The sequence below is a fragment of the Staurois parvus genome, unplaced genomic scaffold (genome assembly GCF_062004578.1).
Source record: "Staurois parvus isolate SC_StPar_1 unplaced genomic scaffold, SC_StPar_1.0 ptg002820l, whole genome shotgun sequence".
NCBI lineage: Eukaryota > Metazoa > Chordata > Amphibia > Anura > Ranidae > Staurois > Staurois parvus.
In genome coordinates, this window is record NW_028320616.1 from 1 (window position 1) to 60,771 (window position 60,771).

The following is a 60,771-nucleotide window of genomic DNA, read 5'->3' on the forward strand; positions in this document are numbered from 1 at the left end:
GGTTAACTGGGAATGTCCCCGGGCACACCATACCACCGATGGGTCCCACACCATTGTTTTTACCTTCCAAGATAAGAACCGCCTCCAAAGACCAACAACCGCCCAGGAACCAACATAATCCCCCTTTACCTGGAGGGACCCAATACTCACCAAAAACAGGGAGGGCGGGAGGGAAGCTCACACTCCTGACTTCAAGCTCAACTGACGCCCCCTCACTGAAACCGCCCACCCTAAGGTGCAGGAAACCCCACCTACTCTCAACCTTCCACCAACCAAATACCCCCACTATCAAAACAAACCCCTTGGATCTGCCTTAACCCTTTCTGTTCCTCCTTCCCCACTCTGGGCCTAGTCATGTATGCCCTGCGCCATTTCTTCTTTCTTTTTTGCTACGGGCATTTCTCTACTATAGCAGTTTCCTTAGGATATTGACACAGTCTGTCAGGTTTGTCATAGGCAGGGGCGGACTGACAACTCATGGGGCCCCGGGGCAATAGGGGATCATGGGGCCCCTGTGTCTTTGCCCAAACTCAAAAAAGCCTATGAAAAAGGTACCAGGGGCATATCATGGGGCCCCCTACTGACCCCCGGGCCCTCAGGCAGTGCCCGAGTTTCCAATTGGTCAGTCTGCCCCTGGTCATAGGGTTTCCGAACTATGGTCAAATCTGGCCAAATCTGTCCCGCTGCAAGATTTTATCTGGCCTGTGCTCTAAGAGGGTCTGATTAGGACTCACATGTAAGGTGGACTCCGATGCAAGGGGGACTTTGATTTATGGGGGCTCTGAATGGGGTTCTGATATATGTAGGTTTCAAGTTTATGTGAAATTTCTTTGCTTTGTTTATTGGGTAGTGTGTACTCGGTCGAAGATCTGGCCAGGAGATACGGTCTTCCAGTGTCCTATGCTGAAGACCCCGGGAACCTGAACTTGCCAAAAGAGCTGATGGCAGCCGTCTACCTACGTATTGACTCTTTACAGCCTGGACAATACTTTGTGAGTCTCCCAGTGATCCCCTTTTGGATTCTGAGGGTGCCTGAAGGCCGGGCGTATTTGATCATGCTGTGTTAGGGCCACCTGAATGACGACCTGGTGTACAAGCTCTACCCCTTGTATCATGTTATCACTGGGATGAGTTTCTGGCTTCACTGCCGTATTTACGAATCACAAAGCTTTGCCCGAAAAGTTTGTAGGTTCTTTCCTAGAATTAGGGAACAACCTATAATGCATTACATAGCTACTTCCCTGGTCAGCTGAGTCACAAGAGCCAATAATTTGAAGGAATGGAGAGCCCAGCCTCCTTCCTATAAAAGGGTGGTCTGGCAGCAGCCATTGGCCTCAGATGGGTTGGGAACCTCAAGAAAGATTCATGAAAGTGATTTCAAACCCAACCGAGGCAGCTATATTTGACTTTTTCTTGACTTCTCCCAATATCACTTGACCCGTCCTCCTTCCCCTGCAGTCCTCTGGCTGAATTTAGCCACAAATGCCCAAAGATGGCCAAATGGCAGAAAAAAATGGGCAAAATGTTATTGGTGTTTACATTTTGAGGCTGGCCCTTTAAGCCTCAAAATGCATTACATAGCTATTTTCCTGGTCAGCTGAGTCACAAGAGCCAATAATTTGAAGGAATGGAGAGCCCAGCCTCCTTCCTATAAAAGGGTGGCCTGGCAGCAGCCATTGACCTCAGATGGGTTGGGAACCTCAAGAACGATTCATGAAAGTGCTTTCAAACCCAACCGAGGCAGCTATATTTGACTTTTTCTTGACTTCTCCCAATATCACTTGCCCCGTCCTCCTTCCCCTACAGTCCTCTGGCTGAATTTAGCCACAAATGTCCAAAGATGGCCAAATGGCAGAAAAAAATGGGCAAAATGTTATTGGTGTTTACATTTTGAGGCTGGCCCTTTAAGCCTCAAAGTGCATTACATAGCTATTTCCCTGGTCAGCTGAGTCACAAGAGCCAATAATTTGAAGGAATGGAGAGCCCAGCCTCCTTCCTATAAAAGGGTGGTCTGGCAGCAGCCATTGACCTCAGATGGGTTGGGAACCTCAAGAAAGATTCATGAAAGTGCTTACAAACCCAACCGAGGCAGCTATATTTGACTTTTTCTTGACTTCTCCCAATATCACTTGACCCGTCCTCCTTCCCCTACAGTCCTCTGGCTGAATTTAGCCACAAATGTCCAAAGATGGCCAAATGGCAGAAAAAAATGGCCAAAATGTTATTGGTGTTTACATTTTGAGGCTGGCCCTTTAAGCCTGCCGCCCTAGGCCCTGCCATTACCGTACATTCAGTCCCGCCTGGAGGTTATCCACGATGGGTGGAGACCCACTTTTCTTCTATGGGGGTCCCCTGAGCTCTATGCCTGCACTGAGCTGTGTGGGTTCCTATGGTCCACATGTCATGCCAGGTACATGTATTATCTGTCCACCACCAATGGAGAGGATTGTCCATGAATCAGTCATTACTGTCTATAAATGTCTGTCATAAACTGTCTGATAATTGTTATCTGTTCCCCTCCCCCACAGAGAGGAGTGGATGTGGATTATATAGAGTCATGCTTCGAGAAGGAGGGACTCTTATCACTTGATCAGGTATTTCCTATATAATATTATAACGAAAATTGTTTTACCACGTTAAAGCATTTCTAAAGGCAATTTTTCTGTTAAATTCAAATAATAAACATACTTACAAGCTCTGTGCAATGGTATTGCACAGAGCAGCCTTGTACCTCCTTTTCTGGGGTCCCCCGCCGGTGCTCCTGGCTCCTCCTCTTCTGTGTCTGCCCCCATAGCAAGCTAATTGCTATGAGGGAAGACACATGGGCTCACTTCCGAACCAGGCTGTGTGAGTCTACAGACACACACAGCTAGACTCGGCCCTGCCCCCCAATCCCTCCTCAGAGGATTGGATTGACAGCAGCAGGAGCCAATAGCTCCCGTTGCTGCCTCAGTTGCTGTGAGTAGAGGGCGAGAGGAGAGAAGAGATGCAGCCGGGCACAATTGAGGTAATTTTTTAGAGCAACACAGTAGCTAAAGGGTTAGCACTTCAACCTGGCAGTACTCGGGTCGTTGGTTCAAATCCCAACCACGGCACCACCTGCCTGGAGATTGCGTGCTCTCCCTGTACCTGTGTAGGTTTCCTCCAGGTACTCCAGTTTCTTCCTATTCTCCAAAGACATGCTGGTAAGTTAATTGCCTCCTGTCTAAATTGGCCCTAATATGTGTATGTATGAATGTGAGTTAGGGACCTTAGATTGTACGCTCCTCAGGGGCGGGGACTGATGTAAGGCGCTGTGTAAATTGATGGCGCTATACAAGTACCTTTAATAAAATAAATAATTTTTTAAGGAGATGGGGGAGCATGGTGACCGCATAGTCCTGGAACCAACACTACACAGCAGAACCATCAGAATGGGATCAGTGGAGCTTCTCCCCTTGTTTTCAAGGGGTCGAATATACAGTGAGGAGCATTCTTCCCACTGACCCCCAATGTAAGGGGCATTCTTCCCACTGACCCCCAATGTAAAGGACGTTCTTCCCACTGACCCCCAATGTAAGGGACATTCTTCCCACTGATCACCAATGTAAGGGACATTCTTCCCACTGATCACCAATGTAAGGGACATTCTTCCCACTGACCCCCAATGTAAGGGACATTCTTCCCACTGACCCCCAATGTAAGGGACATTCTTCCCACTGATCCCCAATGTAAGGGACATTCTTCCCACTGACCCCCAATGTAAGGAGCATACTTCCCACTGACCTCCAATGTAAGGGACATTCTTCCCACTGACCCCCAATGTAAGGGACATTCTTCCCACTGACCCCCAATGTAAGAAGCATTCTTCCCACTGACCTCCAATGTAAGGGACATTCTTCCCACTGACCTCCAATGTAAGGAGCATTCTTCCCACTGACCCCCAATGTAAGGGACATTCTTCCCACTGACCCCCAATGTAAGGGACATTCTTCCCACCGACCCCCAATGTAAGGAGCATTCTTCCCACTGACCCCCAATGTAAGGGACATTCTTCCCACTGACCCCCAATGTAAGGGACATTCTTCCCACTGACCCCCAATGTAAGGGACATTCTTCCCACTGACCCCCAATGTAAGGGACATTCTTCCCACTGACCCCCAATGTAAGGGACATTCTTCCCACTGACCCCCAATGTAAGGGACATTCTTCCCACTGATCACCAATGTAAGGGACATTCTTCCCACTGACCCCCCAATGTAAGGAACATTCTTCCCACTGACCCCCAATGTATGGGACATTCTTCCCACTGACCCCCAATGTAAGGGACATTCTTCCCACTAACCTCCAATGTAAGGGACATTCTTCCCACTGACCCCCCAATGTAAGGAACATTCTTCCCACTGACCCCCAATGTAAGGGACATTCTTCTCACTGACCCCCCAATGTAAGGGACATTCTTTCCACTGACCCCCAATGTAAGGGACATTCTTCCCACTGACCCCCAATGTAAGGGACATTCTTCCCACTGACCCCCCAATGTAAGGGACATTCTTCCCACTGACCCCCAATGTAAGGGACATTCTTCCCACTGACCACCAATGTAAGGGACATTCTTCCCACTGACCCCCAATGTAAGGGACATTCTTCCCACTGACCCCCCAATGTAAGGGACATTCTTCCCACTGACCCCCAATGTAAGGGACTTTCTTCCCACTGACCCCCAATGTAAGGGACATTCTTCCCACTGACCCCCAATGTAAGGGACATTCTTCCCACTGACCCCCAATGTAAGGGACATTCTTCCCACTGACCACCAATGTAAGGGACATTCTTCCCACTGACCACCAATGTAAGGGACATTCTTCCCACTGACCCCCAATGTAAGGGACATTCTTCCCACTGATCACCAATGTAAGGGACATTCTTCCCACTGACCCCCAATGTAAGGGACATTCTTCCCACTGACCCCCAATGTAAGGGACATTCTTCCCACTGATCACCAATGTAAGGGACATTCTTCCCACTGACCACCAATGTAAGGGACATTCTTCCCACTGACCCCCAATGTAAGGGATATTCTTCCCACTGACCCCCCAATGTAAGGGACATTCTTCCCACTGACCCCCAATGTAAGGAACATTCTTCCCACTGATCCCCAATGTAAGGGACATTCTTCCCACTGATCCCCAATGTAAGGGACATTCTTCCCACTGACCCCCCATGTAAGGGACATTCTTCCCACTGACCACCAATGTAAGGGACATTCTTCCCACTGACCCCCAATGTAAGGGACATTCTTCCCACTGACCCCCAATGTAAGGGACATTCTTCCCACTGACCCCCAATGTAAGGGACATTCTTCCCACTGACCCCCAATGTAAGGGACATTCTTCCCACTGATCACCAATGTAAGGGACATTCTTCCCACTGATCACCAATGTAAGGGACATTCTTCCCACTGACCCCCAATGTAAGGGACATTCTTCCCACTGACCCCCAATGTAAGGGACATTCTTCCCACTGACCCCCAATGTAAGGGACATTCTTCCCACTGACCCCAATGTAAGGGACATTCTTCCCACTAATCCCCAATGTAAGGGACATTCTTCCCACTGACCCCCAATGTAAGGGACATTCTTCCCACTGACCCCCAATGTAAGGGACATTCTTCCCAATGACCCCCAATGTAAGGGACATTCTTCACACTGACCCCCAATGTAAGGGACATTCTTCCCACTGACCCCCAATGTAAGGGACATTCTTCCCACTGACCCCCAATGTAAGGGACATTCTTCCCACTGACCCCCAATGTAAGGGACATTCTTCCCACTAATCCCCAATGTAAGGGACATTCTTCCCACTGACCCCCAATGTAAGGGACATTCTTCCCACTGACCCCCAATGTAAGGGACATTCTTCCCACTGACCCCCCAATGTAAGGGACATTCTTCCCACTGACCCCCAATGTAAGGGACATTCTTCCCACTGACCACCAATGTAAGGAGCATTCTTCCCACTGACCCCCAATGTAAGGGACATTCTTCCCACTGACCCCCAATGTAAGGGACATTCTTCCCACTGACCCCAAATGTAAGGGACATTCTTCCCACTGACCCCCAATGTAAGGGACATTCCTCCCACTGATCACCAATGTAAGGAACATTCTTCCCACTGACCCCCAATGTAAGGGACATTCTTCCCACTGACCCCCAATGTAAGGGACATTCTCCCCACTGACCACAAATGTAAGGGACATTCTTCCCACTGACCCCCAATGTAAGGGACATTCTCCCCACTGACCCCCAATGTAAGGGACATTCTTCCCACTGATCACCAATGTAAGGGACATTCTTCCCACTGACCCCCAATGTAAGGGACATTCTTCCCACTGACCCCCAATGTAAGGGACATTCTTCCCACTGACCCCCAATGTAAGGGACATTCTTCCCACTGACCCCCAATGTAAGGGACATTCTCCCCACTGACCCCCAATGTAAGGGACATTCTTCCCACTGACCACCAATGTAAGGGACATTCTTCCCACTGATCACCAATGTAAGGGACATTCTTCCCACTGACCCCCAATGTAAGGGACATTCTTCCCACTGATCACCAATGTAAGGGACATTCTTCCCACTGACCCCCAATGTAAGGGACATTCTTCCCACTGACCCCCCAATGTAAGGGACATTCTTCCCACTGACCCCCAATGTAAGGGACATTCTTCCCACTGATCCCCAATGTAAGGGACATTCTTCCCACTGATCCCCAATGTAAGGGACATTCTTCCCACTGACCCCCCATGTAAGGGACATTCTTCCCACTGACCACCAATGTAAGGGACATTCTTCCCACTGATCACCAATGTAAGGGACATTCTTCCCAACTGATCACCAATGTAAGGGACATTCTTCCCACTGACCCCCAATGTAAGGGACATTCTTCCCACTGACCCCCAATGTAAGGGACATTCTTCCCACTGACCCCCAATGTAAGGGACATTCTTCCCACTGACCCCCAATGTAAGGGACATTCTTCCCACTGACCCCCAATGTAAGGGACATTCTTCCCAATGACCCCCAATGTAAGGGACATTCTTCCCACTGACCCCCAATGTAAGGGACATTCTTCCCACTGACCCCCAATGTAAGGAGCATTCTTCCCACTGACCACCAATGTAAGGAGCATTCTTCCCACTGACCACCAATGTAAGGGACATTCTTCCCACTGACCCCCAATGTAAGGGACATTCTTCCCACTGACCCCCAATGTAAGGGACATTCTTCCCACTGACCCCCAATGTAAGGGACATTCTTCCCACTGACCCCCAATGTAAGGGACATTCCTCCCACTGATCACCAATCTAAGGAACATTCTTCCCACTGACCACCAATGTAAGGGACATTCTTCCCACTGACCACCAATGTAAGGGACATTCTTCCCACTGACCCCCAATGTAAGGGACATTCTTCCCACTGACCCCCAATGTAAGGGACATTCTTCCCACTGACCCCCCAATGTAAGGGACATTCTTCCCACTGACCCCCAATGTAAGGGACATTCTTCCCACTGACCACCAATGTAAGGGACATTCTTCCCACTGACCCCCAATGTAAGGGACATTCTTCCCACTGATCCCCAATGTAAGGGACATTCTTCCCACTGACCCCCAATGTAAGGGACATTCTTCCCACTGACCCCCAATGTAAGGGACATTCTTCCCACCGACCACCAATGTAAGGGACATTCTTCCCACTGACCACCAATGTAAGGGACATTCTTCCCACCGACCACCAATGTAAGGGACATTCTTCCCACTGATCCCCAATGTAAGGGACATTCTTCCCACTGACCCCCAATGTAAGGGACATTCTTCCCACTGACCCCCAATGTAAGGGACATTCTTCCCACTGACCCCCCAATGTAAGGGACATTCTTCCCACTGACCCCCCAATGTAAGGGACATTCTTACCACTGACCACCAATGTAAGGGACATTCTTCCCACTAACCCCCAATGTAAGGGACATTCTTCCCACTGACCCCCAATGTAAGGGACATTCTTCCCACTGACCTCCAATGTAAGGGACATTCTTCCCACTGACCCCCAATGTAAGGGACATTCTTCCCACTGACCCCCAATGTAAGGGACATTCTTCCCACTGACCCCCCAATGTAAGGGACATTCTTCCCACTGACCCCCAATGTAAGGGACATTCTTCCCACTGATCACCAATGTAAGGGACATTCTTCCCACTGACCCCCAATGTAAGGGACATTCTTACCACTGACCACCAATGTAAGGGACATTCTTCCCACTGACCCCCAATGTAAGGGACATTCTTCCCACTGACCCCCAATGTAAGGGACATTCTTCCCACTGACCTCCAATGTAAGGGACATTCTTCACACTGACCCCCAATGTAAGGGACATTCTTCCCACTGACCCCCAATGTAAGGGACATTCTTCCCACTGACCCCCAATGTAAGGGACATTCTTCCCACTGACCCCCCAATGTAGGGACATTCTTCCCACTGACCCCCAATGTAAGGGACATTCTTCCCACTGACCACCAATGTAAGGGACATTCTTCCCACTGACCCCCAATGTAAGGGACATTCTTCCCACTGACCACCAATGTAAGGGACATTCTTCCCACTGACCACCAATGTAAGGGATATTCTTCCCACTGACCCCCAATGTAAGGGACATTCTTCCCACTGACCCCCAATGTAAGGGACATTCTTCCCACTGACCACCAATGTAAGGGACATTCTTCCCACTGACCACCAATGTAAGGGATATTCTTCCCACTGACCCCCAATGTAAGGGACATTCTTCCCACCGACCACCAATGTAAGGGACATTCTTCCCACTGACCACCAATGTAAGGGACATTCTTCCCACTGACCCCCAATGTAAGGGACATTCTTCCCAGCGACCACCAATGTAGGGACATTCTTCCCACTGACCCCCAATGTAAGGGACATTCTTCCCACCGACCCCCAATGTAAGGGACATTCTTCCCACTGACCCCCAATGTAAGGGACATTCTTCCCACTGACCCCCAATGTAAGGGACATTCTTCCCACTGACCACCAATGTAAGGGACATTCTTCCCACTGACCACCAATGTAAGGGACATTCTTCCCACTGACCCCCAATGTAAGGGACATTCTTCCCACTGACCCCCAATGTAAGGGACATTCTTCCCAATGACCCCCAATGTAAGGCACATTCTTCCCACTGACCCCCAATGTAAGGGACATTCTTCCCACTGACCACCAATGTAAGGAGCATTCTTCCCACTGACCACCAATGTAAGGGACATTCTTCCCACTGACCCCCAATGTAAGGGACATTCTTCTCACTGACCCCCAATGTAAGGGACATTCTTCCCACTGACCCCCAATGTAAGGGACATTCCTCCCACTGATCACCAATGTAAGGGACATTCTTCCCACTGACCCCCAATGTAAGGGACATTCTTCCCACTGACCCATCAATGTAAGGGACATTCTTCCCAATGACCCCCAATGTAAGGCATATTCTTCCCACTGACCCCCAATGTAAAGGACATTCTTCCCACTGACCCCCAATGTAAGGGACATTCTTCCCACTGACCCCCAATGTAAGGGACATTCTTCCCACCGACCCCCAATGTAAGGGACATTCTCCCCACTGACCACCAATGTAAGGGACATTCTCCCCACTGACCACCAATGTAAGGGACATTCCTCCCACTGATCACCAATGTAAGGGACATTCTTCCCACTGACCCCCCAATGTAAGGGACATTCTTCCCACTGACCACCAATGTAAGGGACATTCTTCCCACTGACCACCAATGTAAGGGACATTCTTCCCACCGACCCCCAATGTAAGGGACATTCTTCCCACTGACCCCCAATGTAAGGGACATTCTTCCCACTGACCCCCAATGTAAGGGACATTCTTCCCACTGACCCCCCAATGTAAGGGACATTCTTCCCACTGACCACCAATGTAAGGGACATTCTTCCCACTGACCACCAATGTAAGGGACATTCTTCCCACTGACCCCCAATGTAAGGGACATTTTTCCCACTGACCCCCAATGTAAGGGACATTCTTCCCACTGACCTCCAATGTAAGGGACATTCTTCCCACTGACCCCCAATGTAAGGGACATTCTTCCCACTGACCCCCCAATGTAAGGGACATTCTTCCCACTGACCACCAATGTAAGGGACATTCTTCCCACTGACCCCCAATGTAAGGGACATTCTTCCCACTGATCCCCAATGTAAGGGACATTCTTCCCACTGACCACCAATGTAAGGGACATTCTTCCCACTGACCCCCAATGTAAGGGACATTCTTCCCACCGACCACCAATGTAAGGGACATTCTTCCCACTGACCACCAATGTAGGGACATTCTTCCCACCGACCACCAATGTAAGGGACATTCTTCCCACCGACCACCAATGTAGGGACATTCTTCCCACTGACCCCCAATGTAAGGGACATTCTTCCCACTGACCCCCAATGTAAGGGACATTCTTCCCACTGATCACCAATGTAAGGGTCATTCTTCCCACTGACCCCCAATGTAAGGGACATTCTTCCCACCGACCACCAATGTAAGGGACATTCTTCCCACTGACCCCCAATGTAAGGGACATTCTTCCCACTGACCCCCAATGTAAGGGACATTCTTCCCACCGACCACCAATGTAAGGGACATTCTTCCCACTGACCACCAATGTAAGGGACATTCTTCCCACTGACCACCAATGTAAGGGACATTCTTCCCACTGATCACCAATGTAAGGGACATTCTTCCCACTGACCCCCAATGTAAGGGACATTCTTCCCACTGACCACCAATGTAAGGGACATTCTTCCCACTGACCTCCAATGTAAGGGACATTCTGCCCACTGACCACCATCAAAAAGGCCATTTCTCTCATTGACCATTAGTGTATAAGGTCATTCTTCCCACTGACCCCCAATGTAAGGGACATTCTTCCCACTGACCCCCAATGTAAGGGACATTCTTCCCACTGACCCCCAATGTAAGGGACATTCTTCCCACCGACCCCCAATGTAAGGGACATTCTTCCCACTGACCCCCAATGTAAGGGACATTCTTCCCACTGACCCCCAATGTAAGGGACATTCTTCCCACTGACCCCCCAATGTAAGGGACATTCTTACCACTGACCACCAATGTAAGGGACATTCTTCCCACTGACCCCCAATGTAAGGGACATTCTTCCCACTGACCCCCAATGTAAGGGACATTCTTCCCACTGACCTCCAATGTAAGGGACATTCTTCCCACTGACCTCCAATGTAAGGGACATTCTTACCACTGACCACCAATGTAAGGGACATTCTTCCCACTGACCCCCAATGTAAGGGACATTCTTCCCACTGATCACCAATGTAAGGGACATTCTTCCCACTGACCTCCAATGTAAGGGACATTCTTCCCACTGACCCCCAATGTAAGGGACATTCTTCCCACTGACCCCCAATGTAAGGGACATTCTTCCCACTGACCCCCAATGTAAGGGACATTCTTCCCACTGACCCCCCAATGTAAGGGACATTCTTCCCACTGACCCCCAATGTAAGGGACATTCTTCCCACTGACCACCAATGTAAGGGACATTCTTCCCACTGACCCCCAATGTAAGGGACATTCTTCCCACTGATCCCCAATGTAAGGGACATTCTTCCCACTGACCACCAATGTAAGGGACATTCTTCCCACTGACCACCAATGTAAGGGACATTCTTCCCACTGACCCCCAATGTAAGGGACATTCTTCCCACCGACCACCAATGTAAGGGACATTCTTCCCACTGACCACCAATGTAAGGGACATTCTTCCCAGCGACCACCAATGTAGGGACATTCTTCCCACTGACCCCCAATGTAAGGGACATTCTTCCCACCGACCCCCAATGTAAGGGACATTCTTCCCACTGACCCCCAATGTAAGGGACATTCTTCCCACTAATCCCCAATGTAAGGGACATTCTTCCCACTGACCCCCAATGTAAGGGACATTCTTCCCACTGACCACCAATGTAAGGGACATTCTTCCCACTGACCCCCAATGTAAGGGACATTCTTCCCACCGACCCCCAATGTAAGGGACATTCTTCCCACTGACCCCCCAATGTAAGGGACATTCTTCCCACTGACCACCAATGTAAGGGACATTCTTCCCACTGACCACCAATGTAAGGGACATTCTTCCCACCGACCCCCAATGTAAGGGACATTCTTCCCACTGACCCCCAATGTAAGGGACATTCTTCCCACTGACCCCCCAATGTAAGGGACATTCTTCCCACTGACCCCCAATGTAAGGGACATTCTTACCACTGACCACCAATGTAAGGGACATTCTTCCCACTGACCCCCAATGTAAGGGACATTTTTCCCACTGACCCCCAATGTAAGGGACATTCTTCCCACTGACCTCCAATGTAAGGGACATTCTTCCCACTGACCCCCAATGTAAGGGACATTCTTCCCACTGACCCCCAATGTAAGGGACATTCTTCCCACTGACCCCCCAATGTAAGGGACATTCTTCCCACTGACCACCAATGTAAGGGACATTCTTCCCACTGACCCCCAATGTAAGGTACATTCTTCCCACTGACCCCCAATGTAAGGGACATTCTTCCCACTGATCACCAATGTAAGGGACATTCTTCCCACTGACCCCCAATGTAAGGGACATTCTTCCCACCGACCACCAATGTAAGGGACATTCTTCCCACTGACCCCCAATGTAAGGGACATTCTTCCCACTGACCCCCAATGTAAGGGACATTCTTCCCACTGACCTCCAATGTAAGGGACATTCTTCCCACTGACCCCCAATGTAAGGGACATTCTTCCCACTGACCCCCAATGTAAGGGACATTCTTCCCACTGACCCCCAATGTAAGGGACATTCTTCCCACTGACCCCCAATGTAAGGGACATTCTTCCCACTGACCCCCAATGTAAGGGACATTCTTCCCACTGACCACCAATGTAAGGGACATTCTTCCCACTGACCCCCAATGTAAGGGACATTCTTCCCACTGACCCCCAATGTAAGGGACGTTCTTCCCACTGACCCCCAATGTAAGGGACATTCTTCCCACTGACCACCATCAAAAAGGCCATTTCTCTCACTGACCATTAGTGTATAAGGTCATTCTTCCCACTGACCCCCAATGTAAGGAAACTCTTCCCTCATTGACACCCAATGTGGTGTGGATAATGCACGATGAGCTGTAGATATAGTCACTGTCAGCATGAGCTCCCTGAGACCTGGATATTATTTTAAGGGTTCCTCCATGGTAAAAGGTCGAGAAAGGCTGCTCTAATATTACTGTCTAGGAGGCCCCGCTGGGGAGATCCTCTTTTACTAGGAGGCAATCTCTATGAAGGACACAGACCTCAATAAAGCATAACCCGTTGTATTCGGAGGAAGGTAAAGACAGCACACCCAACAGACCAGAGGAAAAAAAGTGAAGAAGCATCTCCCCAACCAGACCTCAAACAGTAAAAGAAAAAAAAACCCAAATTCCTCACTCTATCAAAAGAAAAACAAAACAAAATGAGCAGAAATGATAATTCAGGAATTATTTGGGGCATCAAACAATTTGGTAAATGCCATCTGTTTCTCCTGCCTTCTCCTTTCGGGACTTTGAATGACCCGGGGCAGTGTAATCAACCAACCTGTCTGCATCTGCACTGTAACTGCAGACAAATGCAGGCCATAGACGGGTCGAACATCAGCCAATTTAAAAAAAAACGGAAAATCGGTAGATCGATCGGCCGACGTTACCACCGTTAAAAAAAATTGGCCGACTTTCGACCCGTCTATGGCCGGCATTAACCCCTTAACTTCTGTCCCTTGCAGAGACAGGGGAGCGCACCATACAATGTGACAGCAATACAAATACATTATTTGGATACAAATGGATACATTTGTTGCAACCGCAAGATCCTCCTCCTCCTCCTGGAAAATCGGCCGATCGTCAAAATCAACCGTGAATTTTCCAACATGACCGATAAAAAAAAGTGCGACAGTGACCTTTGAAACTGTGGTCCAGATCTCTTCATGACATTGACCAGATCCTCCCTTGTAGTTCTGGGCTGATTCCTCACCTTTCTTATCATCAGTGATACCCCACGAGGTGACATCTTGCATGGAGCCCCAGTCCGAGGGGCTCCATGCAAAAACCCCCGAAAAATGGCCGACCAATTAAAGGTGCGAAAATCAGCCGATTTTCGACCCGTCTATGGCCGGCAAAAGAAGAACATGGAAGGCCTTGGCTTCCCATACCTGTCCTTACAACCAGAAGCCATGAATTATGAATCCTTTGCTGGAAGTCTTCAGACCAAGACTGGTAACAGGGTAGATATCTGGAATCCATCCTGATGAGTATTCTGCTTTCCACAATTGTGCATGTGATGGGGGAATGGACAGAGCTTAGATGAACTTACGCAGGTCGCGGGCTAAGGGCCTGATTCCTAAATTTTGGCTTGCCCCTGACCAGGGGCGGACTGACCATTTGGAAACTTGGGCAGTAGGAGGCCCCAGGAGATGCCCCTGGTAACTTTTTCATAGGCTTTTTTGAGTTTGGGCAAGGACACAGGGGCCCCATGATCCCCTATTGCCCGGGGGCCCCATGAGTTGTCAGTCCGCCCCTGCCCCTGACCCACCAAGTATGAATGACCGGGTCAATAGAGTAGATCACATTGATAGGTTGGAGGAGTTGTGTCATATCGAAGAGGATAAAATGGAAAAAATGTAGGAAAACATGGAGTAAGGCTGGCCATACATTATACAATTATCTGCAGATTTTCTGCCCAATTTCCTTTAGATTTACCTTCAACTGTGTAGTGCAAGGACCTGCCTAATTGGATACAACTGAAAGTGTTGTTTAGGTTTGTCCTCCTATTATATGGTTTTTGGTAAATCTAAACCAAAAATCTGCAGATAATTGTATAATGTATGGCCAGCCTTAGTCTTTAAAACAACTAAAAGATATTTGGAACTACTTGGAATATAAGTAAATGAGAACTGGGGGGGGGGGGGGGTGCTTTTAGGGATGGCCCACAGAGAAAAGTGGACAGGAGGAAGGGAACCCAGATATAGACTGATAATGACAAAAAAGGTTAGAAACTAGGAGACTGGTGTGGTTTCAGGGAATATGGGGGGGTGAGGGGAGAGTTGAGGGGGTAGGGTAAAATATGATATGAGGTAATTGGGATGCATGGGAGAAGCTTGTTTTTGGATGTGCTTTCTTATTCCCAGATTTGTGTGCATTTAATGTTCCTTTTGTATTAACAAAAAAAACCTAATAAAAGATACAATAGAATTTTTTTTTAAAAAAGATAAACTTACACAGTGGATGGCACTTCCAGCCGGCAGTACTCGGGTCATTGCTTCAAATCCCAACCACGGCACCACCTGCCTGGAGTTTTCATGTTCTCCCTGTGCCTGCGTGGGTTTCATCCGGGTACTCCGGTTTCCTCCCACCCTCCAAAGACATGCTGGGAGGTGAATTGGCTCCTGTCTAAATTGGCCCTAGTATGTGTATGTATGAATGTGAGTTAGGGACCCTAGATTGTACGCTCCTCAGGGGCGGGGACTGAGGTGAACATACAATATATATGTAAAGCGCTGCGTAAATTGACGGCGCTATATAAGTACCTGAAATAAATAAACGTACCCAGGGGCTTCCTTCTTCTAACAGTTTGTGATCTCCAGTAATTACACGAGTGCACTGTGCCATGCAAATCAACACGTATAGCTCCTGGCAGTGCACATATTGAATCAAACCAATATACAGGGCAGTTGGCTTCCTTGTCTGCAGTTCCAGCACAGGTCCAGACAGGCAGCATATAAATAATGCATTGTTCACACTTCCCCGTGCCTGTGATGGCTGTTTTGAAGACACAGAGATTGAAAAGGATGAGAGAGAAGGTTTTTGGGCAAAACAGCTTGACTCTGGATTTATGAAGCTCTGCAGATTAGATGCCTCTAGTAGGTCCAAAGACTGACGCGGCTAAAATAAGCCCCCGGCCGCTTTAGCAGCCATGAACATGTTTCGGTTTTATGCAGCTGTCTTGTGTCTTTACTGCCAAAGAGACCTAGGTGGCGGTAGAGTCACCCGATCACTTTCGTGCTCCACCTATAACGAGAACTGGCGGGTCTCGCCAATAACTTTCAATAACAGTTCAAGGATTCGGATGCTGCAAGCAGAGGGTGATATCCGATAGTGATTTCTCCTTCCTGGAGATGAATTGGCTGCTATGGGTCCTGCACCCAGTCTTTTGCTTTTTGCTCTGCAATATACACATCAAAGCCTTTTTTTTTTTTCCCCAGGATCTGAGCTTCCTCCCCATATCCAAGCAGAGGGACCCGCGCTCCATGGTAATCGTCAGCCAGGGGGCAGAGGTTATTCGGATCAAGCTGGACAAGTTCTCAGAACTAGCTGATCTCGCCACCCTGAAAAAGCTGAAGGAGAGAAATATAGCATATCCCAGGTATGTCAACACCCAAGGTGCCATATCCTGGTTATAGCAATGGCCAAGGTGTCATATCGCATGTATAACAATGGCCAAGGTGTCATATCCCAGGTATATCAACAACCAAGGTACCATATCCCATGTATAACAATGGCCAAGGTGTCATATCCCATATATAACAATGGCCAAGGTGCCATATCCTGGTTATAACAATGGCCAAGGTGCCATATCCCATGTATAACAATGGCCAAGGTGTTATATCCCATGTATAACAATGACCAAGGTGTCATATTCCATGTCTAACAATGGCCAAGGTGCCATATCCTGGTTATAACAATGGCCAAGGTGTCATATCCCATGTATAGCAATGGCCAAGGTGCCATATCCTGGTTATAGCAATGGCCAAGGTGTCATATCCCATGTATAACAATGGCCAAGGTGCCATATCCTGGGTATAACAATGGCCAAGGTGTCATATACCATGTATAACAATGGCCAAGGTGTCATATCCCATATATAACAATGGCCAAGGTGCCATATCCTGGTTATAACAATGGCCAAGGTGCCATATCCTGGTTAAAACAATGGCCAAGGTGCCATATCCCATGTATAACAATGACCAAGGTGTCATATTCCATGTCTAACAATGGCCAAGGTGCCATATCCTGGTTAAAGCAATGGCCAAGGTGTCATATCCCATGTATAACAATAGCCAAGCTGTCATATTCCATGTATAACAATGGCCAAGGTGCCATATCCTGGGTATAACAATGGCCAAGGTGTCATATCCCATGTATAACAATGGCCAAGGTGTCATATCCCATATATAACAATGGCCAAGGTTCCATATCCTGATTATAAGGATGGCCAAGGTGTCATATCCCATGTATAACAATGGCCAAGGTGTCATATTCCATGTCTAACAATGGCCAAGGTGCCATATCCTGGTTATAGCAATGGCCAAGGTGTCATATCCCATGTATAACAATGGCCAAGGTGCCATATCCTGGTTATAACAATGGCCAAGGTGTCATATCCCATGTATAGCAATGGTCAAGGTGTCATATCCTATGTATAACAATGGCCAAGGTGTCATATCCTGATTATAACAATGGCCAAGGTGTCATATCCCATGTATAACAATGGCCAAGGTGTCATATTCCATGTATAACAATGGGCAAGGTGTCATATCCCATGTATAACAATGGCCAAGGTGTCATATTCCATGTCTAACAATGGCCAAGGTGCCATATCCTGGTTATAACAAGGGCCAAGGTGTCATATCCCATGTATAACAATGGCCAAGGTGCCATATCCTGGTTATAACGATGGCCAAGGTTTCATATCCAATGTATAACAATGGCCAAGGTGCCATATCCCATGTATAACAATGGCCAAGGTGCCATATCCTGGTTATAACAATGGCCAAGGTGCCATATCCCATGTATAGCAATGGTAAAGGTGTCATATCCCATGTATAACAATGGCCAAGGTGTCATATTCCATGTATAACAATGGCCAAGGTGTCATATCCCCTGTATAACAATGGCCAAGGTGTCATATTCCATGTATAACAATGGCCAAGGTGCCATATCCTGGTTATAACGATGGCCAAGGTGTCATATCCAATGTATAACAATGGCCAAGGTGCCATATCCCATGTATAACAATGGCCAAGGTGCCATATCCCATGTATAACAATGGCCAAGGTGCTATATCCTGATTATAACAATGGCCAAGGTGTCATATCCCATGTATAACAATGGCCAAGGTGCCATATCCTGGTTATAACGATGGCCAAGGTGTCATATCCCATGTATAACAATGGCCAAGGTGCCATATCCTGGTTATAACAATGGCCAAGGTGTCATATCCCATGTATAGCAATGGTCAAGGTGTCATATCCCATGTATAACAATGGCCAAGGTGTCATATCCCCTGTATAACAATGGCCAAGGTGTCATATCCCCTGTATAACAATGGCCAAGGTGTCATATTCCATGTCTAACAATGGCCAATGTGCCATATCCTGGTTATAACAATGGCCAAGGTGCCATATCCCATGTATAACAATGGCCAAGGTGCCATATTCCATGTATAACAATGGCCAAGGTGTCATATCCTGGTTATAACAATGACCAAGGTGCCATATCCCATGTATAACAATGGCCAAGGTGCCATATTCCATGTATAACAATGGCCAAAGTGTCATATCCCATGTATAACAATATCCTAGGTGCCATAACCCAGGTATAAAAATGTCTTGAGTGCCATATTCTAGGTATAAATGGCTGAGGTTCTCTGTCTTGGTGGTAACATAGTTACATAGTTAGTCTGACTGAAAAAAAGACAAAAGGCCATCCAGTTATAACAATGGCCAAGGTGTCATATCCCAGGTATATCAACAACCAAGGTACCATATCCTGGTTATAGCAATGGCCAAGGTGTCATATCCCATGTATAACAATGGCCAAGGTGTCATATCCCATGTATAACAATGGCCAAGGTGCCATATCCTGGTTATAACAATGGCCAAGGTTTCATATCCCATGTATAGCAATGGTCAAGGTGTCATATCCCATGTATAACAATGGCCAAGGTGTCATATTCCATGTATAACAATAGCCAAGGTGTCATATACCATGTCTAACAATGGCCAAGGTGCCATATCCTGGTTATAGCAATGGCCAAGGTGTCATATTCCATGTATAACAATGGCCAAGGTGCCATATCCTGGGTATAACAATGGCCAAGGTGTCATATCCCATGTATAACAATGGTCACGGTGCCATATCCTGGGTATAACAATGGCCAAGGTGTCATATCCCATGTATAACAATGGCCAAGGTGTCATATCCCATATATAACAATGGGCAAGGTGCCATATCCTGGTTATAACAATGGCCAAGGTGCCATATCCTGGTTATAACAATGGCCAAGGTGCCATATCCCATGTATAACAATGGCCAAGGTGTTATATCCCATGTATAACAATGACCAAGGTGTCATATTCCATGTCTAACAATGGCCAAGGTGCCATATCCTGGTTATAGCAATGGCCAAGGTGTCATATCCCATGTATAACAATGGCCAAGGTGCCATATCCTGGTTATAACAATGGCCAAGGTGTCATATCCCATGTATAACAATGGCCAAGGTGCCATATCCTGGGTATAACAATGGCCAAGGTGTCATATACCATGTATAACAATGGCCAAGGTGTCATATCCCATATATAACAATGGCCAAGGTGCCATATCCTGGTTATAACAATGGCCAAGGTGCCATATCCTGGTTAAAACAATGGCCAAGGTGCCATATCCCATGTATAACAATGGCCAAGGTGTTAAATCCCATGTATAACAATGACCAAGGTGTCATATTCCATGTCTAACAATGGCCAAGGTGCCATATCCTGGTTAAAGCAATGGCCAAGGTGTCATATCCCATGTACAGTCATGGCCGAAATTGTTGGCACCCTTGATATTTCTCCAGGAAATCATGTATTTCTCACGAAACGTATTGCATTAACACATGTTTTGCTATACACATGTTTATTCCCTTTGTGTGTATTGGGACAAAACAAAAAAAGGGAGGAAAGAAAGCAAATTCGACATAATGTCACACAAACCTCCAAAAATGGGCTGGACAAAAGTATTGGCACCCTTTCACAACTGCGGATAAATAAGAATGTTACAAGCATGTGATGCTCCTGTAAACTCACCTGGGGCAAGTAACAGGTGTGGGCAATATAGAAATCACACCTGAAAGCAGATAAAAAGGAGAGACGTTCACTTAACCTTTGCATTGTGTGTCTGTCTGTGCCACACTAAGCATGGACAACAGAAAGAGGAGACGAGAACTGTCTGAGGACCTGAGAACCAAAATTGTGGCAAAATATCAACAATCTCAAGGTTACAAGTCCATCTCCAGAGAACTAGATTTGCCTTTGTCCACAGTGCGCAACATTATCAAGAAGTTTGCAACCCATGGCACTGTAGCTAATCTCCCTGGTCGTGGACGGATGAGGAAAATTGATGAAAGATTGCAACGCAGAATAGTCCGGATGGTGGATAAGCAGCCCCAAACATGTTCCAAAGACATTCAAGCTGTCCTGCAGGCTCAGGGAGCATCAGTGTCAGCGCGAACTATCCGTCGACATTTAAATGAAATGAAACGCTATGGCAGGAGACCCAGGAGGACCCCACTGCTGACACAGAGACATAAAAAAGCAAGACTACAGTTTGCCAAAATGTACTTGAGTAAGCCAAAAGCCTTCTGGGAAAACGTCTTGTGGACAGATGAGACCAAGATAGAGCTTTTCGGTAAAGCACATCATTCTACTGTTTACCGAAAACGGAATGAGGCCTACAAAGAACAAAACACAGTACCTACGGTAAAATATGGTGGAGGTTCAATGATGTTTTGGGGTTGTTTTGCTGCCTCTGGCACTGGGTGCCTTGACTGTGTGCAAGGCATCATGAAATCTGAGGATTACCAAAGGATTTTGGGTCGCACTGTAGGGCCCAGTGTCAGAAAGCTGGGTTTGCGTCCAAGATCCTGGGTCTTCCAGCAGGACAATGACCCCAAACATACGTCAAAAAGCACTCAGAAATGGATGGCAAAGAAGCGCTGGAGAGTTCTGAAGTGGCCAGCAATGAGCCCAGATCTAAATCCCATTGAACACCTGTGGAGAGATCTTAAAATTGCTGTTGGGAAAAGGTGTCCTTCCAATAAGAGAGACCTGGAGCTGTTTGCAAAGGAAGAGTGGTCCAAAATTCCGGGTGAGAGGTGTCAGAAGCTTATTGATGGTTATAGGAAGCGACTGATTTCAGTTATGTTTTCCAAAGGGTGTGCAACCAAATATTAAGTTAAGGGTGCCAATACTTTTGTCCAGCCCATTTTTGGGGTTTTGTGTGACATTATGTCATATTTGCTTTTCTGCCTCTGTTTTATATTTGTTCCAATACATACAAAGGGAATAAACATGTGTATAGCAAAACATGTGTTAATGCAATACCTTTTTTGTGTGAAATACTTGATTTTCAGGAAAAATATCAAGGGTGCCAACAATTTCGGCCATGACTGTATAACAATGGCCAAGGTGCCATATCCTGGTTATAACAATGGCCAAGGTGTCATATCCCATGTATAGCAATGGTCAAGGTGTCATATCCTATGTATAACAATGGCCAAGGTGCCATATCCTGATTATAAGGATGGCCAAGGTGTCATATCCCATGTATAACAATAGCCAAGCTGTCATATTCCATGTATAACAATGGCCAAGGTGCCATATCCTGGGTATAACAATGGCCAAGGTGTCATATCCCATGTATAACAATGGCCAAGGTGTCATATCCCATATATAACAATGGCCAAGGTGCCATATCCTGATTATAAGGATGGCCAAGGTGTCATATCCCATGTATAACAATGGCCAAGGTGTCATATTCCATGTCTAACAATGGCCAAGGTGCCATATCCTGGTTATAGCAATGGCCAAGGTGTCATATCCCATGTATAACAATGGCCAAGGTGCCATATCCTGGTTATAACAATGGCCAAGGTGTCATATCCCATGTATAGCAATGGTCAAGGTGTCATATCCTATGTATAACAATGGCCAAGGTGTCATATCCTGATTATAACAATGGCCAAGGTGTCATATCCCCTGTATAACAATGGCCAAGGTGTCATATTCCATGTCTAACAATGGCCAAGGTGCCATATCCTGGTTATAACAAGGGCCAAGGTGTCATATCCCATGTATAACAATGGCCAAGGTGCCATATCCTGGTTATAACGATGGCCAAGGTTTCATATCCAATGTATAACAATGGCCAAGGTGCCATATCCCATGTATAACAATGGCCAAGGTGCCATATCCTGGTTATAACAATGGCCAAGGTGTCATATCCCATGTATAGCAATGGTAAAGGTGTCATATCCCATGTATAACAATGGCCAAGGTGTCATATTCCATGTATAACAATGGCCAAGGTGTCATATTCCATGTATAACAATGGCCAAGGTGCCATATCCTGGTTATAACGATGGCCAAGGTGTCATATCCAATGTATAACAATGGCCAAGGTGCCATATCCCATGTATAACAATGGCCAAGGTGCCATATCCCATGTATAACAATGGCCAAGGTGCTATATCCTGGTTATAACAATGGCCAAGGTGTCATATCCCATGTATAACAACGGCCAAGGTGCCATATCCTGGTTATAACGATGGCCAAGGTGTCATATCCCATGTATAACAATGGCCAAGGTGCCATATCCTGGTTATAACAATGGCCAAGGTGTCATATCCCATGTATAGCAATGGTCAAGGTGTCATATCCCATGTATAACAATGGCCAAGGTGTCATATCCCCTGTATAACAATGGCCAAGGTGTCATATCCCCTGTATAACAATGGCCAAGGTGTCATATTCCATGTATAACAATGGCCAAGGTGTCATATCCTGGTTATAACAATGGCCAATGTGCCATATCCTGGTTATAACAATGGCCAAGGTGCCATATCCCATGTATAACAATGGCCAAGGTGCCATATTCCATGTATAACAATGGCCAAGGTGTCATATCCTGGTTATAACAATGGCCAAGGTGTCATATCCCATGTATAACAATGGCCAAAGTGTCATATCCCATGTATAACAATATCCTAGGTGCCATAACCCAGGTATAAAAATGTCTTGAGTGCCATATTCTAGGTATAAATGGCTGAGGTTCTCTGTCTTGGTGGTAACATAGTTACATAGTTAGTCTGGCTGAAAAAAAGACAAAAGGCCATCCAGTTATAACAATGGCCAAGGTGTCATATCCCATGTATAACAATGGCCAAGGTGCCATATCCCATGTATAACAATGGCCAAGGTGCCATATCCTGGTTATAGCAATGGCCAAGGTGCCATATCCCATGTATAACAATGGCCAAGGTGTCATATCCCATGTATAACCATGGCCAAGGTGCCATATCCCATGTATAACAATGGCCAAGGTGCAATATCCCATGTATAACAATGGCCAAGGTGTCATATCCCATGTATAACAATGGCCAAGGTGCCATATCCTGTGTATAACAATGGCCAAGGTGTCATATTCCATGTATAACAATGGCCAAGGTGTCATATTCCATGTATAACAATGGCCAAGGTGTCATATCCCATGTATAACAATGGCCAAGGTGTCATATCCCATGTATAACCATGGCCAAGGTGCCATATCCCATGTATAACAATGGCCAAGGTGCAATATCCCATGTATAACAATGGCCAAGGTGTCATATCCCATGTATAACAATGGCCAAGGTGTCATATTCCATGTATAACAATGGCCAAGGTGTCATATTCCATGTATAACAATGGCCAAGGTGTCATATCCCATGTATAACAATGGCCAAGGTGTCATATCCCATGTATAACCATGGCCAAGGTGCCATATCCCATGTATAACAATGGCCAAGGTGCAATATCCCATGTATAACAATGGCCAAGGTGCAATATCCCATGTATAACCATGGCCAAGGTGCCATAACCCAGGTATAAAAATGTCTTGAGTGCCATATTCTAGGTATAAATGGCTGAGGTTCTCTGTCTCGGTGGTAACATAGTTAGTCTGGCTGAAAAAAAGCCAAAAGTCCATCCAGTTCAACCATAGAAAAAAAAGTTATAATCCTACACCCACAGTTGATCCAGAGGAAGGCAAAAAACCCAGCAAGAACGATCCAATTTGCTCCTGCAGGGGAAAAAATTCCTTCCTGATCCCCCGAGAGGCAATCAGATATTCCCTGGATCACCTTTCCCTATAAATGTTCTATCCAGTTATATTCTGTGTATCCAAGAAAGAATCCAGGACTTTCCTACAGCAATCCACTGAGCTGGCCACAACCAACTCTGGAGGGAGTCTATTCCACATTCTCACAGCTCTTACTGTGAAGAAACCTTTCCATGTTTGGAGATTACATTTCTTTTCCTCCAGACGTAAAGAGTGCCCTCTTGTCCTCTGTGATGACCTCAAGGTCTAGGCTGGTGTGTCCCAGGGATAACAATGACCTAGGAGCCTTCTACAGATATTACAATGGCCTAGGTGCTATATCCCGTGCATATAAAATGGCCTACGTGAGGTACCTTGGGTATAACAATGACCTGTTGGAGGGTGCCTGTAGTTTTTAGGATGGTCAGATGAGAGGCAGTAGCAGTAATGGAATGCAGGGACAGGTTTAGTTCAGCCCCTATCACTAGGCCAGAGCCCTGGGCTTGTGTTGCTTAAATAATGCACCAGAGGAGTGCATCCAATCAGGGCAGGGAAGCCAGAGCCAAGGGCATATGGCTGCTGGCCAATCAGAGTGAGAGGGAAGACTAGGCTAGCAGAACGACCCCCTGCATAGCAATGAGGACACCCAGCACGGGCCCGCCACCTCTAGACAATCGGCCCGGAGTGGGCACTTTCCTTGTTGCCTGGCAACAAGGGTGCAAGTACCCTTGAGTGTAGCTGACAGTGGGGACAGAGGTAGGAGCATGAGACGGACGTATGCTCCTAATGCCTAGGTGCTATATCCTGGATATAACAATGGCTTACGTGCTGTATCCTGGGAAAAACAATGACCTAGGTGCTTTATCCTTTTTATAACAAAGGCCTTGGTACCATATCCTGGGTTTAACAATGACCAATAAGCTGTATCCCAGGTATACCAATGACCTGGGTGCCATATCCTGGGTATACCAATGGCTTAGGTGTGTATCCTGGGTATAACAATGACCTAGGTGCCATATCCCAGGTATAACAATGACCAATAAGCTGTATCCCAGGTATAACAATGACCAATAAGCTGTATCCCAGGTATAACAATGACCTGGGTGCCATATCCTGGGGAAAAAAATGACCTAGGTGCCATGTCCTTGGTATAACAATGGCCTTGGTACCATATCCTGGGTTTAATAATGACCAATAAGCTGTATCCCAGGTATAACAATGACCTAGCTGTCATATCCCGGCTTTGGTACTGTATCCTTGGTATAACAATGACCTAGGTGCCATATCCCAGGTATAACAATGACCAATAAGCTGTATCCCAGGTATAACAATGACCTGGGTACCATATCCTGGGAAAAACAATGACCTAGGTGCTGTATCCAGGGTAAAACAATGACCTAGGTGCCATATCCTGGGAAAAACAATGACCTAGGTTCTGTATCCAGGGTAAAACAACGACCTAGGTGCCATATCCTGGGTATAACAAAGGCCTTGGTGCCATGTCCTTGGTATAACAATGATGTAGGTGCCGTGTTCCTGGTATACCAATGATGTAGGTGCCATATCCCGGGTGTAACAATGACCAATAAGCTGTATCCCAGGTATAACAATGGCCTTGGTCCAATTCCTGGGTATAATAATGACGTAGGCACCGTACCACAGATATAACAGTGACCAAGATGCAGTATCCAGGGTATAACAGTGGCCTTAGTGCCACATCCCAGGTATAACAATGTCCTAGGTACCCCATCCCAGGTATAACAATGTCCTAGGTACCGCATCCCAGGTATAACAATGTCCTAGGTACCGCATCCCAGGTATAACAATGTCCTAGGTACCCCATCCCAGGTATAACAATGTCCTAGGTACCGCATCCCAGGTATAGCAATGTCCTAGGTACCGCATCCCAGGTATAACAATGTCCTAGGTACCGCATCCCAGGTATAACAATGTCCTAGGTACCGCATCCCAGGTATAACAATGTCCTAGGTACCGCATCCCAGGTATAACAATGTCCTAGGTACCGCATCCCAGGTATAACAATGTCCTAGGTACCGCATCCCAGGTATAACAATGTCCTAGGTACCGCATCCCAGGTAAAACAATGTCCTAGGTACCGCATCCCAGGTATAACAATGTCCTAGGTACCGCATCCCAGGTATAACAATGTCCTAGGTACCGCATCCCAGGTATAACAATGTCCTAGGTACCGCATCCCAGGTAAAACAAAGTCCTAGGTACCGCATCCCAGGTATAACAATGTCCTAGGTACCGCATCCCAGGTATAACAATGTCCTAGGTACCGCATCCCAGGTATAACAATGTCCTAGGTACCGCATCCCAGGTATAACAATGTCCTAGGTACCGCATCCCAGGTATAACAATGTCCTAGGTACCGCATCCCAGGTATAACAATGTCCTAGGTACCCCATCCCAGGTATAACAATGTCCTAGGTACCGCATCCCAGGTATAACAATGTCCTAGGTACCGCATCCCAGGTATAACAATGTCCTAGGTACCGCATCCCAGGTATAACAATGGCCTAGGTACCGCATCCCAGGTATAACAATGGCCTAGGTACCGCATCCCAGGTATAACAATGGCCTAGGTACCGCATCCCAGGTATAACAATGGCCTAGGTGCCATATCTAGGATTTAACAATGCCTAGATGCCATATTGGACGTAAAACAGTGACCTAGGTGCCATATCCTGGGTAAAATAATATGGCCTAGTTGTCATATATTGGGTGTAACAATGGCCTGAGTGTCGTATCCCAGGTATAACAATGCCCTTAGTGTCACATCCTAGTTTAACAATCCCATGTAATACAATGACCTAGGTGCCTTATTTTGGTTATAAAAAAGGCCTAGGTGTCATATTCAGGGTATAACAATAGCCTAGCTACCATATCCTGTGCAAAACAATGGCCTACTGTGGTTGTCATATTCTGGGTATAACAATGAGCTAGGTTGGTGTCATATCCTGAGTATAACAATGGCCTAGGTGTCGTATCCTGAGTATAACAATGGCCTAGGTGTTGTATCCTGGATATAACAATGGCCTAGGTGTCGTATCCTGAGTATAACAATGGCCTAGGTGTCATATCCTGAGTATAACAATGGCATAGGTGTCGTATCCTGGGTATAACAATGGCCTAGGTGTCATATCCTGAGTATAACAATGGCCTAGGTGTCATATCCTGGATATAACAATGGCCTAGGTGTCATATCCTGAGTATAACAATGGCATAGGTGTCGTATCCTGGGTATAACAATGGCCTAGGTGTCGTATCCTGAGTATAACAATGGCCTAGGTGTCATATCCTGGATATAACAATGGCCTAGGTGTCATATCCTGGGTATAACAATGGCCTACGTGTTGTATCCTGGATATAACAATGGCCTAGGTGTCATATCCTGGATATAACAATGGCCTAGGTGTCGTATCCTGGGTATAACAATGGCCTAGGTGTCGTATGCTGGATATAACAATGGCCTAGGTGTCGTATCCTTGGTATAACAATGGCCTAGGTGTCGTATCCTGGGTATAACAATGGCCTAGGTGTCGTATCCTGGGTATAACAATGGCCTAGGTGTCGTATCCTGGATATAACAATGGCCTAGGTGTCGTATCCTGGGTATAACAATGGCCTAGGTGTCATATCCTGAGTATAACAATGGCATAGGTGTCGTATCCTGGGTATAACAATGGCCTAGGTGTCATATCCTGGTTATAACAATGGCCTAGGTGTCGTATCCTGGGTATAACAATGGCCTAGGTGTCGTATCCTGGGTATAACAATGGCCTAGGTGTCGTATCCTGGGTATAACAATGGCCTAGGTGTCGTATCCTGGATATAACAATGGCCTAGGTGTCGTATCCTGGGTATAACAATGGCCTAGGTGTCGTATCCTGGATATAACAATGGCCTAGGTGTCGTATCCTTGGTATAACAATGGCCTAGGTGTCGTATCCTGGGTATAACAATGGCCTAGGTGTCGTATCCTGGATATAACAATGGCCTAGGTGTCGTATCCTTGGTATAACAATGACCTAGGTGCCATATCCCAGGTATAACAATGACCAATAAGCTGTATCCCAGGTATAACAATGACCTGGGTACCATATCCTGGGAAAAACAATGACCTAGGTGCTGTATCCAGGGTAAAACAATGACCTAGGTGCCATATCCTGGGAAAAACAATGACCTAGGTTCTGTATCCAGGGTAAAACAACGACCTAGGTGCCATATCCTGGGTATAACAAAGGCCTTGGTGCCATGTCCTTGGTATAACAATGATGTAGGTGCCGTGTTCCTGGTATACCAATGATGTAGGTGCCATATCCCGGGTGTAACAATGACCAATAAGCTGTATCCCAGGTATAACAATGGCCTTGGTCCAATTCCTGGGTATAATAATGACGTAGGCACCGTACCACAGATATAACAGTGACCAAGATGCAGTATCCAGGGTATAACAGTGGCCTTAGTGCCACATCCCAGGTATAACAATGTCCTAGGTACCCCATCCCAGGTATAACAATGTCCTAGGTACCGCATCCCAGGTATAACAATGTCCTAGGTACCGCATCCCAGGTATAACAATGTCCTAGGTACCGCATCCCAGGTAAAACAATGTCCTAGGTACCGCATCCCAGGTATAACAATGTCCTAGGTACCGCATCCCAGGTATAACAATGTCCTAGGTACCGCATCCCAGGTATAACAATGTCCTAGGTACCGCATCCCAGGTATAACAATGTCCTAGGTACCGCATCCCAGGTATAACAATGTCCTAGGTACCGCATCCCAGGTATAACAATGTCCTAGGTACCGCATCCCAGGTATAACAATGTCCTAGGTACCGCATCTCAGGTATAACAATGTCCTAGGTACCCCATCCCAGGTATAACAATGTCCTAGGTACCGCATCCCAGGTATAACAATGTCCTAGGTACCGCATCCCAGGTATAACAATGTCCTAGGTACCGCATCCCAGGTATAACAATGTCCTAGGTACCGCATCCCAGGTATAACAATGTCCTAGGTACCGCATCCCAGGTAAAACAATGTCCTAGGTACCGCATCCCAGGTATAACAATGTCCTAGGTACCGCATCCCAGGTATAACAATGTCCTAGGTACCGCATCCCAGGTATAACAATGTCCTAGGTACCGCATCCCAGGTATAACAATGTCCTAGGTACCGCATCCCAGGTATAACAATGGCCTAGGTGCCATATCTAGGATTTAACAATGCCTAGATGCCATATTGGACGTAAAACAGTGACCTAGGTGCCATATCCTGGGTAAAATAATATGGCCTAGTTGTCATATATTGGGTGTAACAATGGCCTGAGTGTCGTATCCCAGGTATAACAATGCCCTTAGTGTCACATCCTAGTTTAACAATCCCATGTAATACAATGACCTAGGTGCCTTATTTTGGTTATAAAAAAGGCCTAGGTGTCACTATCAGGGTATAACAATAGCCTAGATACCATATCCTGTGCAAAACAATGGCCTACTGTGGTTGTCATATTCTGGGTATAACAATGAGCTAGGTTGGTGTCATATCCTGAGTATAACAATGGCCTAGGTGTCGTATCCTGAGTATAACAATGGCCTAGGTGTTGTATCCTGGATATAACAATGGCCTAGGTGTCGTATCCTGAGTATAACAATGGCCTAGGTGTCATATCCTGAGTATAACAATGGCATAGGTGTCGTATCCTGGGTATAACAATGGCCTAGGTGTCATATCCTGAGTATAACAATGGCATAGGTGTCGTATCCTGGGTATAACAATGGCCTAGGTGTCGTATCCTGAGTATAACAATGGCCTAGGTGTCATATCCTGGATATAACAATGGCCTAGGTGTCATATCCAGGGTATAACAATGGCCTAGGTGTTGTATCCTGGATATAACAATGGCCTAGGTGTCATATACTGGATATAACAATGGCCTAGGTGTCGTATCCTGGGTATAACAATGGCCTAGGTGTCGTATGCTGGATATAACAATGGCCTAGGTGTCGTATCCTTGGTATAACAATGGCCTAGGTGTCGTATCCTGGGTATAACAATGGCCTAGGTGTCGTATCCTGGGTATAACAATGGCCTAGGTGTCATATCCTGAGTATAACAATGGCATAGGTGTCGTATCCTGGGTATAACAATGGCCTAGGTGTCGTATCCTGAGTATAACAATGGCCTAGGTGTTGTATCCTGGATATAACAATGGCCTAGGTGTCGTATCCTGAGTATAACAATGGCCTAGGTGTCATATCCTGAGTATAACAATGGCATAGGTGTCGTATCCTGGGTATAACAATGGCCTAGGTGTCATATCCTGAGTATAACAATGGCCTAGGTGTCATATCCTGGATATAACAATGGCCTAGGTGTCATATCCTGAGTATAACAATGGCATAGGTGTCGTATCCTGGGTATAACAATGGCCTAGGTGTCGTATCCTGAGTATAACAATGGCCTAGGTGTCATATCCTGGATATAACAATGGCCTAGGTGTCATATCCAGGGTATAACAATGGCCTAGGTGTTGTATCCTGGATATAACAATGGCCTAGGTGTCATATACTGGATATAACAATGGCCTAGGTGTCGTATCCTGGGTATAACAATGGCCTAGGTGTCGTATGCTGGATATAACAATGGCCTAGGTGTCGTATCCTTGGTATAACAATGGCCTAGGTGTCGTATCCTGGGTATAACAATGGCCTAGGTGTCGTATCCTGGGTATAACAATGGCCTAGGTGTCGTATCCTGGATATAACAATGGCCTAGGTGTCGTATCCTGGGTATAACAATGGCCTAGGTGTCGTATCCTGAGTATGACAATGGCCTAGGTGTCGTATCCTGGATATAACAATGGCATAGGTGTCGTATCCTGGGTATAACAATGGCCTAGGTGTCGTATCCTGGGTATAACAATGGCCTAGGTGTCGTATCCTGGGTATAACAATGGCCTAGGTGTCGTATCCTGGATATAACAATGGCCTAGGTGTCGTATCCTGGGTATAACAATGGCCTAGGTGTCGTATCCTGGGTATAACAATGGCCTAGGTGTCGTATCCTGGATATAACAATGGCCTAGGTGTCGTATCCTGGGTATAACAATGGCCTAGGTGTCGTATCCTGGGTATAACAATGGCCTAGGTGTCGTATCCTGGGTATAACAATGGCCTAGGTGTCGTATCCTGGATATAACAATGGCCTAGGTGTCGTATCCTTGGTATAACAATGGCCTAGGTGTCGTATCCTGGGTATAACAATAGCCTAGGTGTCGTATCCTTGGTATAACAATGGCCTAGGTGTCGTATCCTGGATATAACAATGGCCTAGGTGTCGTATCCTGGATATAACAATGGCCTAGGTGTCGTATCCTTGATATAACAATGGCCTAGGTGTCGTATCCTGGTTATAACAATGGCCTAGGTGTCGTATCCTGGTTATAACAATGGCCTAGGTGTCGTATCCTGGGTATAACAATGGCCTAGGTGTCATATACCAGGTATAATAATGGCCTAGGTAAACCTAGGACCTTTTTCCTTTTTTTGTAAATTAACTTTAATAGCAAGTGCCGAGGATCTTCCAGCGCCCATATCATTCTGCCAGCTTCCCATCACTCTACTGGTGGTGGAAGGAATGGTGGGAGCCATGGTGAAGTGGGGTGCAGCCCATGGCGCCTTTGACAGTTACAGAAATCTCCGAACATTTCCGGGGACATTGTGTCTCAGCCTGAGACTGTCCATCAAACTCAGGTACAAGTCCAGGGACTATCTGTCTTCTACTCTGCTGTACCAAGAACAGAACAGGAAGGGCAGAGAAGAGACTGAACCTGAGTAATGCCATCTTCTGGATTCTCTCTCAGCTGAAATATCTAATATACAGGAGCTCCGGGCATGGCGAGTCATCCATGTATATGCTATAGAGGTGAGAGGTGGGGCTGCTTCTAGACTCTTCTGACATGAATTCACCTATGGGGAGCAGTGGATTTATTCCAGTAGTCTCAATCCCCCCAGAGATCTGGTGTCTGACATCTTGCGTCTGCTGACACCTTACAATGAATGCATGTGGACTGAGAAATGATCGCGTTCTAACAGTTTGTCCTAACTTTTTCCATGGCAGCGATAATGACCTCTGTAGGATCTTCTTGGAAGAGAACCGATGGAAAGTCTTCAAGTCGGACCTGGTCCATCAACTGAGTTCTTCTCCGACGTTCCACCCAAAACATCACCATCAGCAAGAGCAAAGCCAAGTGGGGAGCAAGGGGCACAGTGCTGACAAGAGGGGGATCCTTCAACTGGGAACCCATAAAACCAAGGCAGAGCAGGTCTGTATGGGGCCACCAGACACCAGGCCCTTCTAAAGGTCAAAACAGATACACCAACATTTATGGTTTCTGTAGATGGTATTGAATCTTCACCCAATCCAGCCATGTAGAGTACATTTCCCACCTGCTTCTGTGAGCAGATCTTGAAATCGCCAACTACAGTGCACTCAGTGAAATCTTTCAAAATTAGGAAAAGTAAGAATTATGTAGTAATACGCAGCCAAGAATAATGCTCTCGGTGCTTCAACCCCAAGGACATCGCTGGGAAATCCTGCAATTTGTCAATCAAATAGGCAGGAGGTAGTCCTGGAGACAAACTGCTGAGTACTGCTGTCATGGCTACAGGGATAAGAAATTGGTTTTTAGAAACTACATAAATTCATTCATGGAATCCAACGAATCCCATATAACAAGCCAAAGTGTGTGTACAATAGTGGAGCCGACATCTGTGTACTCTGGTGGGGCCGACATCTGTGTACTCTGGTGGGGCCGACATCTGTGTACTCTGGTGGAGCCGACATCTGAGTACTCTGGTGGAGCCGACATCGGTGTACTCTGGTGGAGCCGACATCGATGTACTCTGGTGGAGCCGACATCGGTGTACTCTGGTGGAGCCGACATCGGTGTACTCTGGTGGAGCCGACATCGGTGTACTCTGGTGGAGCCGACATCGGTGTACTCTGGTGGAGCCGACATCTGAGTACTCTGGTGGAGCCGACATCTGTGTACTCTGGTGGGGCCGACATCTGTGTACTCTGGTGGGGCCGACATCTGTGTACTCTGGTGGGGCCGACATCTGTGTACTCTGGTGGAGCCGACATCTGTGTACTCTGGTGGGGCCGACATCTGTGTACTCTGGTGGGGCCGACATCTGTGTACTCTGGTGGGGCCGACATCGGTGTACTCTGGTGGAGCCGACATCGATGTACTCTGGTGGAGCCGACATCGGTGTACTCTGGTGGAGCCGACATCGGTGTACTCTGGTGGAGCCGACATCGGTGTACTCTGGTGGAGCCGACATCGGTGTACTCTGGTGGAGCCGACATCTGAGTACTCTGGTGGAGCCGACATCTGTGTACTCTGGTGGGGCCGACATCTGTGTACTCTGGTGGGGCCGACATCTGTGTACTCTGGTGGGGCCGACATCTGTGTACTCTGGTGGAGCCGACATCTGTGTACTCTGGTGGGGCCGACATCTGTGTACTCTGGTGGGGCCGACATCTGTGTACTCTGGTGGGGCCGACATCTGTGTACTCTGGTGGAGCCGACATCTGAGTACTCTGGTGGAGCCGACATCTGAGTACTCTGGTGGAGCCGACATCTGAGTACTCTGGTGGGGCCGACATCTGTGTACTCTGGTGGAGCCGACATCTGAGTACTCTGGTGGAGCCGACATCGGTGTACTCTGGTGGAGCCGACATCGGTGTACTCTGGTGGAGCCGACATCGGTGTACTCTGGTGGAGCCGACATCGGTGTACTCTGGTGGAGCCGACATCTGAGTACTCTGGTGGAGCCGACATCTGAGTACTCTGGTGGAGCCGACATCTGTGTACTCTGGTGGAGCCGACATCGGTGTACTCTGGTGGAGCCGACATCGGTGTACTCTGGTGGAGCCGACATCGGTGTACTCTGGTGGAGCCGACATCGGTGTACTCTGGTGGAGCCGACATCGGTGTACTCTGGTGGAGCCGACATCGGTGTACTCTGGTGGAGCCGACATCGGTGAACTCTGGTGGAGCCGACATCGGTGAACTCTGGTGGAGCCGACATCGGTGTACTCTGGTGGAGCCGACATCTGTGTACTCTGGTGGGGCTGGCATCTGTGTACACTGGTGGAGCCGACATCTGTGTACTCTGGTGGGGCCGACATCGGTGTACACTGCTGGAGCCGACATCTGAGTACTCTGGTGGAGCCGACATCGGTGAACTCTGGTGGAGCCGACATCGGTGTACTCTGGTGGAGCCGACATCGGTGAACTCTAGTGGAGCCGACATCTGAGTACTCTGGTTGAGCCGACATCTGTTCACTCTGGTGGAGCCGACATCGGTGAACTCTGGTGGAGCCGACATCGGTGTACTCTGGTGGAGCCGACATCGGTGAACTCTGGTGGAGCCGACATCTGTGTACTCTGGTGGAGCCGACATCTGAGTACTCTGGTGGAGCCGACATCGGTGAACTCTGGTGGAGCCGACATCTGTGTACTCTGGTTGAGCCGACATCTGTGCACTCTGGTGGAGCCGACATCGGTGAACTCTGGTGGAGCCGACATCGGTGTACTCTGGTGGAGCCGACATCTGAGTACTCTGGTGGAGCCGACATCTGAGTACTCTGGTGGAGCCGACATCGGTGTACTCTGGTGGAGCCGACATCGGTGTACTCTGGTGGAGCCGACATCGGTGTACTCTGGTGGAGCCGACATCGGTGTACTCTGGTGGAGCCGACATCGGTGTACTCTGGTGGAGCCGACATCGGTGAACTCTGGTGGAGCCGACATCGGTGAACTCTGGTGGAGCCGACATCGGTGTACTCTGGTGGAGCCGACATCTGTGTACTCTGGTGGGGCTGGCATCTGTGTACACTGGTGGAGCCGACATCTGAGTACTCTGGTGGAGCCGACATCGGTGAACTCTGGTGGAGCCGACATCGGTGTACTCTGGTGGAGCCGACATCGGTGAACTCTAGTGGAGCCGACATCTGAGTACTCTGGTTGAGCCGACATCTGTTCACTCTGGTGGAGCCGACATCGGTGAACTCTGGTGGAGCCGACATCGGTGTACTCTGGTGGAGCCGACATCGGTGAACTCTGGTGGAGCCGACATCTGTGTACTCTGGTGGAGCCGACATCTGAGTACTCTGGTGGAGCCGACATCGGTGAACTCTGGTGGAGCCGACATCTGTGTACTCTGGTTGAGCCGACATCTGTGCACTCTGGTGGAGCCGACATCGGTGAACTCTGGTGGAGCCGACATCTGTGTACTCTGGTGGAGCCGACATCTGTGTACTCTGGTGGGGCTGACATCTGTGTACACTGGTGGAGCCGACATCGGTGAACTCTGGTGGAGCCGACATCGGTGAACTCTGGTGGAGCCGACATCGGTGAACTCTGGTGGAGCCGACATCGGTGTACTCTGGTGGAGCCGACATCGGTGTACACTGCTGGAGCTGACATCTGTGTACTCTGGTGGAGCCGACAACGGTGTACACTGGTGGAGCCGACATCGGTGAACTCTGGTGGAGCCGACATCTGTGTACTCTGATGGAGCCGACATCTGTGCACTCTGGTGGAGCCGACATCGGTGTACTCTGGTTGAGCCGACATCTGAGCACTCTGGTAGAGCCGACATCGGTGAACGCTGGTGGAGCCGACATCTGAGTACTCTGGTGGAGCCGACATCGGTGAACTCTGGTGGAGCCGACATCGGTGAACTCTGGTGGAGCCGACATCTGTGTACTCTGGTGGGGCTGGCATCTGTGTACACTGGTGGAGCCGACATCTGTGTACTCTGGTGGGGCCGACATCGGTGAACTCTGGTGGAGCCGACATCGGTGTACTCTGGTGGAGCCGACATCTGTGTACTCTGGTGGGGCTGGCATCTGTGTACACTGGTGGAGCCGACATCTGTGTACTCTGGTGGGGCCGACATCGGTGTACACTGCTGGAGCCGACATCTGAGTACTCTGGTGGAGCCGACATCGGTGAACTCTGGTGGAGCCGACATCGGTGTACTCTGGTGGAGCCGACATCGGTGAACTCTAGTGGAGCCGACATCTGAGTACTCTGGTTGAGCCGACATCTGTTCACTCTGGTGGAGCCGACATCGGTGAACTCTGGTGGAGCCGACATCGGTGTACTCTGGTGGAGCCGACATCGGTGAACTCTGGTGGAGCCGACATCTGTGTACTCTGGTGGAGCCGACATCTGAGTACTCTGGTGGAGCCGACATCGGTGAACTCTGGTGGAGCCGACATCTGTGTACTCTGGTTGAGCCGACATCTGTGCACTCTGGTGGAGCCGACATCGGTGAACTCTGGTGGAGCCGACATCGGTGTACTCTGGTGGAGCCGACATCTGAGTACTCTGGTGGAGCCGACATCTGAGTACTCTGGTGGAGCCGACATCGGTGTACTCTGGTGGAGCCGACATCGGTGTACTCTGGTGGAGCCGACATCGGTGTACTCTGGTGGAGCCGACATCGGTGTACTCTGGTGGAGCCGACATCGGTGTACTCTGGTGGAGCCGACATCGGTGAACTCTGGTGGAGCCGACATCGGTGAACTCTGGTGGAGCCGACATCGGTGTACTCTGGTGGAGCCGACATCTGTGTACTCTGGTGGGGCTGGCATCTGTGTACACTGGTGGAGCCGACATCTGAGTACTCTGGTGGAGCCGACATCGGTGAACTCTGGTGGAGCCGACATCGGTGTACTCTGGTGGAGCCGACATCGGTGAACTCTAGTGGAGCCGACATCTGAGTACTCTGGTTGAGCCGACATCTGTTCACTCTGGTGGAGCCGACATCTGTGTACTCTGGTGGGGCTGGCATCTGTGTACACTGGTGGAGCCGACATCGGTGAACTCTGGTGGAGCCGACATCGGTGTACTCTGGTGGAGCCGACATCGGTGAACTCTGGTGGAGCCGACATCTGTGTACTCTGGTGGAGCCGACATCTGAGTACTCTGGTGGAGCCGACATCGGTGAACTCTGGTGGAGCCGACATCTGTGTACTCTGGTTGAGCCGACATCTGTGCACTCTGGTGGAGCCGACATCGGTGAACTCTGGTGGAGCCGACATCTGTGTACTCTGGTGGAGCCGACATCTGTGTACTCTGGTGGGGCTGACATCTGTGTACACTGGTGGAGCCGACATCGGTGAACTCTGGTGGAGCCGACATCGGTGAACTCTGGTGGAGCCGACATCGGTGAACTCTGGTGGAGCCGACATCGGTGTACTCTGGTGGAGCCGACATCGGTGTACACTGCTGGAGCTGACATCTGTGTACTCTGGTGGAGCCGACAACGGTGTACACTGGTGGAGCCGACATCGGTGAACTCTGGTGGAGCCGACATCTGTGTACTCTGATGGAGCCGACATCTGTGCACTCTGGTGGAGCCGACATCGGTGTACTCTGGTTGAGCCGACATCTGAGCACTCTGGTAGAGCCGACATCGGTGAACGCTGCTGGAGCCGACATCTGAGTACTCTGGTGGAGCCGACATCGGTGAACTCTGGTGGAGCCGACATCGGTGAACTCTGGTGGAGCCGACATCTGTGTACTCTGGTGGGGCCGACATCTGTGCACTCTGGTGGGGCCAATATCTGTGCACTCTGGTGGAGCCGACATCTGTGCACTTGGGTGGAGCCGACATCTGTGTACTCTGGTGGGGCCAATATCTGAGTACTCTGGTTGAGCCGACATCTGTGTACTCTGGTGGGGCCAATATCTGAGTACTCTGGTTGAGCCGACATCTGTGCACTCTGGAGGAGCCGACATCTGTGCACTCTGGTGGGGCCAATATCTGAGTACTCTGGTTGAGCCGACATCTGTGTACTCTGGTGGGGCCAATATCTGAGTACTCTGGTTGAGCCGACATCTGTGCACTCTGGAGGAGCCGACATCTGTGCACTCTGGTGGGGCCAATATCTGAGTACTCTGGTTGAGCCGACATCTGTGTACTCTGGTGGGGCCAATATCTGAGTACTCTGGTTGAGCCGACATCTGTGTACTCTGGTGGGGCCAATATCTGAGTACTCTGGTGGAGCCGACATCTGTGTACTCTGGTGGAGCCAACATCAGTGTACTCTGGTTGAGCCGACATCTGTGTACTCTGGTGGGGCCGACATCTGTGTACTCTGGTGGGGCCGACATCGGTGTACATTGATGGAGCCGACATCTGAGTACTCTGGTTGAGCCGACATCTGAGCACTCTGGTGGAGCCGACATCTGTGCACTCTGGTGGAGCCGACATCTGTGTACTCTGGTGGAGCCGACATCTGTGTACTCTGGTGGAGCCGACATCTGTGTACTCTGGTGGAGCCGACATCTGTGTACTCTGGTGGAGCCGACATCTGTGTACTCTGGTGGAGCCGACATCTGTGTGCTCTGCTCGAGCCATTGGGGTTGATTTACTAAAGACAAACAGACTGTACCCTTTACAAGTGCAGTTGTAAATAATAATTATTAATACACTTGTTTTGTTAGACCGTATTTGAGAGTATTTTGAAGTTCAGTTTATATTAATAAATAGACCGAACAGAGCTCACCGGCATAGTGTAAAACCCTCATTGTGACTTTATTGCATATAAGTAATGTATTAAAAAAAAAGAAAACTGGATGAGTTTGCACATAATGAAACCAAATATGTCTCTGACCACCAGTCTTGGTTGTCCAACATGCCGAATCTGAATTGGCAACATGAGCGCAACCTCAGAGTAGCATCATATCTTAAACATTTCAAGGCCACTGCCTCTTCATCAAAGCCCCATCATAGTTTATGCATTTTGAAGGTGCACCTCTTCATCAGAACCCCATCATAGCTTTCAGGGGCACACCATCTTCATAACAGCCCCATCGTAGCTCACGTGTTTCTAGAGCACAGCCTCTTCATCAAAGCCCAATCACAGCTTATTGTCAGAACCAGGATCTGAACCCATGACCTTCGCTGCGTCCTGCAGGATCTCTTCTTGATGAGCCACCTGAGATGTCTGACAGCATCCTGTCTGATCCCTTCAATATTCTCGCCTTGTAGTTTGTTTCTGGTGAACCTTGAACTCCTTGCTCCTCTCATGAACTTCTTATTTAAGTCATGTCTCTGCACCTCCTGTTTCCAGATTATTGCGCTCCCTCCAGCCAATATCTTGCTCCTTTGCGTATCTACAGCTGCCCTTATCCCCACAACCATTTGTTATCAACCTTTTGCTGGTTCCTTGACTACTCTTATGCTTGGCCCAACCTGCAACCACTCATTACCGACCTCTGGCTTGTTTACTGACTAGGCTTCTGTTTGATCCCTACCTGCTATATCTGCTACTGGACACCAGCTTGCTCACCTCCTGGTGGGGGGTTCCTGATGACCGTGACCCAGTACTAGCCCACAGCAAAACCCATTTCTACCATCGGGAGCTCTGGTGAATACCGGTTAGTGCTTAGACCCCGCACCTCGGGTGAGCCAACATAGTCTACTAGGGTGACCTGCTTATGTGTTTGTCCATCTGGTCAGTGGGAACCTCTCTACTGCTAGAGCTACTAATTTCCGAGCCTGACCCCTGACTGATACTTCCAGTATACATTATGAGGGCACATTGTTCATCATAGTCTCATCGGCACACCCTCTTCATCGCAGCCCTATCACAGCTTATGCGTTTCAAGGGTTTCGTCAAGGTCCCATCCTAACTTCTGTTTAGAGGAATCATCCTCTTCATCAGACCCTCATCATACGTACGTGTTTAAAGAGCACACTCTCTTCATCAGAGCCTCATCATACGTGTTTCATGGGTGTGCCCTCTTCATCAGCAGGCACTTCTATGGGGAGGCAGTGGACACTACTGTGTGTGTGTGTGGGGGGGGACAGAGGACACCACCGTGTGTGGAAGGCAGGGGACACTACTATGGGGGAAGGGTAGGGGCAGAGGACACAGCTATGGAAGGGGCAGAGGGCACTACAGTGGTGGGAGGACACTGCTTTGGAGGGGGGCACAGTACACTACCATGGGGAGGCTGAGGACACTGCTAAGGTGGGGGTGGAGGACACTGCTGTGTGTGTGTGTGGGGGGGGACAGAGGGACATTACCATGTAGGGGAGGTAGAGGACACTACCGTATGTGGGGAGGGAGGACAAAAAGACACTACAGTATGGAAGGGGGTAGAGGACATTACTGTGTGTGTGTGTGTGTGTGGGGGGGGGGCAGAGAATACTACAGTTGGGGGGGCAGAGTATATTACTGGGGGGGGGATGATGTGAAAGGGGCAGAGGATACCACTGTAAAAGGGGGTGCAGAGGACACTTCTGGGGGGAGGAGAGGGCACTACAATGGGGGAAGGGGGGAGGACACTTATTTAGGTGGAGGGGGGGAGGACACTACTATGGGGAGGCAGAGAACACCACTGGGGGGGTGCAGAGAATACTACTGTGGGGTTGGGGTGGGGTGATTGTGCTCTTCAAGACATCTTCTTAAAGGGGGCTTTATTTATTTTTCTTAATTAAAAAGGGTGCCAACACCGCCCCCCCCCCCCCCCCCACATTGTGTGTGGGACCATGTGACCGCAGACCGGCCAGGGCGCTCATCGTGACCTGTGTTCACAGCCAAAAGTACCTACAATGGGCAGGTGAGCATCAGAACTGGACCACGGAAGATGATGGCCTGGTCTGATGAATTCAAGAATGGTTTGAGATACACGATGTGTTTGAGGAGTTGACTTGACCTCCAAATTCTCCAGATCTCGACCCAATCGATGATCTGTGGGATGTGCTGGATTGACAAGTCCGTTGCAGTCCATGTAACTTACAGGAGTTGAAAGATCTGCTACTGAGGACTTAGTGCCGGATCCCGCAGCGTACCTCCAGAGGTCTAGTGGTGTCCATGCCTGGACTGGGCTGTTTTGGTGGCAAAAGAGGGACCTACTCAGTATTAGGTGGGTGGTCATAATGAGATGGCTGATCAGTGTCATCATGTAACAATTCGACGCAGGGGCTGAAAATTATAGCCCGATCAGTGTATATATAGTAAAATAATCTATTTTCCCATCTCTTAGTTTTGGACAACCCCAGTAAAGAACAAAGCCTCCGAATGTAGCCAAAAGGAAGCCGAAGATTCAGCAGCTGAACGAACCCGCGTCCGCCTCATCCACGCCATCGATATCCCCAAACTTTGCGGGAAGCGGATCATGTGGTGACCTCAGCAACAGTGAACGGCGTCACGGCCAACTGGAGGCCAGTGGACTGAAATCCACCAAAACTCAGAATTCCCACCAATGAGCACAAGGAGCCGGTTTACACAGCTCAGAATTAGAACTGTTTATTGATTGGACGTTTTCCGCCCAAAATTCTCCAAATTAAAGCTCAACACTGAAAGTTGTCAAAGTGAGGTGCATAAAAAGTGGTGAAACATAAAAGAAAAAATGAACCGTAGGCTTAAAGGGTATGTCCAGGCAGGACCAAAATTAACCCCCCACCCCCCCGATCATGTCCCAGATTTTTAATTTTTAAATTTTTTTATTTACTGTATTCTAATGGGGGAAAACAGTTTTTATTACCCCCCCATGAGATCATTGTTTAGCTGGAATAGAAATCAGTGTAGGCATGCAGAGAGGGACAGAGGAATCGGTGGGGCAGAAATGGGCGGAGTTTTATAGTCAGGGTTGACAACACTGCTTGGGATTTCAGTGCAGCAGAGGCACGGCGTTGTCATCTCACTGCAGGAAGTTAGGAGCTCACTGGATTTATAGAAGATCACTGGGAATTTGTTCAGATTATTTATCAGCTGACAGTAAATAAATAAAGTAGATGTAAACCTTGACTGAGTATTTTTTTTCTTTGCACTGTGTATCATAAATAATTGTCTTTTTTTTTTCCCAGTAAAACACAGTTTTTACTTTTTTTTCCCCTCCATTTTTACCCTTTTGGTTCTGCTGATCTCCCCCACCTTCCTGTCTACATCAGCTGAACATCGTCGTCCTGGCTTCCTGATAGTGACAACGAAGGACCATGTATTCACAATAGGCGTCGGCACGTCCACTGAGTACGACTGGGAGCATTGACACCCTCTAACAGGAAGTGCCTGAACAGGGACCTTCATGGCAGGATCACCAAGGGATTACTTTTAAGTTGCAGATTTTAAAAGTCCTAAAACTATTATTTTTAAATGGAACTTTTTTTTCCTAAAGGTCCATTGAGGGACAACGTCATTTAGAAATTGCCACCTACAGGAGGTTAGGACACTGGCAAACAGAAGAATTGTAAACATGCCCCTGCATAAGCCAGTTTTGTAGAAAAGCAACACCAGAGCAAAAGGTTCGAGGCCTCTGCCCCTCAATGGACTTCTAAAAAAGTAGAAAAATCTTATTTTCTTCCTCGTCCATTGAGGGACACAGGAATTCAGATACAGTCAGGACATCCAAAAGCAGTTTAACTGAGGGGGTGGGCAACACAGCTACTGGCAGACCCATAAGAAGGTATTGGGAACCATCTGAAACTTATAACCACCTCAAATTTGAACCGGATGGGGAGGTGTTCCCTGCAGGACAAGAGAAGCTGCCAATGGCCAAGGAAAAGCCACAGAGGATCAACCTGATGATCAAGAACAGGACAGGAGAGATCACCAAGACAAGGAAAGTTACCAAAGACCAGGAAAAGGCCATAGAGAATCACGTTGATACTCAAGAACAGTACAGAGCTACGACAACCAAGAAAATGTCATAGAGGGTCAACCTGACAATCAAGACCTGGAGAGTAGAGATGACGAAGCAAGGGAAGCTGGCAACAACTAAGAAAAGCCCACAGAAGATCAACCTGACACAGAACAGGACAGAAGAGATCACTAGGACTGGGAAAGCTGTCTTTGACCAAGGAAAGGCCACAGAGGACCACCCTGGTGCTCAAGAACAGTACAGAATGGATCACAAGGACTGAGGAAACTGTCACAACCAAGATAATATCACGGAGTATCAACCTGACGATCAAGACCTGGACAGTAGAGATCACTAAGACAAGGGAAGCTGCCAACAACCAAAAAAAGCCCACAGAAGATCAACCTGACACTTAAGAATAGGACAGAAGGGACCACTGGGACCTGTCCCCACAAAGAAAAGCCAGAGGATCAACCTGACGCTCAAGACCAGGACAAACTATATCAATAAGACAAGGGAAGCTGCCAACAACCAAGAAAGGGCCACAGATAATCAACAACAGGACAGAAGAGATCACTAATACAAAGAAAAGCTGCCCTCAAACAAGAAAAGGCCACTGTATGATCAACATGATGCTCAAGAATAGTACAGGAGACATTGCTAGGACTGGGGACCTACTGACAACCAAAAAAAAGGCCACAGAGGATCAACCTGATAATCAAGGCCAGGACAGAAGAAACTGCTAGGACAGGGGACACTGGCAGGGACCAATGAAAGGTCACAGAGTATCTACATGATGCTCAAGACCAGGACAAAAGAGATCACTAGGAAGGGAGAAGCTGCCAATGACTAAGGAAAGGTCACAGATGATTAATCTGACACTCAAGACCAGGACAGAAGAGATCACTAAGACAAGGGAAGGTACCAGGTGATCAAGACCTGGACACCATCACCAAGTGGAATGCCTCCATCTGAAAGCCAACTGAGCAAGAGGTTATCAATTTGACGGGCAAAGAACTTGACAGAAGGAATCACTAGGATTTTGGAAGCTGCAGACGACCAAGGAAAGGCCACAGAGGATCAACTGGACGATCAAGACCTACAGTAGAGATCACCAAGAAAAGGGGAGCTGCCAACAACCAAGAAAAGCCCACAGAAGATCATGCTGATGCTCACAAATATGACAGAAGAGACCACTAGGACTGGGGAAGCTGCCTTTTACCAAGGAAAGGCTACAGAGTATCAACCTGACATTCAAGACCAGAACAAAAGAGATCACTAGAGACAAGGGAAGCTGCCAACAACCAAGAAAGGGCCACAAAGGATCAACAGCAGGACAGAAGAGATCACTGACACAAAAAGAAGCTGATCCCAACCAAGAAAAGGCGACAGATGATCATCCTAATGCTCAAGAATAGTACAGATGAGATCACAAGGATTGGAGAAAACGCTGAAGACCAAGAAAAGGCCACAGAGGGTCAACCTGATAATCAAAGCCAGGACGGAAGAAACTGGACAGGTGAAGCTGCCAATGACCAAGAAAAGGCCTCAGAGTATCAACCTGATAAGGCCAGGACAGAAGAAACAGGACGGGGAAGCTGCCAATGACCAAGAAAAGGCCACAGAGGATCAACTGGACGATCAAGACCTACAGTAGAGATCACCAAGAAAAGGGGAGCTGCCAACAACCAAGAAAAGCCCACAGAAGATCATGCTGATGATCACGAATATGACAGAAGAGACCACTAGGACTGGGGAAGCTGCCTTTTACCAAGGAAAGGCCACAGAGGATCAACCTGACATTCAAGACCAGAACAAAAGAGATCACTAAGACAAGGGAAGCTGCCAACAACCAAGAAAGGGCCACAAAGGATCAACAGCAGGACAGAAGAGATCGCTGACACAAAAAGAAGCTGATCCCAACCAAGAAAAGGGGACAGATGATCATCCTAATGCTCAAGAATAGTACAGATGAGATCACAAGGACTGGAGAAATTGCCGAAGACCAAGAAAAGGCCACAGAGGATCAACCTGATAATCAAAGCCAGGACAGAAGAAACAGGACGGAGAAGCTGCCAATGACCAAGGAAAGGCCTCAGAGTATCAACCTGATAAGGCCAGGACAGAAGAAACAGGACGGAGAAGCTGCCAATGACCAAGGAAAGGCCACAGAGGATCAACCTGATAATCAAGGCCAGGACAGAAGAAACAGGACGGGGAAGCTGACAATGACCAAGGAAAGGTCACAGAGGATCAACCTGATAATCAAGACCAGGACAGAAGAAACAGGATGGGGAAGCTGCCAATGACCAAGGAAAGGCCTCAGAATCAAGCTGATGCTCAAGACCAGGATAGAAGAGATCACTAGGACTGGAAAAGCTGCCAATGTGCAAGGAAAGGCTACAGAGAGTAAACCAGATGCTCAAGAACAGGACAGAAGAGATCACTAGGAAGGAAGAAGCTGACAACTAAGGAAAGGTCACAGTGGATCTTGACACTCAAGACCAGGACAGAAGAGATCCCCAAGACAATGGAAACTACCAACAGAGGATCAACCTGATGCTCAAGAACAGTTCAGAAGAGATCACTAGGACCGGAGAAGATGCCAGTGACTAAGGAAAGCGTAACAGAGGATCAACCTGACGATCAAGAAGAGATCACTATGTCTCGGTCCACACTACTGCGACCTGAAAGTTGTGCGACTTACAGTGTGACTTTGCCAGGTGACTTAAGTACTACTTTGGAGCGACTTTGAAGCAACTCTGTACTACTTTGAAGTGACTTTGAAGCAACTTTTAGGGAATGCTGGGTACTCTTCCTGTAATGTCGGACCTAAAATCACATCAATATAGATGAGGATCCGACTTGGAGGTGACTTCCATTAAAGTCTATGGGCACAAGTTGCATAGGAGTCGCCTTAAAGTAGCACAGGAACCTTTTCGAAAACGGGAGCGACTTCAGTAGTGCTAATTAAGGCGGCTCTCATTGACTAACATGGGATTTCATATGTCATGCGACTTGGCGTCTTAAGTTGGATCCCAAGTCGCGGCAGTGTGAACCGAGCCAAAGACCAGGCAAGCTGCCAACAACCAAGAAAGGGCCAAAAAGGATCAACAACAGGACAGAAGAGATCACTAAGACATAGGAAGCTGTCAGTGACCAATGAAAAGGCCACAAGGATAAACCTGACGATAGAGAACAGCACAGAAGAGATCGCAAAAGTAATGGAAACTGGCAACAACCAAGGAAAGGCCACAGAGGATCAACCTGATCAAGAAGGGCAGGACAAAAAAGATCGCTAAGACAAGGAAAGCTGCCAATGACCTAGAAAAGGCCACAGAGGATCAACCTGATGATCAAGATCTACGCATGCATCATACATACTAGGGGGGTACAACTGGGGGGGGGGTCTGTCACGATCACGGCATCAGACCCTAGACCTTCTCACCAAACTCGTGACCAAAGGACCGGCCGATCTAAAACCGCTATGTGACGTGCGTAACAATGCCACACCCAGCTGCACCCTGCACAATGATTTTCCAGCTAATGGACAACCAATCGATGTGCCGTCAGCCTGAGCGATTGTTACTGGGTCGGGTTAATTACGCAACTAACCCTCCATACTGCCACCACCTCTTTTTTGTACAGAGAAAGAGGAAACTCGCGTTATCAGTTATGACACTATAATGCTTGAAATAATCGTCTGCATAAAATGGTCCGCAGGCCGGCTATACAGAGGTTTAAACAAACAGTAGCGTCTCTTTAAAGAAGGATTCGTAAATTGCAATTAAGAACTATAGAAACAGTTCAACACTTTAAAAAAGAGAGCTTTATTACTAAAAGGGTCAAACAGGTGCAATAAAAATATTTACAGAGAAGATGTAACTAAGATATATACAGTGGGGCAAAAAAGTATTTAGTCCGCCACCAATTGTACAAGTTCTCCCACTTACAAAGATGAGAGAGGCCTGTAATTGGCATCATAGGGAGACCTCAACTATGAGAGACAAAATGAGAAAACAAATCCAGACAATCTCATTGGCTGATCTGGAAAGAATTTATTTGCAAATTATGGTGGAAAATAAGTATTTAGTGAATATGAAAAGTTCATGTCAATACTTTGTTATATATCCTTTGTTGGCAATGACAGAGGTCAAACGTTTCCTGGAAGTCTTCACATGGTTGGCACACACTGTTGCTGGTATGTTGGCCCATCCTCCATGCAGATCTCCTCCTCCATGCAGATCTCCTCTAGAGCAGTGATGTTTTGGGGCTGTCGCTGGGCAACACGGACTTTCAACTCCCTCCAAAGGTTTTCTATGGGGTTGAGATCTGGAGACTGGCTAGGCCACCCCAGGACCTTGCAATGCTTCTTACGAAGCCACTCCTTTGTTGCCCGGGCGGTATGTTTGGGATCATTGTCATGTTGGAAGACCCAGCCACGTTTCATCTTCAATGCCCTTGCTGATGGAAGGAGGTTTGCACTCAAAATCTCACGATACATGGCCCCATTCATTCTGTCCTGTACATGGATCAGTCGTCCTGGTCCCTTTGCGGAGAAACAGCCCCAAAGCAGGATGTTGCCACCCCCATGCTTCACAGTAGGTATGGTGTTCTTTGGATGCAACTCAGCATTCTCTCTCCTCCAAACACGACGAGTTGTGTTTCTACCAAACAGTTCTATTTTGGTTTCATCTGACCATATGACATTCTCCCAATCCACTTCTGGATCATCCAAATGCTCTCTAGCAAACTTCAGACGGGCCCCGGACATGTACTGGCTTAAGCAGGGGGACACGTCTGGCACTGCAGGATCTGAGTCCCTGGCGGCGTAGTGTGTTACTGATGGTAGCCTTTGTTACGTTGGTCCCAGCTCTCTGCAGGTCATTCACTAGGTCCCCCCGTGTGGTCCTGGGATTTTTGCTCACCGTTCTTGTGATCATTTTGCCCCCACGGGGTGAGATCTTGCGTGGAGCCCCAGATGGAGGGAGATTATCAGTGGTCTTGTATGTCTTCCATTTTCTAATTATTGCCCCCACAGTTGATTTGTTCACACCAAGCTGCTTGCCTATTGCAGATTCAGTCTTCCCAGCCTGGTGCAGGTCTACAATTTTGTTTCTGGTGTCCTTCGACAGCTCTTTAGTCTTCACCATAGTGGAGTTTGGAGTGTGACTGTTTGAGGTTGTGGACAGGTGTCTGTTATACTGATAACAAGTTCAAACAGGTGCCATTGATACAGGTAATGAGTGCAGGACAGAGGAGCCTCTTACAGAAGAAGGTACAGGTCTGTGAGAGCCAGAAATCTTGCTTGTTTGTAGGTCACCAAATACTTATTTTCCACCATAATTTGCAAATAAATTCTTTCCAGATCAGCCAATGTGATTGTCTGGATTTGTTTTCTCATTTTGTCTCTCATAGTTGAGGTCTCCCTATGATGCCAATTACAGGCCTCTCTCATCTTTGTAAGTGGGAGAACTTGCACAATTGGTGGTGACTAAATACTTTTTTGCCCCACTGTATATATATATTATATATATATATACAGGAAACAGCAGAGAGATAACAGAGAGAAGTTAAAGGGTTAAGTTACTTGCCAGTAAGCCTTTGATGTAAGCAGATCCAAGTTTTTTAGAGCAGAATGGTGCTTTGATCACCCGCTGTTATGATGGAAAAATGGGAGATGTCTTCAAATTCTCTCTCTTAGGCCTGACAGATGGTTCCCCGGCAGGGGGTGGTTCTGAAGTAACAAACCAATCCCTTGTGCAGGGAGGGGTCATCAGGCGGGACCCTAAACTGGGGCCAACATCTTTCCTAATTCATATTCTGTTCCATAACGTTCTATCTGCACAAGCGCCAGTCTACCCGCTGGTATTTTATTATGCAGATAAGCCTGAGGATTATTTAGATATGAATTATGAAATTATATGTTGCACGGTTCACGAGTTCTATGTTCTGGCTTCCCTGATCGCCCGAGATAAATGAGTGACCCGTCAAACTGTTCGTCTGCTCATTGGCCACCTGACGAGGTGCCCGGTTTTTGTGTAAGTCTCTCATATTCCAAGATATGAGACATAGGGGAAAAATTGATTTGAGAAGTGTTCATCTAATTTTGTCACCTATGCTGCGCTAGGTTCATCAGGTCAACATTTCTATTAAATGTCTGGGAAGGCTCCTTATCTGTTTTACGATGTGTGAAACTACACAGGTTCTCCAGGCACCACCTGGCTCCCTGCTGAGATCGGGCCTGTGACACTTTTAACACACACACATCTGTCACTGTGCCTCTCAGGAAGGGAGGGGTAGGAGAGAAATAGATACCCTTAGCAAGATGGAGTCTGAAACCAAAATGGTTGAACCGCTTCCATCTCGGATTCGCGCGTTTGCGACAGGGTCAATGGTGGAGAAGAATCTGCGGGGTCAAAGGAGAAGGATCTAAGGGGTCAATGGTGGAGAAGGATCTGGGGGGGTCAATGGAGAAGGATCTGGGGGGTCAATGGTGGAGAAGGATCTGGGGGGGCAATGGTGAAGGATCTGGGGGGGACAATGGTGAAGAAGGATTTGGGGGGGTCAATAAAGAAGGATCTTGGGGGTCAATGGTGGAGAAGGATCTGGGGGGTCAATGGAGAAGGATCTTGGGGGTCAATGGTGGAGAAGGATTTGGGGGGGTCAATGGAGAAGGATCTTGGGGGTCAATGGTGGAGAAGGATCGGGGGGGGGTCAATGGAGAAGGAATTGGGGGGGTCAATGGAGAAGGATCTGGGGGGGTCAATGGTGAAGGATCTGGGGGGGGTCAATGGCGAAGGATCTGGGGGGGGTCAATGGTGAAGGATCTGGGGGGGGTCAATGGTGGAGAAGGATCTAGGGGGACAGTGGTGAAGAAGGATCGGGGGGAGTCAATGGAGAAGGATCTAGGGGGTCAATGGTGGAGATGGATCTAGAAGGGGTCAATGGTGGAGAAGGATCTGGGGGGACAATGGTGGAGAAGGATCGGAGGGTTCTGGTAGATCACAAGCTTAGTAATGGCAGCTATGCCAAGCTGCGGGTTCTAAAGCGAACAAAATCCTCTCTTGTATTAGGAGAGGTATAGACTTCAGTGAGAGAGAGATATCACCCCCCCCCCCCCCCCCGGGTACAAATTATTAGTAACACCTCCTCTGGAATATGCAGTTCAGTTTTGGGCTCCAATTCACAAAAAGAACATTGGGGAACTGGAGGAAGTACAGAGAAGGGCAACCAAACTGATACGAGGTATGGAGGAGATCAACTATGAGGAAAGATTAGAGGAACTGAATGTATTCTCTACTGAGAAGAGGAGATTAGGGGGGATATGATCTCCATGTATAATACATAAGGGGGGGATATGATCTCCATGTATAATACATAAGGGGGGATATGATCTCCATGTATAATACATAAGGGGGGATATGATCTCCATGTATAATACATAAGGGGGATATGATCTCCATGTATAATACATAAGGGGGGGTATGATCACCATGTATAATACATAAGGGGGGATATGATCTCCATGTATAATACATAAGGGGGGGTATGATCTTCATGTATAATACATAAGGGGGGGGATATGATCACCATGTATAATACATAAGGGGGGGATATGATCTCCATGTATAATACATAAGGGGGGATATGATCTCCATGTATATTACATAAGGGGGGATATGATCTCCATGTATAATACATAAGGGGGGGATATGATCTCCATGTATAATACATAAGAGGGGGATATGATCTCCGTGTATAATACATAAGGGGGGATATGATCTCCGTGTATAATACATAAGGGGGATATGATCTCCGTGTATAATACATAAGGGGGGATATGATCACCGTGTATAATACATTAGGGGGGATATGATCTCCATGTATAATACATAAGGGGGGATATGATCTCCGTGTATAATACATAAGGGGGGGATATGATCTCCGTGTATAATACATAAGGGGGGATATGATCTCCGTGTATAATACATAAGGGGGGATATGATCTCCGTGTAAAATACATAAGGGGGATATGATCTCCGTGTATAATACATAAGGGGGGATATGATCACCGTGTATAATACATTAGGGGGGATATGATCTCCGTGTATAATACATAAGTGGGGATATGATCTCCATGTATAATACATAAGGGGGGGATATGATCTCCGTGTATAATACATAAGGGGGGATATGATCTCCATGTATAATACATAAGGGGGGATATGATCTCCATGTATAATACATAAGGGGGGATATGATCTCCATGTATAATACATAAGAGGGGATATGATCTCCATGTATAATACATAAGGGGGGATATGATCTCCATGTATAATATATAAGGGGGATATGATCTCCATGTATAATACATAAGGGGGGGGATATGATCACCATGTATAATACATAAGGGGGGGATATGATCTCCATGTATAATACATAAGGGGGGATATGATCACCATGTATAATACATAAGGGGGGATATGATCTCCATGTATAATACATAAGGGGGGGATATGATCTCCATGTATAATACATAAGGGGGGATATGATCTCCATGTATAATACATAAGGGGGGATATGATCTCCATGTATAATACATAAGGGGGGATATGATCTCCATGTATAATACATAAGGGGGATATGATCTCCATGTATAATACATAAGGAGGGGATATGATCTCCATGTATAATACATAAGGGGGGATATGATCTCCATGTATAATACATAAGGGGGGATATGATCTCCATGTATATATATACATAAGGGGGGTATATGATCTCCATGTATAATTACATAAGGGGGATATGATCTCCATGTATAATACATAAGGGGGGATATGATCTCCGTGTATAATACATAAGGGGGGGACTATGATCTCCATGTATAATACATAAGGGTGGATATGATCTCCATGTATAATACATAAGGGGGGATATGATCTCCATGTATATATATACATAAGGGGGGTATATGATCTCCATGTATAATACATAAGGGGGGATATGATCTCCGTGTATAATACATAAGGGGGATATGATCTCCGTGTATAATACATAAGGGGATATGATCTCCGTGTATACAATAAGGGGGATATGATCACCGTGTATAATACATTAGGGGGGATATGATCTCCGTGTATAATACATAAGGGGGGATATGATCTCCGTGTATAATACATAAGGGGGGGATATGATCTCCGTGTATAATACATAAGGGGGGATATGATCTCCGTGTATAATACATAAGGGGGGATATGATCTCCGTGTATAATACATAAGGGGGATATGATCTCCGTGTATAATACATAAGGGGGGATATGATCACCGTGTATATACATTAGGGGGGATATGATCTCCGTGTATAATACATAAGTGGGGATATGATCTCCATGTATAATACATAAGGGGGGGATATGATCTCCGTGTATAATACATAAGGGGGGATATGATCTCCATGTATAATACATAAGGGGGGATATGATCTCCATGTATAATACATAAGGGGGGGGATATGATCACCATGTATAATACATAAGGGGGGATATGATCTCCATGTATAATACATAAGGGGGGATATGATCACCATGTATAATACATAAGGGGGGATATGATCACCAATGTATAATACATAAGGGGGGGATATGATCTCCATGTATAATACATAGGGGGGATATGATCTCCATGTATAATACATAAGGGGGGATATGATCTCCATGTATAATACATAAGGGGGGATATGATCTCCATGTATAATACATAAGGGGGATATGATCTCCATGTATAATACATAAGGAGGGGATATGATCTCCATGTATAATACATAAGGGGGGATATGATCTCCATGTATAATACATAAGGGGGGATATGATCTCCATGTATATATATACATAAGGGGGGTATATGATCTCCATGTATAATACATAAGGGGGATATGATCTCCATGTATAATACATAAGGGGGGGATATGATATCCGTGTATAATACATAAGGGGGGATATGAATCTCCATGTATAATACATAAGGGGGGATATGATCTCCATGTATAATACATAAGGGGGGATATGATTCTCCATGTATATATATACATAAGGGGGGATATGATCTCCATGTATAATACATAAGGGGGGATATGATCTCCGTGTATAATACATAAGGGGGATGATCTCCGTGTATAATACATAAGGGGGGATATGATCTCCGTGTATAATACATAAGGGGGGGATATGATCTCCGTGTATATATACATAAGGGGGGATATGATCTCCATGTATAATACATAAGGGGGACATGATCTCCCATGTATAATACATAAGGGGGATATGATCTCCATGTATAATACATAAGGGGGATATGATCTCCATGTATAATACATAAGGGGGGGGGATATGATCTCCATGTATAATACATAAGGGGGGATATGATCTCCATGTATAATACATAAGGGGGGATATGATCTCCATGTATAATACATAAGGGGGGATATGATCTCCATGTATAATACATAAGGGGGATATGATCTCCATGTATAATACATAAGGGGGATATGATCTCCATGTATAATACATAAGGGGGGATATGATCTCCATGTATAATACATAAGGGGGGATATGATCTCCATGTATAATACATAAGGGGGGATATGATCTCCATGTATAATACATAAGGGGGGATATGATCTCCATGTATAATACATAAGGGGTGATATGATCTCCATGTATAATACATAAGGGGGGATATGATCTCCATGTATAATACATAAGGGGGGATATGATCTCCATGTATAATACATAAGGGGGGATATGATCTCCATGTATAATACATAAGGGGGACATGATCTCCATGTATAATACATAAGGGGATATGATCACCATGTATAATACATAAGGGGGGATATGATCTCCATGTATAATACATAAGGGGGATATGATCTCCATGGTATAATACATAAGGGGGGGATATGTCTCCATGTATAATACATAAGGGGGACATGATCTCCATGTATAATACATAAGGGGGATATGATCACCATGTATAATACATAAGGGGGGATATGATCTCCATGTATAATACATAAGGGGGATATGATCTCCATGTATAATACATAAGGGGGGGATATGATCTCATGTATAATACATAAGGGGGGATATGATCAACATGTATAAAACATAAGGGGGATATGATCTCCATGATATAATACATAAGGGGGATATGATCTACATGTGTAATACATAAGGGGGGGATATGATCTCCATGTATAATACATAAGGGGGGGATATGATCTCCATGTATAATACATAAGGGGGGATATGATCTCCATGTATTATACATAAGGAGGGATATGATCTCCGTATATAATACATAAGGGGGGGATATGATCTCCGTGTATAATACATAAGGGGGGATATGATCTCCATGTATAATACATAAGGGGGGATATGATCTCATGTATAATACATAAGGGGGGATATGATCTCCATGTATAATACATAAGGGGGGGTATAACCATGATCTCCATGTATAATACATAAGGGGGATAATGATCTCCATGTATAATACATAAGGGGGGGGGATATGATCTCCATGTATAATACATAAGGGGGGGGGATATGATCTCCATGTATAATACCTAAGGGGGGATATGATCTCCATGTATAATACATAAAGGGGGGGACATGATCTCCATGTATAATACATAAGGGGGGATATGATCTCCATGTATAATACATAAGGGGGGGACATGATCTCCATGTATAATACATAAGGGGGGGATATGATCTCCATGTATAATACATAAGGGGGGGATATGATCTCCATGTATAATACATAAGGGGGGATATGATCTCCAGTATAATACATAAGGGGGGATATGATCTCCATGTATAATACATAAGGGGGATATGATCTCCATGTATAATACATAAGGGGGGATATGATCTCCATGTATAATACATAAGGGGGGGATATGATCTCCATGTATAATACATAAGGGGGGGGGGATATGATCTCCATGTATAATACATAAGGGGGATATGATCTCCATGTATAATACATAAGGGGGATATGATCTCCATGTATGATACATAAGGGGGGGATATGATCTCCATGTATAATACATAAGGGGGATATGATCTCCATGTATAATACATAAGGGGGGATATGATCTCCATGTATAATACATAAGGGGGGATATGATCTCCATGTATAATACATAAGGGGGGGATATGATCTCCATGTATAATACATAAGGGGGGGATATGATCTCCATGTATAATACATAAGGGGGGATATGATCTCCATGTATAATACATAAGGGGGGATATGATCACCATGTATAATACATAAGGGGGGGATATGATCTCCATGTATAATACATAAGGGGGATATGATCTCCATGTATAATACATAAGGGGGGTATATGATCTCCATGTATAATACATAAGGGGGGATATGATCTCCATGTATAATACATAAGGGGGGATGTGATCTCCATGTATAATACATAAGGGGGGATATGATCTCCATGTATAATACATAAGGGGGGATATGATCTCCATATATAATACATAAGGGGGGATATGATCTCCATGTATAATACATAAGGGGGGATATGATCTCCATGTATAATACATAAGGGGGGGATATGATCACCATGTATAATACATAAGGGGGGGGGGGTATGATCTCCATGTATAATACATAAGGGAGGGTCCACAGGGGGGAGCCTTGGACCGCAAGGTGCCATTCCACTAACTTTTATACATAGGACCCCCCAATGGCTGATGGGATGTAGCATTTTAGAACATGTTCTCCTCTTGAGGGAAATTTGTCTCGACTGTAAGAAAGTGAAAATAGTCATTCTTATATCAGTGTACAGACCCGGGAACTCAGCACAGGGATGGTGGGAACCCCTCATAATGGGCACAGAGGGCGTATAGACCCGGGAACTCGGCACAGAGATGGTGGGAACCCCTCATAATGGGCACAGCGGGCGTATACACCCGGAAACTCAGCACAGGGATGGTGGGAACCCCTCATAATGGGCACAGCGGGCGTACAGACCCGGAAACTCAGCACAGGGATGATGGGAGTATTAGAAATAATGGAATACAGATTATTAGTAGCGACAGACAGTACCCGCCCCCAAAGCCCTGCCCCAATGGCCCCGCCCCCAGAACCCTGCCACAATGGCCCCGCCCCCCAGAGCTGCACCCCCACACAGCAGACATTTTCTGTATTTTAGATTCTCTTTATTATAAAACGATATGAAAATAAAAAACAAAATATTCATCGATGAGACACAACGCTCAGTCCTCTTCACACTGACACCATACCTGCCCCTCCCCCACATTGGGGGTCCCGGGGTCTCTGCCTGACACCAGTCCTGAATCTGAAAGTTCGGAGTCACAAAAGTTCTGTCAGGAAGAGAATGAAGTCCAGAATAAAGATGGCGCCGCTCCCCGCGCAGGTCTGAGTGCGCACAGGTGAGCACGGCGTTGGCTTTGCTGAGACGGGCTGCCCTTAGGTCCTCCCGGCTGACCTTTTGTCGCAGTGGGCGGGGCCTCGGGACGGATCAGGAAACTTCTAGTCGGAATCTTCATCCTCTTGCTTCGCTGACTCCACGGCCGTCGCCAGGTTCTCCTCCTGTCCCTTTAAACGCTCCCCTGTGGGGGGGGGGGGAATATTACTCACACAGAACACCGGGGAACAGAAATGTTCATAGAAATAAATGCAGCCTTTACAATGCCAGATATTACCTAGTGAAAGTAGTAGTGACACCATCAGTGTGCTGTATGCAGCTTAGATGATGTATAGGAAGACAGCGTCAGGTGACCAATGACACCCCCAATACTCCAGCTAAAGTATCCTGTTCCTCCCGCTGACACCAATGATGGGGAACTATTCCTCCCACTGACACCAATGATGGGGCACTATTCCTCCCACTGACACCAATGATGGGGCACTATTCCTCCCACTGACACCAATGATGGGGCACTATTCCTCCCACTGACACCAATGATGGGGCACTATTCCTCCCACTGACACCAATGATGGGTCACTATTCCTCCCACTGACACCAATGATGGGTCACTATTCCTCCCACTGACACCAATGATGGGACACTATTCCTCCCACTGACACCAATGATGGGACACTATTCCTCCCACTGACACCAATGATGGGGCACTATTCCTCCCACTGACACCAATGATGGGGCACTATTCCTCCCACTGACACCAATGATGGGGCACTATTCCTCCCACTGACACCACTGATGGGGCACTATTCCTCCCACTGACACCAATGATGGGTCACTATTCCTCCCACTGACACCAATGATGGGTCACTATTCCTCCCACTGACACAATGATGGGTCACTATCCTCCCACTGACACCAATGATGGGGCACTAATCCTCCCACTGATACTAATGACGGGGGCACTATTCCTCCCACTGACACCAATATGGGGCACTATTCCTCCCACTGACACCAATGACGGGACATAATTCCTCCCACTGACCACCAATGACTGGGACACTATTCTCCCACTGACACCAATGACGGGCACTATTCCTCCCACTGACACCAATGAAGGACACTATTCCTCCCACTGACACCACTGATGGGGCACTATTCCTCCCACTGACACCAATGATGAGGCACTATTCCTCCCACTGACACCAATGATGGGGCACTATTCCTCCCACTGACACCACTGATGGGGCACTATTCCTCCCACTGACACCAATGATGAGGCACTATTCCTCCCACTGACCCCAATGTTGGGGCACTATTCCTCCCACTGACACCAATGATGGGGCACTATTCCTCCCACTGATACCAATGGTGGAGCACTATTCCTCCCACTGACACCAATGATGGGGCACTATTCCTCCCACTGATACCAATGGTGGGGCACTATTCCTCCCACTGATACCAATGATGGGGCACTATTCCTCCCACTGACACCAATGACGGGACACTATTCCTCCCACTGACACCAATGATGGGTCACTATTCCTCCCACTGACACCAATGATGGGACACTATTCCTCCCACTGACACCAATGATGGGGCACTATTCCTCCCACTGACACCACTGATGGGGCACTATTCCTCCCACTGACACCAATGATGGGGCACTATTCCCCCCACTGATACCAATGATGGGGCACTATTCCTCCCACTGATACCAATGATGGGGCACTATTCCTCCCACTGACACCAATGACGGGACACTATTCCTCCCACGGACACCAATGATGGGGCACTATTCCTCCCACTGACACCAATGATGGGGCACTATTCCTCCCACTGACACCAATGACGGGACACTATTCCTTCCACTGACACCAATGATGGGGCACTATTCCTCCCACGGACACCAATGATGGGGCACTATTCCTCCCACTGACACCACTGATGGGGCACTATTCCTCCCACTGACACCAATGATGGGGCACTATTCCTCCCACTGACCCCAATGTTGGGGCACTATTCCTCCCACTGACACCAATGATGGGGCACTATTCCTCCCACTGACACCAATGATGGGACACTATTCCTCCCACTGACACCAATGATGGGGTACTATTCCTCCCACTGACACCAATGATGGGGTACTATTCCTCCCACTGACACCAATGATGGGACACTATTCCTCCCACTGACACCATTGATGGGACACTATTCCTCCCACTGACACCAATGATGGGGTACTATTCCTCCCACTGACACCAATGATGGGACACTATTCCTCCCACTGATACCAATGATGGGGCACTATTCCTCCCACTGACACCAATGATGGGACACTATTCCTCCCACTGACACCAATGATGGGCACTATTCCTCCCACTGACACCAATGACGGGCACTATTCCTCCCACTGACACCAATGTGGGGGGGGGGGGTTACTCTTAAGAGATGAAAAAATAAAAATAAAATTGTGTCTGAGTTCAAACATATATGGACCTAATTGTATACAGAAGTAGAAACACGCGGTGGCGGCGCTCACACATCACACATGTTGCCGCACATGCCGGAGTGAGAGCAATATTAAACGTGATCGATCCGGGCACCGCAAACCAATAAACGTGATTGATCCGGGCACCGCAAACCAATAAACGTGATTTAATTAATTTTTAATATTCAGAACTCCCCCCCCCCCCCCCCCCCATCCCCATGCTTTATTTTGTTGGGAAATCACTTCCAAAAACACCTCCCCTAGCGTTTCTGGCCACGCCCATCTTGAGAAAGAGCAGATGATCCATGTAGCGTTTACTTTCTGAAATCCATCTGCCCTTAGCTCAGGCATGCAGGCAAGGAGAGAGGGCGTGCTTAGCTCAGCAAACCCCCTCCTCCCCTCCTGAAGGCTCTTGGGATATGTGACATCATCGTGGCCTAGGCCAGAAACCAGGAAGCAACTGAAACAATATATAAAAAGGATCAAACAAGTAAAGTTGATGCACCTTCACCCCGGGGGAATGTTGGGTGAATTTTTCAAACTCACTTATCAGCTCTGCGATGGCGCGCTGCGTCCTCTTCTCCAGTTTCTCCAACTTCTTAGCTACGTCCCTCTTCAGGTCCCTGTGGGGAGACAAGAATGGAGGCAGAAGGAGGACACTCAGTTTTCATGCATGGAGTTAGCGCACAGGAAGTCAGCTTTGCATTGGAAAAGTTTGTCATGGTGGGCGGGACTGATCGGGAGTCTCCTGGCCTATCAATCACAGTGTTATGTCATGGTGGGCGGGACTGATCAAGAGTCTTCTGGCCTATCAATCATAGAAATATGTCATGGTGGGCGGGACTGATCGGGAGTTCTCTGGCCTATCAATCATAGAAATATGTCATGGTGGGCGGGACTGATCAGGAGCCTCCTGGCCTATCAATTATAGAAATATGTCATGGTGGGCGGGACTGAACGGGAGTCTCCTGGCCTATCAATCACGTTATGTCATGGTGGGCGGGACTGACCGGGAGTCTTCTGGCCTATCAATCATAAAATTATGTCATGGTGGGCGGGACTGAACGGGAGTCTCCTGGCCTATCATTTACAGAATGTCATGGTGGGCGGGACTGAACGGGAGTCTCCTGGCCTATCATTTACAGAATGTCATGGTGGGCGGGACTGAATGGGAGTCTTCTGGCCTATCAATCATAGAGATGTCATGGTGGGTGGGACTGAACAGGAGTCTCCAGGCCTATCAATCATAGAGATGTCATGGTGGGCGGGACTGACCGGGAGTCTTCTGGCCTATCAATCATAGAAATATGTCATGGTGGGCGGGACTGATCAGGAGCCTCCTGGCCTATCAATTATAGAAATATGTCATGGTGGGCGGGACTGAACGGGAGTCTCCTGGCCTATCAATCACGTTATGTCATGGTGGGCGGGACTGACCGGGAGTCTTCTGGCCTATCAATCATAAAATTATGTCATGGTGGGCGGGACTGAACGGGAGTCTCCTGGCCTATCAATCACGTTATGTCATGGTGGGCGGGACTGAACGGGAGTCTCCTGGCCTATCAATCACGTTATGTCATGGTGGGCGGGACTGACCGGGAGTCTTCTGGCCTATCAATCATAAAATTAAGTCATGGTGGGCGGGACTGAACGGGAGTCTCCTGGCTATCATTTACAGAATGTCATGGTGGGCGGGACTGAACGGGAGTCTCCTGGCCTATCATTTACAGAATGTCATGGTGGGCGGGACTGAATGGGAGTCTTCTGGCCTATCAATCATAGAGATGTCATGGTGGGTG

The 60,771-nt window shown here is 47.4% G+C and overlaps 1 protein-coding gene and 1 long non-coding RNA gene across 2 annotated transcripts; one reads left to right on the forward strand and one right to left on the reverse strand.

Annotated features, from left to right (window-relative positions):
• Positions 1-850: 850 nt before the first annotated feature.
• LOC149429079 (uncharacterized) lies at positions 851-42,172 on the forward strand (the record flags this gene model as incomplete). Its single annotated transcript, XM_089666755.1, has 5 exons — positions 851-992; positions 2,529-2,594; positions 16,381-16,541; positions 32,450-32,654; positions 41,409-42,172. Coding segments are annotated over 5 exons (715 nt in total), but the record flags the coding sequence as incomplete, so codon positions are not given.
• A 14,060-nt stretch (positions 42,173-56,232) lies between these two features.
• On the reverse strand, positions 56,233-60,756 carry LOC149429080 (uncharacterized). The gene is made up of 2 exons (XR_016310614.1): positions 59,519-60,756; positions 56,233-56,668 (listed from the first exon to the last, which is right to left on the reverse strand). It is a non-coding gene; the product is annotated as an uncharacterized LOC149429080 (long non-coding RNA).
• Positions 60,757-60,771: the final 15 nt, after the last annotated feature.